Source organism: Gymnogyps californianus, chromosome 3 (genome assembly GCF_018139145.2).
Source record: "Gymnogyps californianus isolate 813 chromosome 3, ASM1813914v2, whole genome shotgun sequence".
NCBI classification, from domain to species: domain Eukaryota; kingdom Metazoa; phylum Chordata; class Aves; order Accipitriformes; family Cathartidae; genus Gymnogyps; species Gymnogyps californianus.
Window position 1 is genome coordinate 128049100 of NC_059473.1, and position 69960 is coordinate 128119059.

Genomic DNA, 69960 nt, shown 5'->3' on the forward strand with positions numbered 1-69960 from the left:
AAAATTGACATACAAATAGAACTAACAACACACAGCCATGTGGAAGGGAGGAGTGCTCCTTTTTTAGATGCTGTTTCAGGCTCTCTGCAGGCTCAGGCTGTCTGCAGGCTCAGGCATACCTTCCTGTATCACGCGTATTTTGGTTAAGTTTCACAGTTCAGAAAAGAGGCGCACAATGAGACTGATGCAAAAAATAGGGACGCAGCAGGCTGTACAATGGGAACAATGACCACAGCTGGAGAAACAAAACTGAAGGGGCATAATGGAGCTTGGTGTTTGCGGGGGCAGGGGGGGAAGAGGAGGAAGAAAATGAGAGAAGATATTCACCAGCTGGCACATGAAACCTCAGTGCCTATGGCAACATGTTCAAATTAAATGATCAAATAGGTTTTTATTGTCTGATCATCCAAAAATGGATAGGAATTAGAACACCTATGTACCAAGACAATAATCTTTTAATCTTGTATGTCTCTGCAGTGTAAATAAAACATGAGGTGGGGCATTACAGAATACTGCCTCTCTGTAGAGGGGTATATGTTGAATTAATGCTCACTTGCCTATCGCTGAGATCCATATGTAGTACTTAAAGTAACAGCTGAAGACACAGAGACTGAAGTCTATATATTTAAAGCATGAGTGCATTTACTTTTATGCTATGTTTATGTATCTTTTTACAATTTGTGGTCCCAAAACTGTAAGCCTTTTGCATTGTTAGAACAAATTTAGTTTTTCTTAAAGTGTTTTTTCAAAGCAGACTCAAACCTGAGAGTCAATAAGCATTCTGCTTTCTCCTAGCTCACTGAACTTCACTAAGTTAGCATTAGAGATTAATTCATGGTGGTGTCATTAACACAAGACAAGTTTGAAGATTCCAGTAACTGAGATGATTTTTCCACTCATCTAAAGAAGTCGGACGAGGGCTTGTTTTTTTGTTGCTTACTAAATTCGAGGTATGACGTTTCCTCAGATCAGTGTGGTTCACCTTACTCTGGCAAGAGGAGTCATTTAGAAAATGTCAGTCTTGCTTCAGTAGCATGAGAGACTTTAGAACAATTTTGAAAGAAATGTGAATACATGTTAAGAAAATGCCAACATAGGCTTTTCAAAGAGCGGTCATGCCAGACTAATATGCTGTCTCTCTTTGATAAGACACAATACTTTTTTCCAAGTGAATTAAATCCATTAAATCTCATCTACCTGGACTTCAGTCATGTTTTTCTAAACAGTGTACTGGAGGTGACAGGATGTAGGACAAGAATAGTTACTAGGATTAAGAACTGGTATAACGGATTTCTGGCAGCCTGTATTGCTGGAAATGGCTGTGTTGGTCTGTGTTGGGCCACAACAAGAGCTTTGTCTCAGGTGAGTATTTTCATTATGAGCTTTTGCACAAAGCAAACGGTGAACTGATTAAGTTGTCCAGTAGCCCCAGATTAGATTTTGCTACAATTGGGGGGTGGGATGGATGGATACTGCACAAGAACTGTCTAACGGTGAGGACTGGAGCATTAGGTATGCAAAGACACCCCAAGTGAGTCTAAGCCTTGGTTTGTTGGCCTGTGAGGTGAAATGGAGACATCTCTGGGAAGACGGTCAGGCAATGAACCTTGGTGGCAAAGGGCTGCACTGCTGAGCATGTGGGGTGGTAAGGCGTGGCCTCCCATGGCTGCCAGTGGGCTGTCTCCAAGAGAGCAGTCCTGATGAGGCTCCTGACATTTGCTAGTGATGTTTAACCCCTCTCTGGAAAGCTTGTTGGTGCCCAGACAGGGTAGTTCAGGACCAGGGCTGGATAAGATGGTGCCCATCCCCATGGCTCGCTGGCTTTTGTCCGTCCCATGGCCCGTGCTCACCCCACCTGTGGTCACCTTGCAGCTGGCAGGCTACGAGGCTGCCCTGCCCGTCAGCGAGAAGTCCAACCCTCTCACTCAGGAGCTGGACTGGGCCAACCCCATGCAGGTTGTCCAGCTGCTAAAGGAGTGTGATGCCAAGATCTTCCAAAAGGAGGAGGAAGCCTTGCTCAACTACAAGGTACCTTGGAGCCCCGTCTGATAACCTCTGGCTCCCTCGCAGCCATCTGTCCTTGCTCTGTAGACTGGGCCCCCAGCAGGAGCCATCCTGTGGCACGCATTGGGCAGCATCCTCCCTGGTGCAGGGCAGGCACCAGCCTGAGAGGGAAGCCTGGTCCCAGCCCTGGTCCCAGCCCTGGTGCAATCCTGGGTGCAATCCCAATCCTGGGTGCAGAGGTGGTTGCAGACCTTGTTGGCAGCCTCCTTGTTCCTCCAGATCATTATTCTGTGTTTTGCACAGAAATTCCAGCAGGAACTCAATACCAAGTGGATTCTCAACACAGTCAGCACTAGGGCCCACATCTTGAAGAGCAAAATCCTCTGCAACTCTGTAAGCTGCTGATCGGCAGCTCCAAGCTGTTCTGGAGGGCAGTGTCCATCCTGCAGGTACTGAGCTCCTGGGCAACAGCCCCATGACAAGCAGGGGTCTCTGTGTTGGGGCTCTGAAACCAGGAAGCAGAGGGGCCTCTGGCTTGAGGCGAGAAGAGACAGAACATGTTGTAAGGAGAAGTGGAGGCCAAGGCTGTTCCCGCGGAGGACGGAGCTCCAGGCAAGGCCATTTGCCAGATATTGCTGTTGCCCTTGGACAAACTGGCATCCTGCAAAAAAGGACAGGCAGCAACCATCTCCCCTTTCCTGGTGGTTTCCGTTTCTAGTGTCATGGTGAGGAACCTGGCTCTGATCCCAGCAGAGGCCTAGGGGATGTCTGGCTAGCTCAGGCTCCAGTGCCTTTCTGGCCTCTGAAGCCCTGCTGAACTGGAAGCCAAGAAGTCAGCAGGAAGGAGGTGGGAGGACTCTGAGCAGAGCCAGAAACCTACCTTCAGAGTTCACTGACTGGCTTTACCAGGGCTTTAATGGCTTCTGAGGCAGGTTTCTGGGGGTCTAGGGACTTCTGGAACAGATTGGACCCAGGACCAGAGAGGCTGTGGGATCTCCATCCTAGGAGATACTCAAACTCAGCTGCACAGCCCTGAGCAACGTACTTTAATGGGAACTGCTTTGAGCTGGGGGGGTTGTACCAGCGACCTCCAGAAGTCTCTTCCCACCCAAGTTTTTCTATGACTCTGTAAGGCAAATGAGACGCCACTGTCTGATGCTGCAATATCAAAGCAATGGGAACCATTATAGGGGCCCAGAGAACAACTGGTTGTTGGCTGTGCCAGCATGTGCCCTTCTCTGCATTGTCTGTCTTGCTTGGACATATGCACAGACACATATGGATGTTCATGCACGTATAACCATTACTGGTTGTGGCTGTGCATGGGGTCATTTATTTTAGCTTGGTCTTCACTTTGCACTGGTGTGGGCCATCTCTCTCTCCTGGCTCTAATGTGCAGTGTTCTTCTCACAGAGATTCACAGGGCACTCCCAGGCCAGGTGTCTGGATAGCCTCCTGCAGGTTATCTGTGACTCTGCGGTGTCGTTAGATGACGTCTGCAACAAAGAAATCTCTACACACATTCTGGTTGCAACTGAAAAAAACAAGGTAATTGGGATCCTGTTCACCACTCACATGCCCCATCCCTCCCTTTACAGTGCAGGACACCAGGAAGCCCAGCCCTGGCCCCAGCCCATCTGGATGCTTTTGTGTCAAGCATGGGTTAAACACACACTGTGCGCAAAAGGTGGGAACTGGCTTTTGAATGCCAGTCTGAGCAAGGAAGCCTGAGCAGAAGCAGCAGAGAAGCACCAGTAGAGCCTTTCCCTGGCAGACTGGGGAGGCAGTGCCAGTGGGCAGGGAGCTCTTGGCTCCCAAATAGTATTGGTGCCAACACGGACCCTTGAAGGACACCACTCATTACCCCAGCAAACTTGGCCCTTGCTCTTACAAATTCTATTTGAGCAAGTACATATTTAGAAAGAGATCTAGTTGGGGGGGGGAGGGGAGTAATAAGAGAGACCAGCTAGTCACTCGATACTTGTCCCAGTGATTAATTACACTAAAAATGATGTGTCTTCTCATTTGGACTTTTTTTAATTTCAGCCTCTGCATCTCATATTGCTCAGTCCTGGTAACTTAAATAGCTTTATGGTATCAGAAATTTCTTCCTGCATATTTGTAGCCATAATTAACTCCATACATAATTTGCTGTATGAGCTAAAGAGACTTGCTAGTCTCACTTTTTTCCTTTTTTTCCTTTTTTGTTGTTGTTCTTTGCTGACATTTTATATATTGATCAGTGTATTTTTGGCTTTTTAAGTCCAGAGACACGAACCAGGAACCAATTGCAGTATTCTGTAATAGTCTGGTTTATGTAGAATACAATGATAATGTTGCTCTGCTCTTAGCTACCTCTTTTTTTCCTCGTCAACTGCTTCATTACACTGTTTACATTCAGTTTGCGATTTACCCTCTTAATCGGATTTTTCAATTATTCTGAAAATGCATCTGAGGGCCCATTTCTTTTGTTTCTAGAAATGCAAGTTAAAAGGGTTTAAGGCCAGACAGCACATGATGAACTCATCTGTCCTTTCTAAAACATTATATGTTTCACAGAATTACTACCTTAATAACTGTATTATTTGTTGAGCAACTTTTCCAGAAAACTTTGTTGTATAATCAATCTTTTCATTGCTTTCGTCATCAGCTTTTTTAATCTGCAGATTTTCTTTGCAATTGTTTTATAATTTCATTAACATTCTTGATAAAGATGCCAAGTAGCTGCAGACTCTGGGATTCTCTAGGACAAATCCTCATTTACAATTATTTACTAACTAGCATTTAATGTGCTCCACCAATATTTGTATAACATGTGGGGCCAAGAACAATGCCTTACAGAAATTTACGATGTCAATAGCTACTATTACCAACCCGGACTTGTAATTAATTAAAAAATAACATTTACAGAAAACTGTTCTCTGTGAAACCATGTTGGTTCATTTTACTTATGATATCCTTTAATGTCAACTGTTCTGTTGGTTTGCCTGGGAGATTTCAGACTGCTAAGCTGTACTTACACTGGCCACGCAGCTTGTAATTTTTTAAATACTGGCACAACACTAGAGTTTTGTTTCTTTTTTTTTTCTTGGAAGAGGAGAGAGAATATGTTGTTTGTTTGGGGGTTGTTTTTCTTTTCTTAATCCTCAAGGATTTCCCCATTGTTCCATGAATTGTTAAAAGCCATTAATAATAATTCAGATAACTTTTCAGGAGACTACTTACCATTATTCCCTGCAAGTTATCCAATGCTGTAGCTTTAGAGATGTTTAAGCTGTTTTAATGATGCCAGAATGTCCAAAAAAATGGAGCTGTTCTGTCGAGGTTTGCAGGAAGTGTGAAACAGGGGGTGCACCTTACGCAAAAACAACAGCAGCAATTTGTCATTCCTGCCTGCATAAAACAGCCCGACTGCTGTGTATGGCACATGGGAGTGAAATCATTGCAGCATACATCATACATTTAGCTATATAGCTATATCAGTATGGAGTACATCCAACTTGTTTTTTAAAATCTCCATTGGTGAGGACACCACACCTTTGCCAGGCAAGCTCTTACACTGCTTCATTTTCCTTGCAGTAGTATTATCTGTAACTTGGATGTTTCACTGTGCAGCTGCAGTGTGTTTGGGAGCAGAGCCAGGGCCTGGGACCAGCTCTTGGAGCAATTTGGTCCTCAGTGCTTGCTCAGTGACCTGCATGGTGATTGTACGGCTGGAGGGTTGACGTCACCCTGGGACGTTGCTTGACTGTGATGCTACTAATGAAACCAACACTAAGCATGACATTATTTCTCAAAGTGTTGCTTGACTCTGAAGGCCAGCTGTCTTCAAAATTAAGTAGGTCAATTGCATAATTAAAATACAGCAGGATTAACAGTGAGATTGGGGGAGGGGTGGCAGTTATATTGGGCAGCTCCACTGAGACATTAATTAGTGCAGTGTCCCTTTTTATGCGTGTTGTATCAGGTCCAAAAATCCATCTGAATTATGCTCAAAGGTCTTCTAAATCAGAGGCATTTGTTTTTAAAAAGTGCAATTGCACCTCAGAGGCAAGCCTCGTTGCCTTTCTTCAGAAGCAGGTAACAAAAGCCAGTTAGTTATTCAAATAAAGCCTTTATTTAAACATAGACAAACCATAAACAGAGAAACAAACCTAGCGATTGCTGGGTGAGACAACCAAATAAAAGGTTAGGAAAATCACGGCCAATGTTGTCAGCTTTCTCTCCAGCTCCTGCTCCTCATGACCAGGGAGGGCTCTTGGCCCTCTGCATGCTGCAGCGCACGCCAGGCCCTGTATGTGCTGTACTGGACAGAAAGGCCGGTACTTAACCTGCCCTTGGATGGCCCTGCTCTTTCTGGGGCAGCCACAGCTCAGCCTGCTGGCCCGGGCATCACACATGGGCAGTCAATGCTCCCTGCTGCCCCAGACGAGGACAGATGGTAAATGTGGTGCCGTTTTTGTGGACAGCTGCTTCACCTCAAGGAAACCAGACACCAGCCCGTGTGGCAATAAGGGTTATAGTAAAGAGGGGGACTAATGTGTAAAGGAAGGATGTGGGGCATAAGGGAGGCACCAGGACATCTGTGAAAGGGAGACAGACTTCATATATCTAAGTATTTTGAAAACAGGTAAACCTCAAAAGAAGACTTTTCCACATCTTTGACTATTTCTTGCTGCATCTGCTATTTGAACTTCCAAAAAATTTTGACAAGGTCCCTCACCCAGACCTCTAAAAAGTGAGACTGCCATGCATTAAACAGGATGGTTGTCTTGTTGGCGGTTAGAGGAAGCATTTGGAGGAGATATTTGGCATTTTCAGGGGAGTGAGGCCACTGAGGGAATCCCATAGGGATCCACATTAACACTGGGCTGTTTAAAATTTTCCCCCATGATCTAGGAAGTAAGTGGGCAGGGACTAAGACCAGGTTTGAGGATTACACAGAGCAGTAAAAACTGAAAGGTAACCACAAAGAAATGCTGAAGCATCTTAGAATACTAAGTGGTTGGGAGACGGAACAGCAGATGAAATTCAGTATTATAGAATGAAAGGCCCCCAGTAACCTCTGTACATTGGGCCTTGCAGCCCTCTGACTCCTTCAAAGATGGTTTGAATTTCTCCTGCTGAATAGATGGCTGTGTTTAAAATGGTGATATCCTGAAAGCCTGTAAGAATACTTCACAACTTCTTACTGCTGAAGTGAGCTGTATATTGATGCTCTTTCCTCTTCAAAACATCTTGCCATGGCTACATCAAATACCGTCTTTCAGGATAGACTCCAATCACCCGCAGTTATTTAACACTGGATATTCTTTTTGCACATATGCTTCCTCTCCAGATATAAAATTATAGGCCTCAGCAACCTTCCGTGTGAGGGTTATTGCAGCCCATTTGTTTGCATGGGAGTGGGGATTAAGCATCAAATGACCAAGTGTTCACTTCACTGCAGGTCTCCCTTCTTTTAATTTGTGCCAGAGAATGGTATCTTCTTTAAAAATATGTGTGTGTGCACATGCATACATATATATATATATATAAACTTGTATCTATATACTGGACCTCTTGCTCACCAGCACAGAACTTATTGGAGAGGTCAAGATTGGTGGTAGCCTGGGCTGCAGTGATCATACCCTGGTGGAATTCATGGTCTCAAGGGATATATGCCAGGCAAAAATTATAACCAAGACCATAAATCTTAGGAAAGCGAACTTTCAGTTGTTTAAGGGACTGGTGGATGGGACCCCCTGGGAAACTGCCCTCAGGAGTAAAGGAGCACAAGAGAGCTGGCAGCTCTTTAAAGACATTTTTCTTAGAGCACAAGAACTATGAATTCCCATATGCAAGGAATCACGAAAGGAAGGCAGGAGACCAGCATGGCTGAGCAAGGACCTCCTGGTCAAACTGAAATGCAAGAGGGAAATGTGTAGGCATTGGAAGCAGGGACACTGTCCTGGTTTCAGCTGGGATAGAGCCAATTTTCTTCTTAGTAGCTGGTACAGTGTGTTTTGGATTTAGTGTGAGAATAATGTTGATAACACGCTGATGTTCTAGTTGTTGCTAAATAGCGCTTATCTTAAGTCAAGGACTTTTCAGTTTCCCATGCTCTGCCAGCAAGCAGGTGTGCAAGAAGCTGGGAGAGAGCATGGCCAGGACAGCTGACCTGAACGAGCCAAAGGGATATTCCATACCATGGAACGTCATGCTCAATATATAAACTGGGGGGAGTTGGCCAGGAGGGGCAGATCGCTACTTGGGCATCGGTCAGCAGGTGGTGAGCAATTGCATTGTGCATCATTTGTCTTTTCTTGGGTTTTATTTCCTTTTTTTTTTTTTTTGGAGCCAATAAATCAACATTGTGACCAGCGACTATTAAACTAATATAATGAATGCTTATAACAAATTGGTTTTAACACGCTCTGGTCAGATCTGTTCTTATCTCAACCCATGAGTCTTACTTTTTTTTCGATTCTCCTCCCCATCCCACTGGGAGGGGGGAGGAGTGAGCGAGCAGCTGCGTGGTGCTTAGTTGCTGGCTGGGGTTAAACCATGACAGTCACACATCCTAGGAAGAATATAGGGATACTGGCCAAGAGTTGAGGGACGGGATCAGGAAAGCTAAGGCACAGCTGGAGCTAAATTTCCAAGGGATGTGAAGAATAATAAGGGCTTCTACAGGTACATTAGTCAGAAAAGAAAGACAAAAGAAATTGTACCCCCCCGATAAATGAGACAGGGGATCTGATCACAACTCAGATGGAGAAGGCTGAGGTATTCAGCAACTTTTTTCCCCCTCAGTTTTCACTGGCAATTGCTCTTCCCACATCTCTCGAGTCCCTGAATATCAAGGCAAGGACTGGCGGAATGAAGTCCTACCCATCGTAGGGGAAGATCAGGTTCATGACTGTCTAAGGAACCTGAACATACACAAGTCCATGGGACCTGATGAGTTGCATCCCAGGGTCCTGAGGGAACTCAACAGATGTAGTCGCTAAGCTACTTCCCATCATATTTGAAAAGTCATGGCACTTAGTCACCCAGTGACAGGAAAAAAGGAAACATTACACTCATTTTTAAAAAGGGTAAAAAGGAGGACCCTGGGAACTACCGACGAGTCAGCCTCACCTCTGTGTCCAGTAAGATCATGGAGCAGATCCTCTTGGAAGCTATGTCAAGGCATATGGATGACAATGAGGTGATTAGAGAGAGCCAACATTGCTTCATGAAGGGCAACTCATGCCTGACTAATCTGGTGGCCTTCTACGATGGAGTGACTGTGTTGGTGGATAAGGGAAGAGCAACTGATGTCATCTGGCTTGACTTCTGTAAGGCTTTTGACACGATGTCACACAACATCCTTGTCACTAAATTGGAGAGGTACGGGTTTGATGGATGGACTATTCAATGGATAAGGAATTGGCTGGATGGCCACATCCGAAGAGTTGCAGTCAACGAATGCCTCAGTGTCCAAATGGGGGTCAGTAACAAGTGGTGTCCCTCAGGGTCCGTGTTGGCACCAATACTATTTAGTATCTTCATCAATAACGTAGACAGGAGGATCGAGTGCAGGTATGCTGATGACACCAAGCTGCGCAGTGCAGTTGACTGGCTTGAAGGAAGGGACGCCATTCAGAGGGACCCTGACAGGCTGGAGGAGTGGGTGCACGTGAACCTCGTGAAATTCAACAAGGTCAAGAGCAAGGTCCTGCACATGGGTCAGAGCAATCCCGAATATCAATACAGCCTAGGGGATGAATGGATTGAGAGCAGCCCTGCAGAGGACTTGGGGATGCCAAAAAATTGGACATGAGACGGCAATGTGTGCTTGCAGCCCAGAAAGCCAACTGTATCCTGGGCAGCATCAAAAGAAGCCTGGCCAGCAGGTCAAGGGAGGTGATTCTCCCCCTCTACTCTGCTCTTGTGAGACCCTGCCTAGAGCACTGTGTCCAGCTCTGGGGCCCATGGTACAAGACAGACATGGACCTGTTAGAGTGGGTCCAGAGGAGGGCCACGAAAACAGAGGACTGGAATGGCTCTCCTATGAAGAAAGGCTGAGAGAGTTGGCATTGTTCAGCCTGGAGAAGAGAAGGCTTCAGGGAGACCTTATTGCAGCCTTTCAGTATATAAAGGGGCTTGTAAGAAAGATGGGGAGAGACTTTTTTACCAAGGCCTGCAGTGACACGACAAGGGACAATGGTTTTAAACTGTAAGGGTAGATTTAGATTGGACAAAAGGAAGAAATTTTTTCAGATGGGGGTGGTGAGACACTGGAGCAGGTTGCCCAGAGAAGCTGTGGATGCCCAATCATTGGAATTGTTCAAGGTCAGTTGGACAGGGTTTTGAACAACCTCATCTAGTGAAAGATGTGGCAAGGGGGGTGGACTGGATGGTCTTTAAAGGTCCCTTCCAACTCAAACCATTCTATGATTCTATAGGGTAGAATTTTGACCTGGATTTGCAAAATGTTAGGCTAACTGAACTCTTAACAATGAACAGTAGACTCATAGGTACTTGAACAGTAAATTGTAGCATGGTAGGCTGTACTACAATTAGCTGGTTTTATATATTATTTATAGCCCTGGATACACACAATGTTGTTAATTCCCCAATTAAAATACCTTCCTTGAGGCTAACTTTTCCCATAGCTCTCAGAGCACCACAGCAGTCATATTGGGTAGCCTGCCTTAGTCCATCTACAGCAGGATGCAGGTGCTCAGGAACAGATCACACTCCTCAAAAGCAGTGGACTGTGCTGGTGCAGCAGTGCCACAACCTCTTACCAGCTTGAGCCAATCCAGCAAACGATCTGCTGTAACACTGATGGAGCATAAATAGACTGTTGGATAATGATTTTTTTCCACATGCCATGTTATGTGGGGGAATGTTGTTGATGTAACTCTACAAATTCCAGGTGGTCACGAAGTATCCATGTCTAGAAAGCAGGTCTCATTAGTAACTCATAAATGACAGTAAATAGTACTCTAGACTGAAATCCACTAAGAAAAACCTCCTTTAATTCATGGGTTTATGGTGTTGTCCATCTATTGAGCGGGAAGGTAGTAAACATGTGTGGTCAAAATACAGCTGTGTAGAGTGGAGTACTGAGGAGAAACGGTGCAGACAACTGAACAGCACCAGAGCATGCAGGACAACCAAGTGGGCAGGCTGGGGTGTGTTGTGCAAGTAGGGATGGTATCAAGAACACTACACGCCAAACAGACAAGAAACCACATTCTCGCACTGGTGACATTTTATTTTGTCATCTTCTGATCTTGCCCCTCTTACTGCAAACCTTATACACCCTGCACAGAAGTCCACATATTTATACTTTCAGCGCAGCACTGTGCTGCTGGTCACCAGCACAGTGACAGCTGGTTCCAAAAGGCAGTGTAACTACTGCATGTAAATCACAATGGAGCACTGCATGCTGTCTCACCACCATACAGGTGTTAATCCCCATGAGAGACAGACCATGCTCAGCTGGGGTCTGCTTTGCTTATTATATGGGAAAGGCAGTTTTTGAGAACACCCTGGCCATACAGCACTTCCCGCTGTCAGGGCCAATGTAATTATTCTGGTAATAACACATACGTATAAACCCGCCTGTTCACCAGGCACTGCAATGGCTTCCCTGTGAATTTCAGCACCAGCAACTTCGATAGACAGTGAAAATTTATGTGGAGGTAACATGGAGCCAGGTGTCTGTTTTCTTGCCTGCAAAACTGCAAGGAAAAGGTCAAATTTTGCAACTTCCTGGTACAGTGGATCCTTGGATAACAGAAATTCTGGAGAACCCATTCTCTGAAAGACAGAATAGGACTGCCTGTGCTGCTGCTTCCTACTAGCTTCTATGACATCTGCTGCATTTATGGAGCACAGGAAAATATTCCCTATGATCCAGAGTTCATGCCAACATGTGACTTAAAATAACGAACCCTCTTCTTTTAACCTTTTCCACACAGGGAAGCCACTGCTAATATACCTCATTCACACAAAGGAAGCAGTATTGAAAAGAAACAGGTGATATAAGACAATGAAGGTGGTGTCTACAGTGCAGAAAAAAAAAAAGAACACTATGGGAGCATGGGCATGACAGAACAACACACTGGCAAGGCAGTTCAATGGAACCTGGGTTTCAGCATTAGCAAGACTGCTATTGTAGACAGGCACTGTCTTGCAGTAAGTTTGTTTCCCAGGTGAGTCTGAAACAAGCGGTCTTCAGAGGGCCCATGAAGGCCACCTTATTACATTAGTTACTGGGGGTCTCTGAAAGGCCAGTGAACCTTCAAAAAGCTGGAGGGTATTTATTCCTCACTAGACTGGAAGACCCTCTACATACATTCAATGCCCAGTGCTACAGAAGACAGATGCCAGGGGAATATTGGGTTCCTGATGAGGGTAATAATGATGTCCCATCACTTCCAAGCAGACCAGAGCTCATGTGCTACTGTCTGGTGCTGAGGCTAAACATCAGTGTATGAAGTAGAGACAGTGCCTTGTGCAACAGACTGGAGCACACGCTAGGAAGGTATTTGCTCTTCTGTGGCAGCCTTGCTGACAACAGACAGGACAGTTACAGGGCAAGCTAAAGCCTTTGTATTCTGCACAGCGCTGCTTAGTTTGTGTGCATACTGTGCAAGAAAGGATTCCTCCCTTAAAAGAGACCTAAACATTGTGCTAGTCAGTCGCTTATAGGGAGAACTGCTAAAAAAGAACCCTGATCTCACCCATCAGAGGAAGATGACAAAACAGACAGTTGCTGTACTGGAAACCACTAAACAAGCAACTAATGTGACCCAAACTGAGACTGTAACCAGAGCAGGAACTACACTGGGTACGCTTCTAGTGCCACCATCCAAGGGAACTACACCAGGAGAGGCAACCTCTGTACCACAGCTTTGGTTTGAAGTCTCTCACAACTGACCAGAGGCAACAGTTTCAAAGTCAAGGTCACTGAGTAGAATGGAGTCACAGTCCCAAAGACATTCAGTTGCTTGTATTAGTGCTGTGGGTTATGAGCCTGACAGAAGTGGGGCTTGTAACTGGAAAGCTTTAGGATTACTCCTTCTCTTCTTCTAGGGATTTACTTTCGGCCTCGCTTGCGGCTGGTTTTTGGAATTTCGGCTCTCTGTGCAACTTGGGGCTCCCCCTCCTCGCTACTCGCGCTCTCATTGTCCACTCGCTGTGGACGACCTCTCTTACTTCTCCTCATTTTTTCAACTCCAGCACTGGGGAGCTTCTTCGCAGCCAGGGTCCCAGTTCTCTTCTTTTTGCCCCGGGTCAAAGGACGTTTCTTCCGTTGCTTCCTCTGCTCTTCTCTTTGGCGGATTTTCATTAGCTTCTCAAAGCTCTTGGTGGTAGTTGTGTTCACATCAAACCAGTCCTGGAGGGTTTAGAAGGCAACAGGTTGGTACTGATGGTGGAAATACCATATAAAGCCTATCAGGGCTTATAATAAAACTGCCCTGTGGGACAAGGGTTTCCTGAAATGTGAGATCTGGAAAGGCAGCTGCCTAACGAAGCTCTGCTCTTCAATGTTCCTCCTCAGGTGTCACTCTGTCTCAGAGGATTCAGATTTGATTTGGCAATTGCCTGGCTAAAGGCATGGGAAATGCTGAAGAGCTCAACTGAGCAGCAGCAGCTTGGGACAAGACATGTGACATAACACAACACTTGCTCCCCAGACCAATGCATAAAACCAGCTATGTTTAAGCAAATCAAAGGCCACTTGAGCCTAAGACCCTGTTCCCAACAGTGAGCAAGGAAAAAATAAAACAGGGCAAGCATCCAGCATTTTCTTCCCAAGACACCCTCCTCACCTCCAACAACCTGGGGTTTGAGGACTTCCCTTCTGCCTGCCTTACCTCAGCATGCACAGAGTTGATGTGATACTTGACCCCACTCTCTGAAATGAACTCCTTCTCACACAGGAGACACTTGTATTTACCAGCCACAAAGTCTCCCTGGCACCAAAACAAAAAAAAAAATCCATCACCAATTGCTGCCTAGAAGGCTGACACATCTATACACCGTATTTGAAACTTGCTCAGATATGACCCAGCAGTAAGAAGTAGAAACTCTTATTCATACCAGACAATGCTTTAGCTACAGGAGCACTGACATTATTGACCAGTTATGCCCACAAAGTATACTGCTCTGCTCTGTGAGATGTTACAAGGTCTCCAGCACTGTACCTGGAAAAAATGCTCTTGTAGCTGTGAATCTACAGGTAGGACTGCAGTTTCACTAAAATGCATGCCATTAAGATGCTTCCTCCTTGCCTCAAGCAGTGTTTGCAATGGCAACCCCATTAGCACATAGGGAAGCACTCAAATTGTGAGGAACTCAGATTAGCAGATGGCAGGACAACAGCTTGAACAAGGAGATATCTGAGGGACAGGAACATTCAAGCTATTGGTATAAAAGATAGTGAGTACAGGAAGGCTACCAACCAAGGTACACGTGCCGAGGTGAGATTTGAGTCCTGAGACACTGCCATATACAGATTCACAACCCTGAAATAGTAAAAAAAGTGTGTGTCAGCAAAACTCTAGTAAGAAATCACTACTGCACAAGAAAGTCTTATTCTCTGGAAGACAATTCCAAAAGGGATAAGAGAGGTAGAGGGAGGGAGATACTGAGTCCTACAAAGCCAGAAAGCTTCTGGTAAAAAGACTGTTAAAAGACACTTAAGCTTTCAGTAAGTTAAATATTTCCAGTTTCTGAGCACATTTAGACATAATAAAGAGACTCCTGTCACAGTTACATTCACCCTTTATCAAAGGCCTGAGTAAAATGATAGAGTTTGCATTTTGCCTAAAGTGCAGCAGAGATTAATTTCAAACAAAGCACAGGGGCAAGTACGAGACACTTCAATCTCTCCTGCCCTGCTCGTGTATCTAGTGGCACAGAGCAGAAGTACTGCACCTGACATCAATGGTCTCACTTAAAGGGCAGCTTTACGGGCCTACTCCATGTGGAGCTTTAGGCATCAGTCTCAGGATACTAGATCATGCTCAGCTGACAGCCCAGACCCTGAAACAGGAGGTAGGTGCAAGATGTGCTTCTGGGTTACTGGCTGGTGAAATAGGACAGCTGCTTTCTGGGTACAGCTCCATATACAACATTGTGTTGCAATTCTTACACTTGGAAATGACACAAGCCTGAAAATTGTGGCGAGAGTGCTGGGGGTGGAGTAGGACAGGGGGAAGGCATTGTCTGTACACCAAACCCAGACAGAAGCCACCACTGATCCTTGGCTATCCAGCAGTGTGCATCACGTGTGTCACATCTACCATTGTTTCCACCAACGTGGCCATTTCTTCTTGCTGGATCTGACTGGTGACTGCTGTGTGGGATTGTAAGAAACTAAGTGCACATGCATAAGCATCCCTAGACCAGGACGACAGTGCCATGTATCACAGTCTTCTGTAGCCTATTTCCAACTTTCAAAAGAAAACTTAAATGCTGTGCCAGACAAAAGTCCCTCTACTTTTACACTTCCATCTCTACTCCTCCCTTCTTCTATAATTAGATTTAGTACACCTGCTAGACAGGCAAGGGCCTGTCTTTTTTCCACTGCTCAAACCTCCAAATGGACCAGCTCCCAGCTGGATGTGAAAGCTGTACCAGTCTGACACCAAGTTACTGGCTCTGAAGTGGACAAACACATCCCCAGAGGGACCATCCCTAGGGCAACAGTCCAAACAGGGTCTTGGGTACACTAACCAACCATACTGAGATGGAGCAGAATTTGTCTCCCACAGAGAGACAAACTGCAGTTTCAAGGTTGTGGAAAGCTGTTGGCTCATACAGACCTGAAATCTGTCCCCTTTGAGGCTTCAGAAACACTTAAGGATTACCTGATTTGGACAGTGGACTCTTCGGTACATCTTTATCTCCGTTTTCCATTTGCACAGTACGTCTTGACTAAATGTGGGCAGCCCAGGACGAGTATATTTCAGCTGAGATAAAGAGATGAAACTGAAAGCTGGAAACAATGTTGGCTACACATAGGGCCAAGTATGTCCCTTTCTCTCCCAGGCTGTGAGACAGAAGCGCTATTTCTTCTCCTACTCTAACAGCCAAATTCTCAATAACCAATCTTTTCCCATCTCACTGACTCTCTACAAACATAACTGAATCTGGAAAACCCTCACAATATCAGAATACAAAACTTCCCAAAGCTTTGACTACAACAATTCCTCTAAATGTACTTACCCCATTGAAATCATAAATCATCCTTTTCCCTTGGGTTTCCCTTACAGCCTAAAAGATGCTCCTGGAAACCCTGAAGCCTGAAAAACTATGAAATATCACTGCATGGCAGCAGCGATCTGCAGCCTATGACTTGTGAGCAACATACTGCCTATAACTGCCTTTGCTACTTGTGCCCACTGAAAATTACAGCAATAGGACTTGAAAGTCATTATAGCCTGCCTGGACAAAATACTTATACCACAGCAATTGCTACTGTAGCAATACCGTAATCTAAGACCAGAGAGAGCAAAACCTGATCCCTCCCACAAGGTAGTACTTCTTCAATATTGCTTCCCATGGGCCACTAAACACTGGCAACACTGGGTAGATGCCAGTGCAAGACTCATCTGACGTGAAGAAAGACTCAAACCCTATATAGCATTTTTAAGGCCTTGTACCTTCCGGTCATCTGGAATCAAGTCCTGCAGAACTTTTCTCTTGGGCCACTCTTTGGCCAGCTCTTCTCCAGCTAGCTCATGGAGATAGTAGATTGCTACCTTTGCAGATCTCCTCTGAACTCTGCCTGTGTTGTTTGGCTCCCGTTTTATTTCCTTCAGGCTCTCTGTTCTTCTCTCCTCATGGAGGAAAGTGACCTGCAATGAAGGTCAAAAAGGTGAGCCTCCTTCACTAGTTCCTATTTCAGTTACACTAAATACTGTGAATAAATATTCTGCCAAATCCCTCACAAAAATGCTACTGCAGCTGTGGTTCACTGTCACAGACATAGGACAGAAGTGCATCCCGCTAGCAAGACCGACCACCAGATCTGCTCAGGGGGGTCACAGCAGTAAGGCTCAAGCAGAGAGTTTCATGCAGCCACTGGTCTGGAAAGGGTATCACATCATTTGCTGTAAAACTGTCATGGACAACAAGCATAATACTGCCTGTTCTGCTCCAATGTTGGGTCTTTTAAGAGCAAACAAAAGCATCTCACAAGTTGTACATGTTAGCCTCATTCTTCCACAGAGCAAAAGTCAGGCTGAAGAAAGTTTACTGCTGCCATGGCGATTTACTATTAAAAACTTCATCCTCGTCACTGAACAGCAACAGCTGCTGCTAGAAGGAAAGTATCAAGGACAAATACTCCAGAGAGACAGAAAAACGCAAATATTTGCTATCCCTAATTACCCACCCAAGTAGCAGACAAAAGCCTACGTGTGTCTCAGGTCTGAATGGCTGAAGTACCACCACACTATCCTGGTAACTATGGCAATTTGCACTTACCGGCCCATGCTTAGATCGGAGATGGTAGACAAGTCCTGCCTTTGATTTGTATGCTTTTCCACAGTGATGGCACTTCATAGCCATTTTCTCCAGCTCAGAAGCAGCCTTCCCACATTTTTTAACGTGATATAGGTATCCCATTATGCTAGTGAAGCTGCCTGTGCAGCCCTGTCAATGCAGAAGAAAAATGCATGGAAGAAAAATGCTATCCAACTCATCACAAGACCACTGTGTATAGAATCCACGGTTTGCTGACCAAAGCACTATCATTTTTCCTGCTAGACCAGAGACAATCAGGTAGTAAACTTTAATGTTAGTCTATTCAGATAGACAAAATCTGTGACAAAGAATTGGTTGCAACTGGGAGAAACTGTTTCTTAGAACTTCTTTGTAGGTAGTAGGCAACAGAAAATTTCAATATATGGAATGAAGAAGCAAGATGTTATATGAGGATGCACAAACCGGACAGATTTTCAGATACAAATGGAGGAGTTGGGCAGAAAAAGAGGGAGGTTTTATGCTTGGTTGGCTGGTCACACTGTCTACAATACAGCAATACTAGAGTGATGGTAAATAAAACTTTCAGCTACTCCTAGGATACAGCTATTGTCTCATGCTGCAGCGGAGGACAACAAAAACTCCAATGGTTCCTGCGGACATCACACTAGAGTATCTCCTAACCCTGAATCCAGTGATCAGCTTGACACTGAGCTTGAAAACAGGACAAATCAAACATGCATCAGCAAGTTTTTAATGTTCTTAGATGTATCCATCTGCCCTCCATCCTCTTCTCTAGCTGTGGCCAATCTCAGTATTTTCAAAAACCACAGACAAACTCACATAGTTAATTATGCATAAAAATATCTTCCCAGCTATCACAAACAACTAAGGAAAGAGAAGTACACATTAATAAAATACTTTTGGTGCACACAAGAAAAAATCCAGCGTCCTCTCGATCCCCCTTGAAGACACCAACACATCAAATACTCAAAGAGCTCTAGCTGATGCTGCTTGAGCACATGGGTTGAACTAGATGACCCCAGAAGTTTCCTTCCAGCCTTAACAATTGTGTAATTCTGTGAACAGTTTATAATACTGTTGCACGGTAAAATGGTTATCCTTTAACTTCTTCCTCCCTGATATCTTCCACTGCATGCATTTATAAAGTCATAGCTTTGCTGAATCTACATTTACACATCTAGTTTAAAGAAGCCATTAAAAAAAACCAACTGTAATAAAAAATAAAAACTCCATTTTAATCACCCTAGTCATCCTGTCTAAAAGAGTTCGAATGGGGATCAGACAGTAACCGAAGGTGAACTCCTTTCTAGTGTAAGCAAGACAATGTCACCTAACAAGTCATGTGTGAAGCCCTAAAACTTCTAGTTGAGCTAGTTAGTGTTCACCAGACTCTTACTTTGTTTAGTCATGAGGTTCTAACCAAGTATCAGTCATTCCAAAATTCATTCTCTATGCTCAGTGCTTCACAAGTGTTCAGAGGAAATTCTCCAGGCATCCTGCGGCTTTCCAGGTAACACAGCATCCCACCAAAGTCCCTCAAGAGACTACTAGACTTGAAGGGGGAACAGGATAACATCAGGCTCGCCTGTGACAAGCCATGGCATGACACGCCAAGATTTGAGGGATGGGATGCTAGCGAGGGCCTTTAGCCTGTTGCTCTGAGACATGCTGGGTACACTGGAGCACATTTGAAGTCTTACAGAGATAAGCCAGGGGCTCCTGAGGTAATAGGAACACAGAAACACCAGTGAAATACCTCAAAGGAATTAAGGTGTGTTCCTCTAAAAACGTAACATGGCCAACAGCCCAGCTGAAGTGCCTCTACACCAATGCACGCAGCATGGGTAACAAACAGGAGGAGTTGGAAGCCACTGTGCTGCTAGAAAGCTACGACCTAGTTGCCATTACTGAAACTTGGCGGGACGAATCCCATGAGTGGAGTGCTGCTATCGATGGCTACATGCTGTTCAGAAGGGACAGGTGAGGAAGGAGGGATGGAGGGATTGCCCTCTATGTCAAGAAATGGATAGATTGTGAAGAGCTGTCTCTGAAGAACAGCCACAAGCAGGTTGAAAGCCTATTGGTAAGAATTAGAGACCGAGGCAACAAAGGACACATTGTGGTCGCTGTTTACTACAGGCCACCTGATCAAGCGGAGCCTATTGATGAAGTCTTCTTACTCCAGCTACAGGAGGCATCACGGTCACAGGCTCTCATCCTGCTGGGGGACTTCAACCACCCCGACGTCTGCTGGCAAAGTAGCACGGCGAGCTGTAGGCAATCCAGGAGACTCCTGGAGTGCATCGAGGATAACTTCTTAAGCCAGGTAATAGACAGCCCTACCAGAGGGGGTGCGTTACTGGACCTGTTGGTCACCAATGCAAACAAGCTAATCAGAGTCATCATGATTGGAGGCAGCCTGGGCTGCAATGATCATGCACTGGTGGAGTTTGCAGTCCTGAGGGATATGGGACAGAGTAAAGAGTAAAACCAGGACCCTGAATTTTAGGAAAGCAAACTTCCAGCTGTTCAAGGAGTTAGTCAATAGGACCCCCTGGGAAACTGCCCTCAGGGACAAGGGAGCAGAACAGAGCTGGCAGGTCTTTAAGGACACTTTCCACACAGCGCAAGAGCTCTCGATCCCCATGTGTAAGAAATCAGGAAAGGAAGGCAAGAGACTGGCATGGCTGACTTGAGACCTGCTGGTCAAACTAAAGGGGAAGAAGGAAATGCACAGGCAGTGGAAGCAGGGACAGGTATCCTGGGAAGAGTATAGGGACGCTGCCCGGTTGTGTAGGGATGGGGTCAGGAAGGCCAAGGCACGGCTGGAGCTGAACTTGGCAAGGGATGCAAAGAATAATAAGGGCTACTATAGGTATGTCAGCCAGAAAAGGAAGGTCAAAGAAAGTGTACCCCCCCGATGAACACGACTGGCAAACTGGTAACAACAGACAAGGAGAAGGCTGAGGTACTTTTTTGCCTCAGTCTTCACTGGCAATATGTCTTCCCACACCTCTGTAGTGGATGGAACTCAAGGCAAGGACTAGGGGAGCAAAGTCCCTCCCACTGTAAGAGAAGATCAGGTTTGAGACCACCCAAGGAACCTGAACATATAAGTCTATGGGACCTGACGAGATGCATCCCAGAGTCCTGAGGAAACTGGCTGATGTAGTTGCCACTCTCCATGACATTTGAAAAATCATGGCAGTTAGGTGAAGTCCCTGGTGACTGGAAAAAGGGAAACATTGCACTCACTTTTAAAAAGTGTAGAAAGGAAGACCCTGGGAACTACCAACCTGTCAGCCTCGCCTCTGTGCCTGGAAGATCATGGAACAGATCCTCCCAGAAGCTGTGTTAAGGCACATGGAGGACAGGGAGGTGATTCGAGACAGCCAGCATGGCTTCACCAAGGGCAAGTCTTGCCTGACCAACCTAGTGGCTTTCTATGATGGAGTGACTACACCAGTGGACAAGGGAAAGCTATGGATGTCACCTATCTGGACTTCTGTAAGGCCTTTGACACGGTCCCCCACAACATCCTGCTCTCTAAATTGGAGAGAGATGGATTTGACGGGTGGACTATTCGGTGGATTAGAAATTGTCTGGATGGTCGCGTCCAGAGAGTAGTGGTCAATGGCTCAATGTCTGGATGGAGATCGGTGATGAGTGGTGTCCCTCAGGGGTCTTTACTGGGATCAGTACTGTTTAATACCTTCATCAAGGACATACAGTGGGATCCAGTGCACCCTCAGCAAATTTGCAAATGACACCAAGCTGAGTGGTGCGGCTGACATGCCTGAGGGACAGGATGCCATTCAGAGGGACCTGGACAAGCTCGAGAAGTGGGCCAGTATGAACCTCATGAGATTCAACAAGGCCAAGAGCAAGGTCCTGCACCTGGGTTGGGGCAATATCCAGTATCCGTACAGGCTGGGGGATGAAGGGATTGAGAACAGCCCTGCGGAGAAGGACTTGCAGGTACTGGGGGATGAAAAGCTGGACATGAGCTGGCAATGTACACTTGCAGCCCAGAAAGCCAACCGTGTCCTGGGCTGCATCAAAAGAAGTGTGGTCAGCAGGTCGAGGGAGGGGATTCTGCCCCTCTACTCTGCTCTGGTGAGACCCCACCAGTACTGCATCCAGCTCTGGAGTCCTCAGCACAGAAAAGACATGGACCTGTTGGAGCAGGTCCAGAGGAGGGCCACAAAAATGATCAGAGGGCTGGAACACCTCTCCTATGAAGAAAGGCTGACAGAGTTGGGGTTGTTTAGCCTGGAGAGGAGGAGGCTCCGGGGAGACCTTCTTGCAGCCTTTCAATACTTAAAGGGGGCTTACAAGAAAGATGAGGACAGACTTTTTAATAGGGCCTGTAGCGATAGAACAAGGGGTAATGGTTTTAAACTAAAAGAGGGTAGATTCAGACTAGATATAAAGGAAGAAATTTTTTACAACGAGGGTGAAACACTGGAACAGGTTTCCCAGAGAGGCTGTAGATGCTGCATCCCTGGAAACATTCAAGGTCAGGTTGGACGGGGCTCTGAACAACCTGATCTAGTTGAAGATGTCCCTGCTCATTGCAGGGGGGGTTGGACTAGATGACCTTTAAAAGTCCCTTCCAAGCCAAGCCATTCTATGATTCTATGATACGCTGTCTTAAAAGTGTAGCTAGGATCTTGAAACAAATCCAGCTTTGGCCAGCACCAAAGCACACCCAGCAGAACTCTCATAATATTTTATGTTCATGCATCTGCTACTGTTTAATTCAGGATACTTAGCACAATGCAGCTTACCTCCCTCGTGCACTTTAGTTTTCCCATACGCTTCAAAACCTTCCGAAGGCGGTCTCGCTCAAGCTGCTCATCCAATTCTCCTCCCTCCTTCACAACCGGCTAAAGCACAGCAGAAAGATGAAAGAAACACACAGGATGCTCAGCATTTACTGTTCTTCTCACAGGGAATTCACTACAACACACTACTGAAGAAAAGCTTCTAAAATCATTACATCTCTGCAACTTATGATTTTACAGAAGTGTATCTAATACAATGATGACTGTCTATATCCCAGAACAACTGAAATATCTTTAAAAGGAGTAAACTGCCTGAAAACCACTTTGCAGATAAGAGTTATAACATTCAGATAGCTATCTATGAACAAAACCTTGATAAGAAATGGTCCCAAACTATAGCTGCTGGGAAGGACAAGGGTATGTATTTCCATAATTACTTTTCTCCCCTTCTGCCTGTGGAAAGTACTTACTCATCTCTGTCATGCATCCTTAACATTTACTGGTCCTACCATTTCCACTTAGCCTAACTAAAGCTAAGCAGACTAACTGCCTGTAACGGTTATTCATCTATGCTAAACTACAGCTCAAGTTCTTCTCTATTCTCTCTCTGATGGTTACTGTATATTATTTTCTACACTACCTTATAATAATATTACACCTAGACTGAATAAAAAGTTAGAACTGAGTGACAGACCTTCTCCTCAGGGCCAGAATATGATCCCTGGCCTATTTCATTTACTACAGCTGTAGGTTCAGAAACCACAGTACTGGGAACTACGTAAAAAAATAACAGTAACAAATTATCTAAACCTTACCCAAACTTCTGAATGACCTTTTCAAAAGTTCTAATTCTTCACAACTACAACAGGAGACATTGCCTTCTTTAAAGTAATAGCAAAGAGGAAAAGCAGGTTGTAGCATTAGTATCTTTACAGTAAATAGAGACAAGAACTAAACTGCTGTTTCTGCTTTTTTACCTTTGAACTTGTAAAGAACTGAAATCTAGTCTGCTCTGGATATAGAAAAACTCCTACTTTCTAGCAAAGGACTGAAAACTGCAGCCTAATAAGCAATCTTTTTTTTTCTGATTGAGAATGCCTTTTACGTGTGACACATAACCAGCCTAAACAGAAATTCATCCCCTCTTTCTAAGATGTAGCATGCCTACCATCTCTGGTAATATTCTACTGTTTTTTCAGATGTCAAATCTCACAGAAAAAATAATAGGTAGACAAGATTTGAACAGCCACAGCATTTGAAAAAACACACTATGTTCTGTTTCTGTGTGCAGCAGGGAAGGAACAAAAGATTGTCTTGCCTGTAGGATTTTTAGATGCACAGTAGTTGTGTTACCTGATTGTTATGGTCTGCCATGACATGGTATTTCATCCCTCCTAAAGACTTCAGCTGCTTCCCACAGTGATGACATGTGAACATTTCCTAGAAGTAAACAAGGACATGGTGCGTGTAACTGTAAATTAACCAAAGTGGTGGGAAACTCTTTGGGGGAAAGGAGCAGGAGAGCAGAACATTTTATTTGGGCCTGGTAACTGCCTATTAAGAACAGAAGAGATTTTATGGAGCCTAAAATTTAGGGGAACAATGAAATAGCTACACCTTTGTTCGCTACCCCAAACCTCCAGCAAAAGGCTAAGCAAGAAGCACCAAGCGCAGCCTCTTACAGATGTATAAAGGACTCTTGCCTAGAGACACGATAATGAGATGAAACTGGTTTTAAATGCAACACAAAACAGTGTGCAGGCCTTTCTATCAGTAAGCTGAAGACGAGTAAAGAAAACATTGCTCATCTCTTGTGTTCTTACCTGCCTGCAATTTACCATATGTTTCTTCAGTCCTTCTACAGTCTTTCTCACCACAGCCCGGCATGTTGGACAGGTAACTCGGCCTTTGTCCTGAATTTCCAAAGACCAGCGCTCTTCCATACTACCTGTCAAAACAAAAGGTTTGGAATAGAACTGCAAACACAATATCTTTTTTTTTCCTTCGACGTGCACAACGAATCCTAGAAGGAAACAGGTCACACGCTACCAAACTCATGTCCAGCTACACTTCAATAGGTTTAGCTCATTTGCAGCTTTAAATGTGTCATGTGACAAGGCACACATCACTCCTTTTGGGAGATCATTTTATAAAAACTCTTTAATCCAACCATCCCCTTGCGAGGAATGTTCTTCCACTTGTTCAGTAGAGGTTTTTCCTTCATTCATTTTTATTGCACAATTACTTTAGCACGCAGAGTAAACTTTTCTTTCAGCAAAAGGGTTTTCACAGTAAAAGTAGTCACAGATGTGACTCAACAGTTTCAGACAAAGTCCACGGTTCAGTTCTACTAACCAAATCTTTAGAACTCCACTTAAGTTAGCCAGCAGTTTTGGCACTGAAAGTCAACAGAGCTGCACCACCAGGCCAAGTTACTCAACAGCCAGGGAAAAGTACCCTGTGTGACACGGTTTCCTGTTCCTGGCCTCTTTTTGAAATGCTATGCAAAAGCTTGGCATAATTCACAAGGACTATAAATTACTGAAATGGGTTCTGGGAAGAAAGTGGCTTAGCAGCCATCTGCTTGAATTCTTACCATAAAAAGACCTGAAGGCTTTCCTCTTTGCCCAGTAATAACAGGCAGGGATTGTCCCTCCCCAGGTGGCTGAGGGAAAAGTCTGTGAATCAAACAGCACTTGGCAGAAAACTGGGGTATTTAATGAGTGCTGTGAGCTACACATACCAAGTCATTCCACTTGCTGAGTCAAGGCTTATGTTATTTTTCTAGGATGGGCTGCTTGGGTCTTCTGGCTACCAGGTTACCAGAAGACGTGATTTGGCAGCAACAGCTACAGAGTTTTTCCTGCAAACACATTCTGCTGAGTAAAAAAGTATAAATATTTTTATGAGTTTTATAGTGAAACTATTTTAACAGGCTGTTGCTCACTTCAGAAAGTGATTCCCCCCATGTGGAACTACACTATTAGGCAGCATGCAGTCCCTCCAATCTTGCTCTGCAGTACTGACACAGTGCCAAAAGGACAGCAGCCAGTTCTTCCTTGTCAACAGTAAAGCGAACAACAAAATTGAAACACCAGAAATGCAGCTGTTGCTCAGATTCAAATCTGAGAATCACACTTATCTTTTAGCTGCTTTATAAACAATTCTGAGCAACTGCTTCTTCTTCTTACCTGTGCCATAGGTTTCTGGTTCTTTCTGAACACAGTGGCCTTTCGTTTTGGAGTTTTGTTGTGTTCCAGCTTGCTGTTTTTTTCCTGTTATAACACAAGCAAGAAAGACCATAAGACTTAATTCTGCGAGCCTTGTTACAAAAAAGCAGATTTTTTGCTAGGAGGCTGCTAGCTGTCTCAAAGCTACTCATTCAGAAATGTTCAATGCTTTTTTTTTTCTTTAAAGGAATTTCAAGATTATGTTCTCTACTCCCTTTCAAAATCCATAGCTATTTACAGCTGCAGGCATTAGTCCCATCCACATATTTGTAATCTGTATGGTTGTTCATACACAAAGCTCAGGGGATGGGAACTCTTCACACAGTATGGCTGAGCCAATCTAATGACTTGTTGACAACCAAATGTATAGTCTCATTCCTCTACTCATTCTTATTTTCTTTAGACTAAACAACTCTTATTGTTTCAGTATTTTCTCATGGGTTATGCTTTTTGCTCTCTTCTCCCTGTTCTCTTCAGTTGGTCCACCCATTTCCTGAACTGCAGTGCTCACTGCTGGAACCAGCACTCCAAGTGTGACCCTGCATTAGAGCAAAAGAATTACTTCACATGTCTGAAAGTCTACATTCCTGCTCAAACACCTCAGTATAACATCTGCCTTTTTAAAAACAAGTATGACACTGTTGGTCCCTATTCAGCTTTTGATCTGTTATAAATCTCAAATCCTCTTCTGAAGAACTGACACCTACGAGGCTGTTCTCTGTCTTTCAGCTGTGCTAATATTTCTTTCTAACTACAGTATCTTTAATTTTACACACTATATTCCATTCTATTTTTTAAACTTTTCCTCTAACGTCAAGACCACTTTTGATTTTAGCCTTTTCTCCAACACACTTGCCATCTCTTTCAGCTTTGTGCTGTCTACATAATTCCAAGTCCTTGGTGACAAAAACAATAGTTAGAATTTAACCTAGGGCAGATTGTGAACTGTCATTCTATACTTTTTTCTATTTCACAGAAATCACAGAAACATTAAGGTTGGAAGGGATCTCCTGAGACCACTTAGTCCAACCCCTGTGTTCAAGCAGCATCAGCTAGAGAAGGTTGCCAAAGAACGTGTCAAGTTTTGAGTATCTCCACTGATGGAGACTCCACAACCTCTTTGGGCAACCTGTGCCAGGGTTTGACCACCCTCACAGTAAAAAAGTGTATTCTTGTCTTTAGATTGAATTTTGTGTGTTTTAATTTGTGCCCGTTGCCTCTTGTCCTGTCAGTGAGCACTACAGAGAAGAGCCTGGCTCCCTTTTCTTCGTTCTCTCCCATCAAGTATTTATACACACTGGTAAGATTCCCCCTGAGCCTTCTCTTCTCCAGACTGAAGAGTCGCAGCTCTCTCAGCCTGTCCTCATAGGAAAGCTATTCCAGTCCCTCAATCATCTTTGCAGTTGTGCACTAGACTCTCTCCAGTATGTCTCTCTTGTGTTGGGGAGCCCAGAACTGGACATGGTACTCCAGATGTGGCCTCACCAGTGCTGAGCAGAAAGGAAGGATCACCTCCCTTGACCTGCTGGCAATGCTCTTCCTAATGTAGCCCAGAATGCTGTTGGCTGCCTTTGTCACAGGAGCATGTTGCTGGCTTATGGTCAGCTCGCTGTCCTCCAGGACCCTAAGGTCCCTGTCTGCAGAGCTGGTTTCCAGAAAGTTAACCCCCAGCATATGCTGGTACATGGGGTTATCCTGCCCAGCTGCAGGACTTCACATTTCTCCTTGATAAGCCTCAAGAGATTCCTCTCTCCTTAATTCTCCAGCCTGTCTGGGTCCCTGTGAATGGCAGCACACCCATCTGGTGTACCACTACTCCTCTCAGTTTTGTATCATCTGTGTACTTGCTGAGGGTGCACACTGTCCCATTGTCCAGGTCATTAATGAAAATATTAAACAGTACTGGCCCCAGTATTTACCCCTGGGGTACACCACTAGTGATGTGCCTCCAACTAGACTTTGTGTTGCTGATCACAATCCTCTGGGCATGGATGTTCAGCTGGTTTTCAATCCACTGCACTGTTCATTTATCTAACCTGTACTTTGTCAGCTCGTCTACGAGGATGTTGTGGGAAACAGCACCAAAAGCCTTACTAAAGTTGAGGTGAACAACATCCACTGCTCTCCCCTTGTCCACCAAGCTAGGGACCTCATTGTAGAAGGCTATCAGGTTGATTAAGCATGATTCGCCCTTCATGAATCCATGCTGACTACTCCCAATCACCATCTTGTCCTTCATGTGTTTGGAAATGCTTTCCAGGAGGATTCTCTCCATCACCTTCCCAGGGACTGAGGTGAGGCTGACTGGCCTGTAGTTCCCCAGATTTTCCTTCTTTCTGTCCTTGAAGACAGGAGTGATATTTGCTCTCTTCCAGTCTTCAGGAACCTCTCCCAGTCGCCATGACCTTCCAAAGATAATCAAGAGCAGCCTCGCAATGACATCAGCCAGCTCTCTCAGCACTCAGTGCAACCCGTCATGCCCCATGGGACTTAGAATCATAGACTATGATTCTAGGTTGGAAAAGACTTTTAAGATCATCGAGTCTGATGGTTAACCTGGCACTGCCAAGTCCACCACTAAACTATGTCCCTAGGTGCCACATCTACATGCCTTTTAAATACCTCCAGGGATGGTGACTCAACCACTTCCCTGGGCAGCCTGTTCCAATGCCTGACAACCCTTTCGGGAAGAAATTTTTCCTAATATCCAATCTAAACTTCCCCTGCCGCAACTTGAGGCCATTTCCTCTTGTTCTATCACTTGTTATTTGGGAGAAGAGACTGACACCCACCTCGCTACAACCTCCTTTCAGGTAGTTGTAGAGAGCGATAAGGTCTCCCCTGAGCCTCCTTTTCTCCAAGGCTATACAACCCCAGTTCCCTCAGCCGCTCCTCACAGGACTTGTTCTCCAGACCCTTCACCAGCTTCGTTGCCCTTCTTTGGACGCACTCTAGCCCCTCAATGTCTTTCTTGTAGTGAATGGCCCAAAACTGAACACAGGATTCGAGGTCCGGCCTCACCAGTGCCGAGTACAGATCCCTGCCCTCCTGCTGGCCACGCTATTTCTGATACAAGCCAGGATGCTATTGGCCTTCTTGGCCACCTGGGCACACTGCCGGCTCATATTCAGCTGGCTGTCGACCAACACTCCCAGGTCCTTTTCCACCAGGCAGCTTTCCAGCCACTCTTCCCCAAGCCTGTGGCGTTGCATGGGGTTGTTGTGACCCAAGTGCAGGACCCGGCACTTAGCCTTGTTGAACCTCATACAATTGGCTTTGGCCCATCGATCCAGCCTGTCCAGATCCCTCTGCAGAGCCTTCCTACCCTCAAGCAGATCAACACTCCCGCCCAACTTGGTGTCGTCTGAAAACTTACTGAGGGTGCACTCAATCCCCTCGTCCAGATCATTGATAAAGATATTAACCAGAACTGGCCCCAATACTGAGCCCTGGGAAACACCACTTGTGACCGGCCGCCAACTGGATTTAACTCCATTCACCACCACTCTTTGGGCCCAGCCACCCAGCCAGTTTTTTTACCCAGTGAAGAGTATGCCCGACCAAGCCCTGAGCAGCCAGTTTCTCCAGGAGAATGCTGTGGGAAATGGTGTCAAAGGCTTTACTAAAGTCTAGGTAGACAACATCCACAGCCTTTCCCTCATCCACTAACAGGGTCACTTTGTCACAGAAGGAGATCAGGTTAGTCAAGCAGGACCTGCCTTTCATAAACCCATGCTGACTGGGCCTGATCACCTGGTTGTCCTGTACATGCCACATGACAGCACTCAAGATGATATGCTCCATAATCTTCCCCGGCACCGAGATCAGGCTGACAGGCCTGTAGTTCCCTGGATCCTCCTTCCAGCCCTTCTTGTAGATGGGCATCACATTTGCTAACCACCAGTCAACTGGGACCTCCTCAGTTAGCCAGGACTGCTGATAAACGATTAGGTATGTCCAGTTTGGCTAAGTGTTCTAACCTTGTCCTCCTTCACTGAGTTTAAGGCTTCCTTGCTCCAGACTTTCCCTCTGGTCTCAGGTGCCTGGGATTCCTGAAGGATTCCTTTAACTGATAAAGACTGAAGCACAGAAAGTATCGAGTACCTCAGCCTTTTCCATGTAATTTGTCACCAGTTCCCCAGCCCTGTTCAGCACTGCACTCACGCTTTCCCTAGCCTTCCCTTTGCTGTTCATGTACTTGTAGAATCCTTTCTTGTTGCCTTTCACATTCCTTCCCAGATTCAAGTCCAGGTTGGCCTTGGCTTTCCTAACCTCATCTTTGCAAGACTGGACAGCAAATGTATACTTCTCCTGTGTCACCTGCTCCTACTTCCACCACTTGTACACTTCCTTTTGCACCTAACCACTGATTAACAATCCTTTGAAGGCATGAAAGACCTATGATGTCAAGCATTTCCCTGCTTCGTCTCTGAGGTAAAGGAAAATTAAAGTGGTTGGGTTTGATTTCTCCTTAACAAACCCATATTGCTGTTATCATCTACTCATTAATCTAGAGATGTTTACAAGTAATGTGGCTGATCATTTTGTCCGGAATCTTTTGGGAAACTGAAATGAAGTGGACTAGCCTATACTTCCCCTACTTCCTTTCCTCCCTCCCTTCATTGGACTTTTAAGAGAGACTGAAATTAGAACAATCATTTCCCACTGTAAAACAGAAACTAGTCAACAGTCTCCTATAACAAAATACCCAGAATCAGAAATAGAGTTGGAAGACAGCAAAGGATAGCATTTGGGCAGAGAGGAAGTCTGAAGTACCTGGAGGCTTGTAACTAGGAATTACAAGTTATTTGTATTACCTGAAATCTTCTGCTTCTTCTTGGGAGAGTCTTTAAGATCTTCGCTTTCCCCTTGCTCAGACTTCCTCTTGCCTTTCAATAGTACTTCTCCTGCTAATGAGTAAGAACAGAAATGCTTCAGTCTCATTATTCAGTCTGGATAACAGCTTTGAGTCTGCTGCTGCCTCAGCTTATCCTCGTATTCAATAATTAAAAAAAAAGTTTTTGCACGGCACCTGTACACCAGCAAGCTAGGCACAGCCTTTTGACTCAGTAACATTTAGGCACTCCACAGCCTGCAATCCTCCGACACAGAAGATATGGAAGAAACAGTGCCACAGCATGGTCTGGGAAAATAATACTCCTCAGGAGGAGAGCCAGAAGGTGCTAGGTTATGTCATAAAAAGCTCATCTGCACACACACAAAGAGGAGCATAGAGAAACAACAGCAGTTGGGGAAACCCAAATAATATCCTGCCTCCCCTCACTATTTCCAGGCCTATCGAAGGCTTATCTCCATGAACACAGAGAAGTACAGAAGCACAATGGCAGGCAGGGGAACACAAATTATGGACTCAAAGAAACAGACAGGTTCTGCTTCCTCCCAGGTCTGTCCCAGGAGACCCACCAGGATGAGTCAATGGGAGTCACTCTCTGAAGCACCCTTTGAAGCAGGAAGGGGGGGAGCGGTGAAAAGGGAGAGTGTGGTGTTAATGCCTAGGGTTATGTGACACATGGGATGCTAGCGAAGAACAATTCAGGATTACACAAGACTGGGATGTTTAGGAGCGGTATCAAGGGAAGGGAAAGGGAGAGAATTAGCTGATTTGGGGAAGATCAAGTGTGGGAAAACAGAGGTGTAAGAGGATAAAAAGGGCCACTTGCCTGTAAACAGGTGGTTGGTCAGTATACAAGTCTGGTCATGCTTGACACCAAATCAGAGGGACCAGGGAGAGTAGTGTCTGTGAGTGCGATCCTGTCTGTAAGGAGGTCTACACCAGCAACTGGCATGGCTCTGCGGACCTCAGGGGCCAGTATGTCCACATACCAGCAACTGAGGAGACCGGGATCCTCAGATACTGAGGCCAGATACTGAGTAGACTGAGTGTTTAAGTCCAGCTACAGGAGAGATCCACATTGCACATATGTGTGCACACACAAATGTACACATACATACATATGTACTTCTTTTGTATATACTTTTTATATATGCTTCTTTTCTTTCACTAACACATCTTCATCCTGATCAGCCAGAGAGGGAAACAGGATGGAAGCTGTTGGTGCTGTTTGTGTGAGTGCTGAGCATGCCTCTTCGTGTCGATTTGTGTGGCTGGCTGTGTATACATGTTGTATACGTGTGTTTATACCTACAGAAATACATGCTTAGTCTCGCTACTGGCTGGACCTGGGGGTGTGGAGCTGCAGCAACCTTGCTTCTATCAAGCTACCAGACTCGTCTCTCCCCACAACAGGATGGAATACAGATTCTGACTTAGAGACAAGAAGAAAGTGCATTAAAGAAGAGCAAAGTTTTGGCTCTCTGCCACACGAGCAGTTTGGAAAACAGCTCCTAGGCCAGGACATCTGAATGTTCCTACAACAACATAAGACCCAAACCATTCCAAATCAGAAAATCGTAAGTGACAGAAGCGAGAAAATAAAAGAAATAAAAACATCCTTAAAAAAAATAATAATCCTACCAACCACAAAAGCTGTCTCTCATCCAGAATACTGCTGAATGGTCCCCTTTTCTAGATCTTTAGCGTTGTTTGTTCTATTTTTAAAGCTCTCAAAGCATATTCCTGATATGATTGGCAGAACCCTTTATCTCTTCTACAGATAAAACTGAGTTCAGTCACAGAGTCATTAATTTTAATAGACAAGTCACTCAGAAGGAACTGCGTAACATCAGAGAATTTTACCTATATTTCTGCAGTAGATGAAGTTTATTTCTCCTAATACATAAGCAGCATTACCAAGCGTGTAATTTGTGGCTGCACTGCAGCATGTCTTTCAGAAGTCATCTAATCTCTCATAAAAGAACCAGAGAAAAAACCAGTTTTGCATCGAGCCAAGAGTGATGAGTACCTTTTTTTTCTGAAGATTTGTTAATGCTGTTTTTTATTCCTCTCATTTCCAACCAGTAAGCAGGCCTGCGAATGGTCCGCTTGCTCCTGGACTCTGCACTTCCATTCACTCGACCCTTTGGTGAGGCAGAAGAAATGTTGCTGGCTGTCTCATCATAGTTACTGTTCAGTCCTAGGACAGTAGTTTCCACCTCCTCAAATTGCTTAGATCTGGAAAACATCAACTTGAAATCCTATGTATATGTATGCATACATACACACACAACCACAATAACTCGACAGATAACATCCCTTTCATCTTCCCAAGTACTCTAAAAATTTATCTCACAGTTCATTGAATCTCCTAAGTTTTGTGACCTGAAAAGTGCCAGAAAGATAAAACACCCTAAATGTTACTTTTCAGTACATCTTTTAGAGAATTACATCAGAAAGCTACTCGAGAGGAACAGAAAAAAATATTCATCCTACCTCAAACCTTCAACTTAAGAAGCAGGCACAAGTTAATCTCAATTTAAAAATATACATTTATCCTTAAGCAACCAATGTGGAATATAAGAATTCTTCTGCAGCCCATCATTACAAAAGAGATCTTTTCCATCCCACAAAGGGCAACATCTCCTTCAGTATGTATTCCCAGAGTCAGAGCTGACACTACACAATTAAAAGACAACACTAGTAAGAATTTTAACCAGCAAGGCTTTCAGCAATTAAGACAGCCTTATAGTATATCTTACAAATCAAACTACATTAAGACTAATTTAGACTAGCCAGCAGCACTGATTTTTCTTCCTAGACATCAGAGGGAACTTTGCTTCACTATTCTCAAATATTTCTCACAGCCCTGAAATGCTTGGACACTTACACTACTGTACATGACAGCAAAATGATTATGCGTCAAAGAAACACAGAGTATCTATTCTCTGGGCAAATACCATTAATGTAAGAGGAAAGAACAGAAAACAGAAACACTTTTCAACATATCCCATTGCTACCACAATTCACAAACTGAAATAAGTAGATTACTTGAATGATGACTGTGATGGCCATCCCAGCAATACTCTCCCAGACCCTGAGCTGTGGAGCTCACATGTTTTAACATATCAATCCAGCAATTAATAAGTGGGGGACACTGATGGTACCAGGTCAGATCAGTATATACTATGTTTAAGGACGTACTGCAGAAGGATGGGGAGAGGAATTCTCAAATTAAAGCCTTTTGGTTGCAATCACACTCAAAATACATAAATTTTGGAACATTTGGTTTTGAACATAAAATATTTATCTTCCCAGTGTTAAAATCCTTTTACAAACAATAAATGAAAGCCAATACCCCTTTAAGTGTCAGAAAAGCACTTTTCCTACAAACCAGTAAGCAAAGTCAGTTGAGACTCATCACACAAACCAAAATCGCAGCTCTTAAAATTCAGAATATTATGTAAAGACCAGATATGGTTTTCCAATAGGAATCCCTCAGCTTTTTTCTTGTCCTCAGTCAAACTAGACAAGAAACATTCACGTACTTTTTGTTTCCCAGAGACCTCTTGACCTTCTGTTGTCTGTGATGTCCAGGCCTGGTGTCCTAAAAAAGTAGAACAATTTATATTAGCAGCATAAATTTTCTTCTTTTTGCATGTTTCACTTTTCAGTTAAACCCAACCACCTGCACTTTGAGGATGTGCATACCATCCTTTGAAAAAGAAACCACTGTTTTCTGCAACAAGGAAGCGTTTAACCTTTTCCACTCCAGCTGAATTAGAACTGGAATCAAAATACGGATGAGCCTCTCTACGCTCCCCATATGAAAGCCAATCATTCCCCTTGCACTGGGGCACAATGGAGAGTGTTCTTTGTCTCCAATTCATTCAGTGGTACCTGCTTTCTGCCTAGACTTTATCACACGATGCCAAATATTTTAGATCCTAACTTACTAGTTTTTACATAGTACTTATTTTTCCCTTAATGAAATAATTCTTGCATTTACCATGCCAAGAATGTTGTCTCCAATGCCTTTAATGCCCTCTTTTCATTTTTTATCTCAATTAGTTTGTCATACTCCATCAGCTCAAATGAAATTCACCACTAAAAAAAAATGCACTGGAAAAAAATTCACTTCAATCTGTCTTTTATGCTCTTGCCTTCTAATTTATGCGTAGGAACAAGCAGTAGTTCACTCTTCCCAGGACCACAGTCAGTGAGAGACACCCTAACTACCAGGTAAGAAATTCAGTAGCAGGCTGAACTAGATGAATTCTTAAACTGTGACTATGGAGTGTCAGACCCTCCTTGGGCCGCCAGCCCCAGAGTCTCCTCTCATGGAAAGGTTAGGGAAGCAGCAGGAGAGAAATTCACAGCTGCTTGATCAATGACTTCACAATCATATCTTGTCTTCTCTGGAAGAAAAGTCAATTGAAAGTTAGTGTTTGTATTACTTTGATACGGTTTACATGCATCTAGTAGTGCAAACAGCAGTGTTTGGGAAACCCCTACATCAGAAACATGGAGAAACCTCACTGAGGAGCAGCCAGAAAAAATTAGGCCTGTGAAGTTATAACAATAAAGATGAACAAACAGGCAGGCATAGTCTGCTGCAATTAGCTGGCCTAATCTACCCTTAGAAGAACCCAGATGATTGACAAACCTGGCACATGTTTTAAGATTTTTTTTTTTTTTTAGAACTAAAAAATTTTGCAGGAAAGTGAAGATTAGTATGAAGAATTTAGGTCACAGTTAAAGATCTGCAATAAAAAAAGGACAGTACAGATGATCTGTGTAGCCTTCCTTTCTGAGAAGCTGATAGCAGCAATTACGAAGGAAACATCTAGAGAAACTGGTGTTTAAGCTTTGAATGTTTTCTATTTATACAGTGAACTTCCCACTTAGAAAACAAAGACCTAACGTATGCAGGAATGCCCAAGGGCTGGACACATGGAAAACAAAAAAGCCAACTTCCTTGCACAGGTTAGAAAAAGAGAAACAGCGGCCTAGAGCCTGAAAAGATGAAGAAACTTCATTTGCAAGTGGGCCATTTCTGCCTTCCTATGGACTGTGGGACGTTTCTGTGACCTGGAACATGGCCTGCTGCTGGAGACAGACTGCTCCACAACAACACATCTGGAAAGATGGTGTTCAGGCATAGCACAGAAACTCTCACTGAGGTCAGGAGACTGATGTAGTAACTGCTAGTGAGCCAGTCCTACAGCTACAGAGAAGAGGTGTCAATGGAAGCACCAAGTGTCCTGCACTGCCGTGACTGTCCCTATCCCCGAGGGAAAACCCCTAGGACCCGGTGTTGGCGTAATGGCTCAGCACCCTTTAGGGAACTCCCTGTTCCAGTCCCATGTTTCCACTTCTACCTGCATACTTCATGGACTACCGTCTCCTGCAATGAAGACCTTTCGGACAAAACGCACGACCAGCGCCGGGAGCCAGCAGCGCCCTGCTCCGGATCCCACACCGGCCCTCAGCCGAGCAGAGCTGGGCCCGCCGCTCCCGCGGGCCGCCCCGCTGTTCCCCGGGCTCGGCGTCAGTGGGCGACGAGGCCTTCAAACGGAAAGCAGGCGTTTCCGCCGTCGCTGCCGGCTCTGCAGGCAGCGCGGAGCGCGTTCCGCTCGCCGCCCGTCCGCTCGGGGACAGGGCCCAGCCGACGGGCGGCAGCAAACAGACCGGGGCCGCTCATCGAGCCAAAGCCGCACCGCCCGCGCAAATGAGCACCAGACCGGGCCGGGCCGGGCCCCCTCTGCTTCCAGTCCCAAGCCCAGTGAGACCCTCGGGGCGAAGCAGAAGTCCCACCGCGGCTGTTCCGGTGGCGCCGGCCCGCTCCCGCCATCCCGACGGCGGAGCCCATCTCGCGGCGGCTTCCGGCCCCGTGCGCTCCCACCACAGCCCGGCCGCGCGCCCCCGGGGCAGCAGCCGGCAGCACCGGCGGTGAGGACCCCAGGCACTCACCGAGCCACCGCCGCCGCCCCGCATGGTGCCGCCGCCGCCACGTCAGCACGTGCCCCGCCTGCCCGCGCACGACCGCGAGGTCCCGCCCGCCCGCTTCCGGCTGCCTCCTTACGGCGCCAGCCGTCCCCGAGTCCCGCGGAGGGGGGCGGCTGCCAGCTGCCCCCGAGCCCCAACCGGGCCGTACAGCGCGGGGAGGCCGCGCAAGCCCGCGGTGCGTACCCGGCCGGCGGCGGCAGGACGAGAGCCGAGTCCCGCGCGCGTCATGGCGGCGTGCTGTGGGGCCGCTCCCCCGCCGTCTTCCCCGCGCCCCGGAAGGACAAGTGGGTGCTGGGAAGATGGCGGCCGCGGCGGTGGTGAGTGAGCCGGCGACGAGCCCAGTGTGCGTGCTGGTGCTGGGCATGGCTGGCTCTGGGAAAACCACTTTCGTACAGGTGAGGGGCGGCTGGCGGGACTATGGGGAGCCGCCGGTTTTCCCTAGCACTACCCCCATGTCCAGCGGGGCCTGACGCCTCCTCGTGTCCCCTTAGCGACTCGCAGCCCACCTGCATGGGCAGCGCTGCCCCCCGTACGTGATCAACCTGGACCCCGCCGTGCACGACCTGCCCTTCCCCGCCAACATCGGTGAGTCCTGCCGCCATGGCTTAGCCCCGGGCCGTGGCGGGTGATGGGCGGTGTGAGGGAGGGGGGGGTCCCGGACCACAGGTGTGGCGTGTTTGTGGAGTCCACCAGACGAAAGCAAGTATGTTTTGACATAAATAAATAAAACCATTTTTGGTATACTGCTTTTCATATGTTTCGCGGAAGCGGGGGGAGGGGAGAGGAAGGAGCGGGGTATGTGAGGTATTTGGCTAGGTTGCTTATATTCTCTTTAAGAGATTTCAAGTCCTAACACAAGAAGGACTTTAAGATTTTTTTTTTTTTAGTTTAACTCCTTTCTCCTACCAATCTTTAACATGTGAATTTTTAGGATCAAAGGCATTCTTCCATTGCGTTTGTACATTTTTTTACATCATCTGGTGTGATTTGATGTGTTTGGGTTCTTGTGGGTTTTTTTCTTTGTCAGCAATAAACATATTAGCAGATTCAATCTGGTTCCCTACATCCAGAGCAGTGGTAGCCATATGTGCTACCAAATAACTTCTTTAAAGCACTTTAAAAGACATGAATTTTAGAGAAAATACCTTAACAATGAAACAGACCTTTATGTTTAGCCGTTCGAAAGGGCTTACCAATCATAAGGTTTGTGAGGGTCCTGCCTCTTAAACTTTCTAAAGTTTGTTAGCCTGCCTCTCCAGAGGATAAGAAAGGCAGTGTGGATACCAAAGTTGTTTTATTGATGTCAGATGAATAATTAGAGTATCTGTTCCAGGACTGGATCTCTAGTAATACAGTTAGATATGTATACTTTGTTAACTGATGTTGATCAGCTGAGAATAAAATTCAACTGAAGCAGTTACTGCTAAATACCTAAACTGGTGGTGTTTCACTTGAATTACATTGGGTTTCATATGTATGTTGAGAGCATAGCTAATCTGTTAGATTTTATTTATTCTACTTGGGAGATTTTTCCTATTGGTGCTAGATCTATTACTGAGACAAAAGGAGACTTGCTAGAAAAAGAAGGGCTTTCACCTATCAGCAAATTGATGAAGAAGGATACTTTAAAAGTGATGTCCTGAAACTATTTATACGTCTTCCTCCTCTAGATATCAGGGACACTGTGAAGTACAAAGAAGTCATGAAACAGTATCCTTTTTTTGTTTAAATAATGATATTTGGAATCTCAGATTTTGTGAAAATAGTCTGGCACTTCTGCACACTATGATGAAGGGGGCAGGAGGTGTTGGGGATTGCAGTAGTGCAGAATGTTGCATGAAGATCAGAAGTTTTTGACTATGTATCTCTTGCATGTGAGGTTAGAAACGTATGTTCTACAAGATTTGATACTCCTTAGGTCATTTTCTCCTGTGCTAAAAGTGATTCTGCCTAATAGTACGTTTTTACAAATAATAAGCACTCTGCCCACATCTTTTTTTTTTCCTGTTGTTCTCTCGAAGAGCTTGTATCTTTCTTTGTGGAAGCCAGCAGCCTTTTCTCCTGTTTTAACAAGTCCGATTTTATTTGTTGTAAACAAATATGCAAATTTCTATTTGCCTGTAGTAGGTGGAGAAAACTATTTCCACATTGTTTGACCATAATCAAAGCACTCTTGTCTTTCTGAATCTCAAAGACATTGGACTGTTGGCTCTTGCTGCACAGTAGTTTGATGACTCCAGTTCAGTGACATTATACTAAAATGACTGCACTTCCAGAGGGATATGGAGGTCTTTGTCTCCTAAGTAATAGCTTGTGTAATGGAGATAAATACAGTGTTTGGATTTGACCTGCTAATATGACTCTTAAATTTAATATTTTAGACAAGAATAAAGATGGTGGGGGATAGGATTCTTGATTTTGGCTGTTGTTTGATTTGGAGTTACCAGCAAAACATCCAAGTATAAGTTTCAGTTTGGTATGTAGGTGCATTATTTGCTTTACTGTGTCTGTTAGCCATTACTGGAGTTTAAGCATCTCATTAAATAGTGCTTAAGGAGGGTGTCTGGCCTCATGTTTGGATATTGAGAGTAGTGGCCCTGGAAGACAGTATGTACCGATGAATCAGTGCTGGTTCTTATGCAGTTTAAAAAAAAAAAAAAAAAAAAAGATTCTTTGTTTCTTTGAACATAATTAGTATACAGATCTGTATGCATGAAAAAGGATTTTGAAATCTTCATCTTTAAGCTGACACTTCGAATATCTTTACAACGTTAATTCCCATTATCATTTAAATTCTGCTAAAAATTTATTTGTGCCAGAAATCTTTTAACTATCTTTTGACGTATAAATTCTTAAAATTAAGTGCATTCAGTGCATTGTTAAGTTCTGAGTTACTGGCTGTGTTGTAAATCTTTTTGGAAAGACAAAGATGGCTTTGATGTACACACATAGGTATATTTTCTCTTTGTCCAGAGTGGTAATGCTTGAATAATGGCAAGGGGAAGCCACGGCATAGCCCCTTTTCCTTTTGTCAATCACACGTGTTTGGGCAAGAGAGAGACCACTTTGTATTTGTTATGCTACTGCATCGCTTAGAAGACTTAATTGAGTATTAGGGGCATTATCTTTTGCTGCAAGGTATCCAGTGTGCATTGTACATGGCCAACTATTATCAGAATTGAAAAAGAAGTCCTCTGAGGTCTGCATAATCATCTGCTTTCCTAAATGAAGTGCCTAGGTATGGGCTGGGCCCAAATGGTGGAATAGTGACCTCTCTCAATCTCTTTGCTACAAGATTTGATCAGGTACGAGGTTGTTCCTATGTGATACTGTGCTGGGAGGCTGTGGGGTTTTTTGTGTATTTAGAGTCTCATAGAGCACCGTGTTTGGTTAGCCTCGAATATTTCTTTGGAGTTAGAGTATTCCCCATACAGAACCATGTATTTTACAAAGCAGCCAAAGCACGTTAGCTTTCAATTGAGAGACTTGAGTTTTACAGCTTTTTTAAAAGTAAAATTTAGAAGATGTGTACAGAATATTCTTTAGTCTTTGTACATAACTGTTCTGTTGCACTATGTTCACTATAAAATCTTTCATGTGAATGCTCTGATTTTGAAGTAGGGAAGCTCACTTCTGGAAATGGGTTAAGTTTTCCTAGCATTATTTGATAATTGACTGCTCTCTTAAATCATAATGCTAAGTCAGTGCTGGGGTGGGAACTTATGCAAGATATTGAGACAGTGCACAATCTCTTAGTAAAAAGGTAGGGAACAACTGCATTTGTTACACCATTTCTTTAGCCACGTGCTAGAACACAGACAAAATCAAGGTTGTCTTTGACCTATGCAATGTCTGAGCTTTTCCACCCTTCCTTAGTAGGGCATTTTCACACATTGAAAAGCTTGGAGACTTTAATCTTCTTTTGATACATATATGCAGCTGTGCAAGTTAATGTAGTTTCTGTTATGAAATGATTATGAGAGTTTCCTGTTGTGAGCCTAAATACAAAGTATACTCCTTTTTCAATCAGGTGATGAAGTTTATTGAAAAAAGACAAAATGCATCCAAGTGAGTACATTCTGCCAAGTTCTACTTTTCTAGGATCAGTGTGGGAAAGCCATATGAAATCCTAAAATGGCGCTCTGCCTGTTTTCTAGTTGTTGTTCAGCCTTGGTATAAATTTTATGTGGAAAAGGGCATAGAATTAGAACAGATAAACTAGACTTTCTTCAGATACATCGAAGAAATGTCTGCTGCTTCCAGTTCTGCTTTTCTTGTCTTCCATTAGACTGTCATTTTTTCTCACGCTGTTCAAATAGGCAACAATTAATTCTTCTTCTGAAGAGCTTGCAGTACTAAGTGTCTGTCAAATTGACGCCTTTAACTTTAATAGAGTCTGAAGAGAGTACATGCTTCTTGGTTACAAAATTCACACAGGAAATTTTCAGGCATGCCCATAAATCTTGTCACTGTTTGGGAGAAGCTTTTCTGATCTGTAACAGAATAATCATGTGATTTGCCATTACGTGCTTGTGGTAATCTAGTCGGAACAGGACCTTGTGCTTAACTAATTTTCCCTTATTGTTTGTCGGGGGTGACTTCTTACCAGGTATGTTGTTATTGACACACCAGGGCAAATTGAGGTATTCACTTGGTCAGCATCAGGAACCATCATAACTGAGGCTTTGGTAAGTGTTTTCTATGTGACTTGACAGTGAGGCTGTGTGAAAGAAGTTGCTGTTGAACAGCATCTACTTCTAATTAAAATATCTTTTACTTTGCGTTTCCAGGCTTCCTCTTTTCCTTCAGTTGTTGTTTATGTGATGGACACCTCTCGCAGTACTAACCCTGTCACCTTTATGTCCAACATGCTGTATGCCTGCAGGTAAGAAAAGCTGAAAATGAAGTCCATCTGCTTTGATTGCTGTGTCTCTTTGATACTTATTTTGGAGGGGAATCATAGAATGGTTTGGGTTGGAAGGGATATTTAAAGACCATCTAGTCCACCCCCCTTCCGCAGGCAGGGACATTTTTCACTAGATGAGGTTGCTCAAAGCCCTGTCCAACTGACCTTGAACACTTCCAATAACTGGGCATCCACAGCTTCTCTGGGCAACTTGCTCCAGTGTCTCACCGCCCTCATCATAAAAAATTTCTTCCTTGTGTCCAATTTAAACCTACCCTCTTACAGTTTAAAACCATTGTCCCTTGTCGTGTCACTGCAGGCCTTGGTAAAGAAGTCTGTCCCCATCTCTCTTATAAGCTCCCTTTAAATACTGAAAGGCCGCAATAAGGTCTCCTGAAGCCTTCTCTTCTCCAGGCTGAACAACGCCAACTCTCTCAGCCTTTCTTCATAGGAGAGCCGTTTCAGTCCTCTGATTGTTTTCGTGGCCCTCCTCTGGACCCACTCTAACGGGTCCATGTCTGTCTTGTACCATGGGCCCCAGAGCTGGACGCAGTGCTCCAGGAGGGGTCTCACGAGAGCAGAGTAGAGGGGGAGAATCACCTCCCTCGACCTGCTGGTCATGCTTCTTTTGATGCTGCCCAGGATACGGTTGGCTTTCTGGGCTGCAAGCGCACATTGATGCCTCATACCCACTTAATCTGCTGTTTTGGTTATTCTCTGTCTTAGTGGTTTTCCCACTGGATAAGCAAAATAATTTAGGTATCAATGAACATCTGGAGGTCATTGGGTCAAAATTCCCAATGAAAGCATTAAATAATCCATGAGACCTTAATGTGATAAAGGCTAGTTACATCAGATCTAACACATTGCCTGTTGCTTATAAAATCATTTATCTAAGATGTATCAAGATAGCCTAGTTTAAGCTCCTTCTTGTAAACACATAATATTTTATTTTATTTTTTTAATATTATTGATACTTTCAGTGATTCTTCAGGATTTGTTTGGAGCTCAGCATAGCACGGAGTTCTTGATTTATTGTCTTCCTCCTCGTACATGGATTTATCTGTTTCCTTTCATGTTAAACCAGGGACTAAATACCTCTGTAAAGATCAACATATCTAGATGTCCTGGTTTCGGCTGGGACAGAGTTAACTCTCTTCTTAGTAGCTGGTACAGTGCAGTGTTTTGGATTTAGTGTGAGAATGATGTTGATAACACTGATGTTTTAGTTGTTGCTAAGTAGCCCTTATCTTAAGCTAAGGACTTTTCAGTTTCCCATGCTCTGCCAGCAAGCAGGTGTGCAAGAAGCTGGGAGGGAGCAGAGCCGGGGCAGCTGACCTGAACTAGCCAAAGGGGTATTCCATACCATGGAATGTTATGCCCAGTATATAAACAGGAAGGAGTTGGGCGGGAGGCGCGGATCGTGGCTCGGGAACTAACTGGGCATCGGTCAGCGGGTGGTGAGCAATTGCATTGTGCATCGCTGTCCCCCCCCCCCCCTTTTTTTTGTTATATTCCTTTTCATTACTATTATTATTATTTCATTATTACTATTGTTAGTATTATATTTTACTTTAGTTATTAAACTGTTCTTATCTCAACCCACGAGTTTACTTTTTTTTTCCCTTTCCTCCTCTTCACCCCACTGGGAGGGGGGGGGGGAAGCGGCTGCGTGGTGCTTAGTTGCTGACTGGGGTTAAACCATGACACTAGAGCTGTCATAATTCATGGTAAATGTTGGTAAAAGGTTTTCAAAAAACGTATCAATCCTTGTACCAAGGTCAAAAGCTGTATCACTGTGAGGGTGTATGCAAAACATGCCTTATTACATGCTGCATTTTCTGACATTAGTGTTGAGCAAAAGATGCTAGAATATATACAGTGAAATTAATACGTAAGCTCATGTTGCAAGGTAGTTTTGCTTTATAGATGTTTTGAGTTATTTGAATTCATTGCTCAGTTCACAAATAATACCTCAGAACCTAAGGTTTGAGTCAAAATAATTAGAAAATGCAAAGAGTTAAAAACTGGGATCTGAGAGTCATAGAAAATAGTAATCAAAATCAACTGGGTGTGTAGGAGGAGATTTTATATCTTACAGATGTGCGCTGACATCTTGGGGGGCATATTTTGTTCAACTATGCTAAGCAGGATCTGGGTGAAAATTACATTCTAATTGATGCGGAGGCAAATAATTATCTTTTGAAGTAAAATGTATTCAGTTTTGCACAAGTGTTGTCTGCCTTACACTTAACTTGTTTTCTATTCTAGTGAGATTTAAATTAATTTTTAAATTTTTTTTGTGTTTTTTTTGTTGTTGTTGTTCCCTCCCCCACCCCAGTATCCTGTACAAGACAAAGCTGCCTTTCATTGTTGTCATGAACAAAGTAAGTTAAAGCTATGGTTTCTATGTCCTAGTGGAACATTGTTCTGTTTAGCTTGCTTTGCTGTACTGTCTTTGTCTTATTACAATAATAGATTTTCTAGAAAAGAGAGGCTGGGAGGGAGCTGCAGGCTGAAAACTGAATCTAAAGGGTTCTTTAATCTGGTATACAAATGCACAAGAAGAATCAGGGATGGGCAGTTACACCCAAACATTCAAGTTAGAGATGATACTAACAATTTGAAAAATGTTTTGCACCTTAACGCTAGGCTATAAGGAAACTTAACTTTGTAACATAAGGGTAAGTTCATTAGTGAATCTGCTTTTACAGTCCCCTGCTTCCTTAGAACAATTGTCTTAATCATTAATTATTTCTACTCAGCAGCAGGCTGATGACTCACAGTGGGAATTATGTAACACCTGCCTGTTTTGAGGAAGGAGTCCCATGTATTGTAGCAGGCAAAACTTAACAAAAAGTGTTTGGTTCTCATCAGTGACACTAAAAATATGCCAGTATTTGCCAGAAAGCAGATACTTACTAGCCTAAGGCTACACCTCCACTGTTGTGTAAGGTACTTGTAGCCTTAAAGGAATGCTTAACAGCTAGCCAGCTCTTTAAACATAACAATTTCACATATTAAAAGAATCCCATTAGATTTTTTTGTGTGAGTACTCTTCCTTTTCCCCACAGACATCCTTGGTATTCAAGGAATTGCTCCCCAACATAGCAAGCTTTGTGTGTGCGCACACGTATATCCCATATGCTTCCTCTAGAAAACCCATGCTTTGAATGTGAAATTTTACCTCACGCCAGCCAAGTAGGATTAGCGTCTGATGTACTCCAACTACACACATCTTCCCAGTGACCCAAACTATGCATGTCTTTGATATCTGCTTGCTTACTTAGCAAGCTTTTGTACACTGTTTTCTTTCTAACTCTAGAAAGTAATTTTAGAATAAGCTGTTAAGCTTTTTCTGTAGAAAAATGCATGAGGTAGGAAAACCATTCTTTCTGAAGAAAATACATTTTTTGAAAGACTGAAAGAAATGGGACTTCATCAGTATAGGTAAGGAAAGGTAGGCCCAAGGCTTAGGATTCATAACTTTAAACTTCATTTTGATCTGATGTTTAGCCTTTGGTAAAAAATAAAGCCAACAACATTTGAAGAATTTTTGACAAGTATTTTAAAATTGACTCTTGATAAGAATGGAAGAATTCCAAGGAACTGCTATATGTGCAGTGAGAAACACATAGATTTAAGGAATGTTAAGATTTGCAGAAGAAACAAAGTAATGTAATTTGCAGAGTTGATTTAATTTTATTTATAGATTTTAATCAAGGTAACTCTAGTCAGGCTTTGACCCTTGATGGATTCAGTTCGGTCTCAAATCTCTTGAGTAATGCTAGGCAATACTTTATCTATTTTCTTCCTTCCCATTGGTGCTGGGAAATGAAATATATCAGAGTTTTAGACACCTCATATTGTGATAATAGTGGATATACACATGGTAACGTATGTTTATAAAACTGTTTAATAGACTGTTTGCATACTAATCCATGTCAGATTATGGAACCATCTCACTCGTTTGTGTCCATCATCTTGCACTGAGTTTAAATTATAACTTCTTCAGGTCAGAGCACAGCTCACTTTTTATAGAGATCCTGTAGGCTGTTACCCAACATGGAAGTGGCTCCCTCTCCCCCCTGACCCCCAAGCCAAACAAGAAAGGATGGGATCTTCAACGAAGACTGTTCTTGTCTGGCCTCAATCATACGATCTAATATTTACAACTTAAACTTCCTTGTACAGTGTGCAATTTTTGGATGCCCCTTTCCAGTAAACCATAGAAGGCTTTAGACTTGCAATTGTTTCCTTAAACATGCCTTCTTAAAACTGGGATAGTGCTTGTTTATCTCCTCTTCCTGTATTCAAGTAGTTGGTTTGATAAAAACAGCTTGGAAAACTTCAGACTAGGGCTGAGTATTTTGAAAAGATCAGCATTTTGAAAGTAAGTTTAAAATGGAAATTTTTTATTTGTCCACTTAACAGCCTAGGGCTAAGAATTCATGATTACTTCTGAAAATTTTCTCTTCTCCTTTCAGACTGACATAATTGACCACAGTTTTGCAGTAGAATGGATGCAGGACTTTGAGACTTTTCAGGATGCCCTGAATCAAGAGACATCCTATGTCAGTAACCTGACTCGTTCTATGAGTTTAGTGTTGGATGAATTTTACAGTTCACTTAAGGTAAGAGTCTTCCTTTTTTTGCTGCCTCTCATAAAAGCCTGGAGAAGGGAAATCTCAAGGAGGATATTATTGATGTGTATAAATACCTGATGGGAGGATGTAAGAAAGACAGAGGCAGGCTCTTTTCAGTGGTGCCCAGTGAAAGGGCAAGAGGCAATAGACATGAACTGAAATACAGGAAACTATGTTTAAACAGAAGAGGAAAAAAGAGTTACTGTAATTTTACTGGTTGAGCACTGGAACAGATGGTCCAGAGAAATTGTGGAGTCTCCATCCTTGGAGATACTCAAAACATACTCAGACAAGATCTTGAGCAACCTGTTCTAGTTAATCCTGCTTTTTGAGCAGAAGAGGTTGGACTAGATGATCTCCAGATGTATCTTCCAACCTCAACCATTCTGTCCTGTAAAAGGGCTTTGCACTGCCCTTTTGAACTGGAATCTGTTGATGAACCTTGCATTGGCAGCAAGGATTTGCTGGTTTGAACATAAAGTAACTTTAGTTGCTTGTCACACTGAGTGGCAGCCTGAATCATTTAATACTGAATTGTGATTAACCATCAGAAGAACGCTAAGATAGGCTGGTAAGAGGTAATGTTCTGTGTTGCAGTGTCTCCCATCTGAGATAATTTTCCTTGTTCTGAAAGTGTCAGGTACAGTTGGGCAATTTACTATGTAGGAAGAAGGGAAAGAATCTCAAAAACAAACGAAAAAAGCCTGTATATTTGCTGATGCAAGAAAAACTGTGGTGGTTTTTTTTTTTTCCCCACTTACCAGGTTTTGAGAGGACAAATCCATTCAGTTTCTCTGAAAACACTATACGTTGGAGGATGTTAATGATCCCATAGTCTGTGCTAAAAGGGTTCAGCTAATTGTGCTTTTCATCAGCTTTTACTTAAGAAAAAGCAAGCAAATGTCTTTATGGATATTACAGGAAAGGCAATGAAAATAAGTGATTCCATTCATATAGATAATGATAATTTAGCCAAAACAAAAATATTATAAGTGCCCTATGTGGAACAATATACAGTCTTTCGAAATGGATTGTAGTGGTGCCATATACAGGACTAAAGTACTTCCTAGTCCTTATTTGCTAATCAACTGTTTGTATGCATGTCATATCTATTAGAATAGTAGACTGGAGAGCAGGACATATGCAGAGGATTATAAAGTAGAAGGCAGCTTGTACTTAAGTGCAGTGAAAGTATAAATATTAATATATATTGGCACAGTGCCTAGACTAATGTGTAAAATCCTTTGGAATGCTTGATTGTTTGCATATTTACTGGACTATTGACAAAATGCAAGGCTGTGTTGGAAGAAGTCTTCCGTTTGAAAGTGAGTAGTTAAGACTGTCTTGCTTGTGAAAAAGAGGGAGAATTTTTGTTAGAGGATGTAAGATTCTTAAGGGTCACCAAGTACTGGCTAGTAATAGTCTTAATTAAAGGTATTTTTAGATAATTGATTTAATAAAACCAGAACAAATGGCCAGAAGTGTTATGACAGACAAGTTCAAATTACAAAGCAGGTGTGCATTTTGAAAGTATTGCCATAGTAACTGATTAAATTCTCCATCTCTTGCTGTTCTGGGGGTTGGATTGGGTACCTTTTAAAATGTGCTTCAGCTAAATACAAAGTATGAGACAGAACTTCAGAGGCAAAAGGTCAGTTCTTGTGATCTATTTTGCTCTTTAATTCTAGTACACTTATATTGCAGCAGTCATACTAACCATTTATAATACTAGGTTCAGAATGAGAACTTGGATTACTAACAATAACCAAGTAAACAGAAGAAAGACTTGATCTTTCTTTTGAATTGCCCTATCTTGTTCATTATGTTTAGGCATTGTATTGTCTTAACTATGATTTTTGAGGGGTATTGAGATTGGAGGTACAAGGATGGGTGCAGAGTCAGGTTTTCTTTTTTTTTAACTGTTGCTTCCCCCCCTGTAGTAAAATATGTAAAACAGACAGGAAAACCCAGGTTCCTGAGTTAAATAAGAGAGAGAAAGAAAAGAAGAAAACAAAACAAAAACCAAACCAAAACAAAAAACCACCCAAAAATCAGAGGTAGCAAACATTAACAGCAGGTCGAGAAAGAGGTCGAAAGTAGGAATAACAGAAGCGGAAGTACTACTGCATACTCTTATGCCACTGTGATGATTAAATGGGCATCAGTAGATTCCCCTATTTTTTTTAGTTGTGTGTTTTTGTTTTTTTTTTTTTTTTTAAAGATACTGCTTAGTCTTTCCAGCTCTGATCATCCATCAGTTACCTGAAAACTTGGTTCAGTTACTCTTCAGTTCTGGTGTATGGTTTTCTTTTATAGGTGGTTGGTGTTTCTGCTGTGCTCGGCACAGGACTGGATGATTTTTTTGTTCAGCTTTCTAAAGCTGTAGATGAATATGAAAGGTAAGGTGATAAGCTTTGGTCCCTGACCCAGTGAATACTTGCTGAAGTTGCTGATTCATGAGCCCACTGCTTTGATTTGAAGGACTGTAAACTTTTCACAGCCAAGGTAATCTAGGGTTCCAGTAAACTTAAGAGAGAGACAGAGAGAGACTTTTTGATAGGGCCTGTAGTGACAGGACGAGGGGCGACGGTTTTAAACTGAAAGAGGGTAGGTTTAGATTGGACATAAGGGAGAAATTTTTTATGATGAGGGTGGTGAGACACTGGAGCAGGTTGCCCAGAGAAGCTGTGGATGCCCAGTCATTGGAAGTGTTCAAGGTCAAGTTGGACCGGGCTTTGAGCAACCTGATGTAGTGAAAGATGTCCCTTCCCGTGGCAAGGGAGGTTAGACCAGATGATCTTTGAAGGTCCCTTCCAACCCAAACCATTCCATGATTCTAAGAAGAGGGTCCACTTCATCCACTTCATCCTTACTTCATTAAAGAAATATTTCAAAGGTCCCATAGTGGTACAATAGTTTGGAAGTCCGTGAACAGTCTTTCTGTATGAGATCCCACTGAACTGTCTTAGGAGGCACAAGTACTGGCAGAGAAAGTCATGTCTGAGATTAGAGGAGACTGATAGATGAGGTGATTAGGTATAGCAGTGAAATAACTACCTCAGTCAAGCTGGTTTAATTTCTTATCCAACAAGACGGTGTGAGAAAGGTTTGCTATTGTAATGAAGTATGTTCACTTATTTTGCATCTGTTGGTTTCAGAATCCAAATCTGGGTAAAAAGTACCGTTAGTCTTTCTGAAATGTCTCTCAAACATGAAAGCCTAGAGAAAACTTTTTTTGGGGTAGAAACAAGCCTCCAAGATGATCCTTATTTAATATAAATCATGTATTAGTTCAGACTGAATGCACTATCTTTATTTATCTTTTCAGAGAATATCGTCCAGAATATGAGCGCCTGAGAAAAACACTGGTAAGTATTTTTAACTGTTGTATACCTGGGCAGTGTATCTTGGGGTCACTTTTATGCACAAAATTGCCTCTATGTTGGGAGGGTCTAACATTTCATTTACTAATCATACTCATTGTGGAAAAACTACTGGCCTGAAGCTCACCATCTGTCTTTTTTTGCTAGATTTGGTGGAGCATATCTTCACAAAAATAAAGATATTTTGTAAAACGGATGTTGCTCAGTGTTTGAGTGCTAATAATTTATTTGGGCAAATTGTGAGAAAATGATTGGGAAAGATTTTTATATCTTCCATTCAGAAGGATAGAGACTTTTTAAAAAAATAACATTCCAAAGTGATTTGTTGAGAATGTCACTGTATCTTTCCACACCAGTGAAGTGTACTGTTTTGACTTAGACAATTAATAACGAAGACTGAATTGCAGTACCAAAATCAGTAGCTCTGCTCACCTTGAGTTCTGGCTGTCCAAAGGACAGTTCTCTGCAGGCACAACTTCACTGAGTTTGGCTTCCTGATGCTGCTGAAAATGTTCTTGAAGTCCATCATGCTGGAGGTTGCTTTCCATGTTTATCCAAAAGTCCTGTGTAACCTTAGTTGTAATGTAAGACCTGCTTATTGAGTTCTGCTTTCTGGCTGAGGGACAGACTGCTAGTATTGGGTGAGATTACTGTTCTTCTGATGTTTTAAATGTACTCAGAATCCACATGTAACTTTGTACCTACAGGAGAAAGCTCAAAATAAACAAAAGAGAGAGCAGCTGGAACACTTGTGGAAGGACATGGGCAGCATGTGTGTGCAGGGCAACACACTTGCAGGTACCTTACTAGGAAGATTAAGTTTACTGCAGAAGTTGTCTGAAGAGTCTGCCTTGAGAAGTCATATGGTGCTTTTCTGTCTTCACAGCAAAAGCATGAAAGCAGCTTCATGTTAGTAAAGAGGAGTGGGGCTTTAGTTCCTGTGGGATGGGTCAGACTTACCTCTTCTATGTGTCAGTCACAGACATGAGAAGAAACCCTGCTGTGTAGATAAAGCAGTGGACGTACTAGAAGTAATGAAGTACTTTAGAAAAGGTGAAACAGTCAGATTAGAATATGAGAAAGCTCTGCTGTTGGTTGAACTGTTGCCTTATATGAGGCTGAGTATGGTGCTGATGCAGTCTGTCCTGTATCTTTGGAATCCAGAAGTAGCTTTCTGTCTCTTTAGAGTAGGTATTAATTGCTGTGTTTATGTGCAAATAGAAATTGTCAGGGCATGAGCTAAGTTAGTTCTTAGCATGCTGTTTTGCGTATAGCCGTTTCTGTTCCCTTCAAGGGTCTGAAGATGCTTCTGCAATGGGTCCCTCTGAGCTGATCCTAACACGAGGAACTCTTGATGAAGAAGAAGAGAGGGAGAGTGATACTGATGACATTGACCATGAAAGTAAGGGAATGAGGGGTCTGATCTGGTTTAAAAGCTGCCTGTCTAGTCAGGAAATACCCTCTGTATTTCATTAACTGTATTGACTGTAATGAGAGCCTAGAAAACAAGCAGTCACCTAAATATAGGTGTCTGAATCTGTAGCAGAAGCCCAGCTGCAATGCTTAGTCCAGTGACATCACTCTCTAACCTTTGTGAAAGTTCAATTGTAAATTTTCTATTCAAGTAATTATTTTTAATAGGTGTATAACATGCATAAACCAGACAACTTGTTATGCTTGGAGCATGCAGTGACCTCTGAACCTGATTAACACACAATATGTTTCCTCATCTTTTTGGCCTTACAGTTTCTGTCCCTGGCTCTCTTCCCTTTTCCTGTGACTCCTGGTCTTGGAGCAATCTTCTAAGTTTTTACAGTGTGTGATTTTTCTCTTATATAGCTCACAGACTTAATCTTCGTTCTTTCCCTGTTCCATTGATTGTTAGGATCACTTATTTCTTTTGCCTTGTAATGAAGTTGAAGATCAAATAGACTTTGTGTGTTGCTCTGACTAGCCTGACTCTGGCTTTCTTCAGCAACACAAGTAGAACAAGTGCTGAAATAGTGCTGAACTGTGGATTTTTCCCCGCAGTTACTGAGGAGAGTCATGAAGAACCAGCCTTCAGAAACTTTATGCAAGAGACACGGATGAAATACCAGAGACAAAGCAACCCGAATGAATGAGACCTTCAGAAATACAGGGTTTGGAATCCCTTGTAATGGAGTTAAAAGGAACAGCATAAAGAAACTTGCATGGAACCATGCATGAAGTCTTCTATCTGTGAACAGCTTCCTCTGATATATTTATATCTTTCTTCCTGCAGTAACTGTTGGTCATATGAGGTGAAGGTCTTCTATCCAACTGACTGCGCGATTGGCCATCTGCCACTGTGACTTCCTGAAGCTGAAGGAACCTGATAGCACTTTCTTTTGCTCCAAATTCTTTAGATGTGCCTGCTGAGAGCTTAGATTTTGAGCTCTGACAGCATTAGCATCTAGAGTACTTACTGGTCTCCAAAGTGTGTTCTGTTCACCTTGTGCAGACAGGTGTCCGCTGCAGCCAGGACACAAGTGAAATCTCTGCTGCGTGAAACTTAATTAAATATATTTTATGTACTAACAAACGTGTGATGGTTAATAGCAGGAGATTTCATTTCACCGTTAATGTGAGACTTTTTTCCTATGCTTACAGCCCATCCATATGGATGCACAGCAAATGCATCTTAATTATATTACATAGACACAATACAGATGCCTCCTAGGAAAACCCTGAGTAAAGAAAGTTCCCAGGAGGGAAAGTAATAAAAAGAATCTGGCTTGATTCAGCTGAGAACTGAAGTATGCATGGCTGTGTACTGGCTGTATATATCTGTAGGTAACGTAAAACAAAGGTGTTTCTATAGATGAGTGCTTACATGGAATGTAGACAAGGACTTGGAGACTGGCTAATACTTATGTTCCTGGTAGGCACCACAGGCACAGATGTTCACTTGCTGTTTACCATTCTGAACTTTGGAATCTTTGTTTTCTTTCCCTCCACACAGTGGTGTGACCTCACTAGAGAGATTTCTCAGTGGGAATCTGGCAGCAGGGTCTGCTAGCACAAGTTCTATAGGTTTGTGTAAAAACAGTTTCTGTGAATTTTAAAAGTTAGAGCTAGCAGGGAAGGGAAATTGACAACCAGCTGTTACCTGCCAGCTCTGATATGCTTACTGCTTTATTAATGTAGAGCTTTCCAAGAGTATGGCAATTTCAAATTAGGTAAACTAGACTGATCCTAGTAAGAAGTATTATCAGAAGCAAAGCTGAAACAAAGATTTCATAGCATACTGGTAAGGTTAAATTAATACATTTGTTGTTAATCATAGAATAGTTTGGGTTGGAGGGGACCTTTAAAGGTTATCTAGTCCAACCCCCCCTGCAGTGAGCAGGGACATCTTTTAGTTTAAAACCGTTACCCCTTGTCCTGTTGCAACAGGCCCTATTAAAAAGTTTGTCCCCATGCTTCTTACAAGCCCCCTTTAAGTATTGAAAGGCCGCAAGAAGGTCTCCCTGGAGCCTTCTCTTCTCCAGGCTGAACAACCCCAACTCTCTCGGTGTTTCTTCATAGGAGAGGTGTTCCAGCCCTCTGTTTTCATGGCTCTCCTCTGGACCCGCTCCAACAGGTCCATGTCTTTTCTGTGCTGAGGACTCCAGAGCCGATGCAGTACTCCAGGCGGGGTCTCACCAGAGCAGAGTAGAGGGGCAGAATCCCCTCCCTCGACCTGCTGGCCACACTTCTTTTGATGCAGCCCAGGACACGGTTGGCTTTCTGGGCTGCAAGTGCACATTGCCAGCTCATGTCCAGCTTTTCATCCCCCAGTACCTGCAAGTCCTTCTCCGCAGGGCTGCTCTCAATCCCTTCATCTCCCAGCCTGTATTGATACTGGGGGTTGTCGTGACCCAGGTGCAGGACCTTGCTCTTGGCCTTGTTGAACCTCATGAGGTTCATACTGGCCCACTTCTTGAGCTTGTCGAGGTCCCTCTGTTCTGTCAGTTTGTTGCCGTGCACAATGTGGATCCCTCCAGTAGCTGGGCTTAGACACTCAGTCTACCTAATAGCTGGCCCCTGTTTTGGTTTCCTCTGTTACTAGCACATGGACATAATGAGTGCCCGAGGCCTGCAGCCCCACTCCACTTGCTAGTACAGACCTTACTTGCATGCATGCATGCACATGGTCGCACATGTGCACGCAAAATCCTCTGGCATTTGGCCCGGACTCCCTCTGTTCCTCTGGTAAACAACTTCCCCTGTCACCTTGCCCTTGGAGACACACAGACACACATGCAAATCACCTCCAGCCCTTTCTAATTGTCCCTTGATAAGGGACAAGGCATGGCCAGACAACCCTCTGACCAGCAACCTGTTTACACGTGAATGGAGCCCCTTACCCTCTTATCCTTCTGTTTTCCAAGGCTTGTTCCTCCCCAAGCCACTCTTACACCACGCTTTCCCCGTCTTTAGTTCCTCCAGTAAACATACCATAATAAGTTCTGTGGAATCCCTAAGTGCTGTTCCCCTGCATCCCATATTGGGTCCCACAGCCCTTCGCAGTAACCCCGCTGCAGTCTGTAAGGTGACTGGAGAACCTCTCCTGCTGGCTTGCTGTGATGGGTGTTGGCCCTGGGCTGTGGGGCTGATGGTTCTCCCGGGACAGCCCTGGGAGGAGCCAATGCAGGGACTCCATTCACTGGTGTTCCCTCACCTGCTAGTGCCTCTGCTCGAGTTTATGGGGAGGAGCTTTTTATCACATAACCTACCAGGGAACCACAGTTAAAGCTTTGGAAAAACACTCTAAAACTAGAATAATCTAAAGAGATTTTGGTAGTTTGATTCATTTGCAGGATAATCTTTTGAGGGCCAGCAACTCGAAGAGAAGTCACTCTGCCCATTTCGTTGATTTCAGTCATGTTTTAAGGAAGCATATGCAGAAGGGGCCCAAGAGGGGTAGCAGCCCTGTGCTCCCTGCCCCCCTCTGTAGCCTGGAGCCAGGTGCTTTTGAAATTTTCGTTCTCCATCTCTCTCTGTCCAGCCCCTGTTTTTTAATTCCTCCCTCTCTGCCCAGTAGCCTGTGCAATCTTTTGGCTCTCTGTCCCTATTAATTCTTCCTTCTCTGCCCTGCAGCCTGTCGCTTTTGTCCTTTCTCCATCTCTCCGGCTCCCCAATGACCCTATTTTAGAACTCCCCCCCTCTTCTTTCTGTATGCATTGCTATTCTTTTTGCTCTCCAGCTCTCTTTTCTGGCTCCCTGACCCTGTTTCTTAATTCTTCCCTCTCTGTCTGTAGCGTGTAGCTATGTGATTTGTTTTGTGTTGTTCCCTGCTCACCCCTTCCCTCCATCATTCACTGACCTGGCTCCCTGTCCCTGTCGTTTCATTACTCCCTCTCTGCCCTGTTGTCACCCTTTTGTCTTTCTCCATCTCTCTCGGTCTGGCTTGCTGCCCCTATTCTTTTTTCCTCCGGATCGATGAGCGCAGCTCCAGGAGCAACTGCTGAGGTGTCCCAGGGGTGGAGGGAGCATAGGGGCTCTGAGCCCCGGAGCAGACTCACTCCCGGGACTTGTTATGTGCATGACTGAATGGACACTTGCTGTCTCCTTTGCCCTCCTGGCTGCATTTGCACTCCCTTCGCACTGGGCGAAGGGCTGTGATGGAGCCCGGGGGAGGAGGTGATGCATTGTGGTGGTTGGGCGATGGCCCCCTGTTCCTGCTGGGCTCCAGCTGTGGGCCGGGGCTGGAGTAGCCCGAGTTGCAGGCAGTGAGGCTGATGGCGACGGCCCCTCCCTGTAAAGGGGCTATGTTGCCAGAGTACCTGCAGGCTGTGGGGCTGGTGCTGCCCTGTTCTGGTGGCCGTGGAGGAGCCGGTGTGAGCCATGGGAGGAGCGGAGCCGCCCTCGCCGCTGCCGCCGCGCTACCAAGAGACGGTACTGCAGCTCGGGAGCCGCGAATGCGCCGAGGCGCGCGCCCTCGCGCTCGTTGCTGCCGCCTTTCGAACGAAATCTTGTACTGCAGGTGGGGCGCAGCGCGTCCGTGCTCGCTGCTGCCGTCTGGCGAGCGAAATGCAGTACTGCATGTGGGGCGCCGGTAACGGCAATGCAATGCTGCGGTGCCTGCCGGCTGGTGCCCCCGCGCTCGCCGCTGCCTCCCGGTAAGGAAACGCCGCTGCCGCCCCCCGTGCGCGGTGCCGGCGGACGCTCGGCGCGCAAAGCGCGGCACTGCAGCGCCGGTGCCGCCCCGGGGCGAGCGCCGCCCGCCGGGCGCTCGCTGCTGCTGCCGCCCGGTGGCCGCAGCGCGGTACTGCAGCCCGGCACCGCACAGGTGTGCAACAGCGGTGCGGCAGCACGGCAGTGTGCCGGGCGCACCTCCCGGTGGGCGGGGGCCAGGACCACCGGTGAGGCGAGAGAGCCCCTTTGGCGGTCCCGGGGGTGTCTCCTGGCCGCCTGGGGGTGGCGGGACGGGGAGCTTCGAACCGCTCACTGCGGCAGCTCCCGGTGTGCTGGAGGCGAGCTGGGTCAGGGCAGCCCAGGGAGTTACCCGAGAGCTGACAGAAGGGAAGAGAGGAAGGAGCTGGACGCTCCCCCAGGCGCAGACACCGGGCGCATCCCCAACTCGCCAGAGCTCTCCCTGAGCCTCCCCCCGGCCCTGTGTGCCCTGTACAGCTGCCCCCAGCTCCAGCGCCTCCCCTGAAGCTGTCCCATAGCCCCAGGCCACCCCCAAGCCCTGTCGTGAAGGTGGCAAGCTGGCCCTTGAATGCACTTGATTCTCCCAATGCGCATGCCGCTAGCAGCAGTGCGGGGAAAGAGTGGCGTCTCCAGAAGCTCCTGTGGAAGGAGGGGATTCGGCCAGGGGCAAGCTACGATAATAACAGTTGCTGCTGCTTCTTTCCCTCTCCCAGAGGCTGTGCTGAGGATGCAGTTGACTGTTGCTCCCCTGGGGATGCCATTGGCTGCACCCGCCTCAGGCCTGTGTGGGTTGTCTCTGCCTGACCTCGCTCTCCTCATGGTGTGGGGGTGAAAAGGGACAGGTGGAGCACTTATTGGCTGTGGACAGGAGCTTTTCTCTTCCTCTGTCCTCTAGCCCATTGCTTTTTTTTTTAATTTTTCCTTCTTGGTCTCTTTGTACAGACCTGACCCTTTCTTTTTCTCTCAATCCCTTTGTCCTGTTCCCTGTCCTTTTTCTCTCTCTGTCTGTGTGTCCTGCGCCCTGTCCCCATCCTTGTCCCTCCTTTCTTCTTCCTTTCCTTTTTCTCCCCATCTCTCTATCCCTGTGTCCTGCTCACCAACCCAACATTTTCTTGCTCCATCTTTCTGCAGGGCTCCTCGTCCCCATTTTCCTTGATTTTTCTACCTTTCTGACCTTTTCTTTCAACCTTTCTTTCTCTCTCTGCTCCTTGGTCTTCTCCCTTGTCTTATTTTTCTCTTTTTAGTCCTCCGTCCTGCTCCCCATCACTGTATGAGCAGGCGGGGCACCTGCACGGGCCCAGAAGAGTGGCGGCGGCTGGTCCAGCTGCTGAGTTTCGTTCCGCTCTGGGCTGTGTGGTAGCGGGAGCTGTGCTGGGGCAGGTGAGGCACGGCGGGTCATGGATGTGGGATCCCCTGGCCGGAGCCTTCCCCGGGCAGGTCCGGGCTCTGCCCTCCTGAGGCTGGCAGGGGCGGAAGCAGCCCTGGGACGAACGCTGCCCCGGGGTTGTTGGGGGGTTTTGGGGCCGAGCCCGTGTCCAGCCTGCTCCTCGCTGGGGCTGGGCAGCCTCTGCCGCTCTCGGCGCGGGTCACGCAGTGGCGCCTGGGGGGCTCCTGCGGTGGCAGGGGGGTCCCCGGTACCCGCATGGGTGGGGAAGGGCCCTGGCTGCTGCTGCTGGGGGTTCTTGGAGGGGGACCGGGCTGCGCTCAGCTTGGAAAGAGGGTGGCTGAGCATGGCTCCCTGCAGGGGTCCTGTGGCCTGGGGGAGGGTTGGGGTGCGGTGCTGTTGATGCTGGCAAAATAAAGCCTGAAATGGCAATAATAAAGCGATGCCCTGCCTGTGCTGGTGCTGCACCAGAGATGTGGGGCTGGGCCCTCTGCAGTTCCCAGGCACTCCCCAAAACGGCACGTGGGGCCCTGGGGGTGCAGGGCTGTGGGCTGGCTACACTCCCCCCACCCCTTAGCATCTCACATGGGGACTGCAAAGGGGGTCAGAAAGCAGACAGGGTCAGCTGTTTTAAGGACCAGAAATGGAGACCAAGTTTTCTGTTCCTGGGGCTTGAAAACAGGCTCATGTGCCTGATTTTGGGGCTCAGAAACAGATTGAGTTGTGTGGCTTTGGGCTCAGAAACAGAGCTCCAGTCCTGCATTTTTGGGACTTGAGAACAGGCTCAGCAGCTGGATTTTTGGGCTCAGAAATGGGCGCTAAGTGAGCTGGTTTGGGGGCCAAAAGCAGAAGCCAGTTTGGCTGGTTTGCAGGTGGGTGGGAGGGCACTGGGGGCTGTGGGGGAAAGCAGGGGATGGGCAGGCTGCATGGAGCCTCCCCGGAGGTGGGCGTCTGGTCGCGTTGGACCCCGAAGTTTGGGAGGCTGGCATACACCAGGCCAAACTCAATGTCTGGGATGGTCTCTGGGAGGAAAGGCACTTTTCAGACCCCACATGCCCTCTTCGAGTCCAGCTCTTCTTTGTACGCTGCTTAAAATAGTTATTAACTAATTAATAGTACAAACTAATTAATATTTATACAATGTACAGCTATGATGTTTAATCCTAATACTCAGGTTTTGACAGCGATTGATTTGCGACCTTATCAAAAGCCCAGACTGTTGCGAATAGCTGGTGCTTGGAAGGAGAAAGAGCTGAAATCAATGGGAACTTCAATGCAGAGCTGAAGCTTCAGTTAGCCAGAGCTGTAGCAAGCAGGAGCTGGAACAAGACGGGGTGTCCACCATCTGGAGCATGCATTAGCCAGAGCCAAAATTACCTGCAGCTGTAATGAGCAGGAGCTGCAGTTAGCTGGAGTGTCTGTTCCCTGGAGCATCCATCGGCTGGACTGCGCTCCCAGCACGGCTGAAGAGCGGCCGGGCGCCGGCAGGGCTGTCCCCAGCAAGGAGCTCCGGCAGCAGGGAGGCGAGTCGTCCTTCTGCCGGCGGGGAGCCCGGCCTCTTCCCTCGGGGACTAAATCCGTGCCACGCGCCTCTCTCTGCGCAGAGGGTCTCTCCCGGGGTAGAAGTGAGGTGGGGGTCCCCTGGCTCTCCTGGGGGGCGCGGGGCAGGTGGCAGCACGAGGCGGCATCATGTCCTCGGTACCTGGCAAAGGGGAGAGAAACCGGCTGGTCGGAGCTCCTGGGGTGCACGGCCTGGCCCCACACAGCCCCCTGGCAGAATGCTCCCCTGTCTTTTCACCATGGGCTGGGTGGGATAAACAGGTTTGTTTTTTGCCTCCTCTTTTCCCAGTGTCACTTTCTGTGTCGTGTGAAGAAAATCCTGCATGGTTTATTTCACTTGTTGCTCAGATATTAGCATGTATGGGGCTGGGGGAGCGCGGAGAAACATTTGCTAGTTCGAGGCACTACAGATACTCCACATTAAACCCGCAGAAAAGGCAAATTTGCTGCCAGTGCAGAAAAGCTGATGAAAAATTGCTGTTAAGAGAGCATGCCCTGTTCCTGAATTGGTCCGTTGGTAGTTAGGAATGTTTTAGTTTCAGGTAAAAGAATGAACTTTCATCTACGATAAATTAAGAGTTGCCTGTTACCTTCTTTAGGGTCAAGTGTTTCTCTTCTGTTTGTTCATACTGATTTTATGGGCAAGTTGGAAATAGCCTTTTATTTTTTATGTATAAATTTTTAGTAATATGTGGTGTCATTATAGTTAATTTTTGAGCACCTAGATGCCAGTAGAAATGAATGAAACATGATGGAAACTGATATTTAAACTTGTTTCTTATTTGATTTTTTTTTTGTCATTAGAGTGTTGATGGCGTGTTGTCCCGTAGCTCAATCCCCATTCTGTTCAGTGGAGTCTTCAATCTAGGACTTTTAAGTAAAAAAGTTTGTCCTTCCAAAAAAGGACTAGTCATTCATAGGATCGACATATAGACTTGGAGAGTCACTTAAGTACATGATCAGAATTAAAGCCAAATTTCACTTAATGTTGCTGCTGTTGGTCTTCACTTTCATTACTTGCCCCACCACTCCCTCATGGTTGGGAGCTCTGAGTCATAATTTTTTTTCAGTCTCTAACACATTTTTTTCCCCAAGCAGAGGCTATGTTTGAAAGTTAATTAGTTTCCTCACAAATGCGTAAGTCAATAAAATCGAGTTATGATTATTAAAACCATTAAAATGACACCAGTCTTGCAGATCTGGACTACTTCTGAACATGTATTCATCACATGCAAATGTCATCAGGATACAGATCATCTGCACTTCATGCTCTGACAAGACAATATGCTGAGACAGGGATAAGCTCCAAAAGAAAAAAAGATACAAGGTCATGGTTTGGTTTTGTTGTTGTTTGTTTGTTTGTTTGTTTTTTAAAGAGTGCAGTGTTGACTGGTGCCAGCCTGCAGAGCTCTTTTGCTGCCTGACCTCTCCTTTACTTCTCTTTCACAGCTGTAATTTTCATTGGGATAATTTTAGAAGAGCAATTAAGTTACTTGCCTGTGTAAATGTGCTGGTAATACAAGGAAGGTAGATGCTTGAACCAGTAGTGAAGAACTTGGCTACAAGTAGAATTTCTGAAGGAGCAACAACAGGAAGCAAATAGCAAATTACCAAAAATTTGTGTGTCAAACACATCAGAATTTTATTGCCAAATGTTGTTTGGCAATATGTTCCAAATGGCTATTTTTGGTAAACATAAATTTTCAGGATATTTGGGGTTGTGTGTGGAAAAACATGTCCCTCTGTCTATGTGTCCTGCTATGTAAATAGCATCAGTTAATAGCATCTCCAGTGGCAGGGCTGTTTTTCCCTACTCTCAGTATTGCCATAGTAGTGCTGCAATATTTAAACCTAACAGATCGGTTTAGGAGTGGAAGGAGAATGCCTGTTTTTTCTAAGGGCTGTGAATGCTGACCCTTTTCTCTGCTGCTTTCCTGTGCATGAGATGAAGCTGGCTTATTTTTCTTCCTTGTTCCTGGTCTAAATGTTTCTGAAGCTGTTGCTGCAGTGGGTTTGCAATTTGTATTACTGCATTTTTGTAGAGTTCTAGTTACAGATCATTTCTACTCTGGCGAAGTGTCAAGATACAATTTTCAGTTTAAAGCTTCGGAAGCTGTATTCACTGATTTCAGTAACTCACAGTGTAGGTGAAACTAATCTTGCATGTGCAGCTGTGCTAGCAGGGATGCTCAGTGGCTCCTCATCAGAACAGCAAGGTGTGTGTGGACATCTGTAGGGTTGTGCTCTGGGTCTGAGACTGTTATGTATTTTTGCTGGTGGAAGGTGGAGTAGAGTGTGTGCCTGTTAAACCTAAGGACAGTCAAAAGCTGGGAGTGACCCTAAGCAGGTTTGGGGCACAACTGCAGTTTTAAAAGATCTTGACTGTTTGGAGAAACGGCCTGGAAAAAAATCATTCCTTTTTTGCAACGAGGCAATTTACAAGGACAGATGTGTTGCTGTACTCTTTAATAAAAATGTTCAACTTGGGACATACAGGGTGAAGAAATCTTGACTTAGGCTTGAGAAAATGCATGTAGATATCTATGTCTGTCATCTGCATATATCTAGGAAAGTGAGTTCTAGAGAAACTAAAGCTGCCAATGAGTCAAAAAAAAGGCACGGTTGTCTAAAGTAGTTGTTTTACAGTAGTACTTGAAAACCTTACTGAGATACTAGCATCTGTACTAAAAGCAATCAAAGTCAAAGAAGAGGCAATGGACAAATCGGCATCGCTTCCACATGTTTTCCAGGCTTTCCCAAGAAGCATTAGCAGCCTTGTAACTAGTGACAGTGAGTCCTGATGTGGTTTTGGTGAGTTATTGCTTCGATAATGTCCTTTTTCTTTAACCTACAGTGTGTAATTTTGACTTCAGTTGGAAAGACATTTTCCAAAATGGAAATCTTTCTAATTCAAAGAAGTTTCATTTTATGAACTTCCCATCAGAGTGGATCATCCGAGATGATGTACTTGGCAGTAGAAGTTGTTAGCCACAAGACATTTCACTCTCTTAAAAAAAAAAAAAAAAAAAGAAAAAAGAAAAAAAGCCTACTTCCTTCCAAAGACTCAAGCACAGCACATCTTCCTGAAGTTGATGGCATCACTAGTCTTTGGGTTCTCAGTTGTAACAGTTGAGATAACATAAAAACACATTCCTCTGCGTGCTTCAGTAGAGCCAAAAGCATTAGCAAATCTGCCAGTCCTTTTTGGTAGCCTTATGTATTGCAGCACTGGGGATTTGATCCCTGCCCCCCAAAAGTAAAACCATATGAGGGATCTTTTATCTCACTGGTTTTTCTATCATAAATGAAACTTTAAATATGTATATGTCTAAATAGATGTAAGTGGAAATAGATAAGTGTCCTGGTTTTGGCTGGGATAGAGTTAATTTTCTTCTTAGTAGCTGGTATAGTGCAGTGTTTTGGATTTCATGTGAGAATGATGTTGATAACACTCTGATGTTTTAGTTGTTGCTGAGTAGCACTTATCTTAAGCCAAGGACTTTTCAGTTTCCCATGCTCTGCCAACAGGCAGGTGTGCAAGAAGCTGGGAGGGAGCACAGCCAGGACAGCTGACCCGAACTAGCCAAAGGGATATTCCATACCATGGAACGTCATGCCCAGTGTATAAACTGGGGGGAGTTGGCCGGGAGGGGCAGATCGTGGCTCTGGCATCAGTCAGCGAGTGGTGAGCAATTGCATTGTGCATCACTAGTGGTTTTTTTTCCTCCCCCCCCTTCTTTTTTTTGTTATATTCCTTTTCATTACTATTATTATTATGTTTCATTATTACTATTGTTAGTATTATATTTTACTTTAGTTATTAAACTGTTCTTATCTCAACGCATGAGTTTTACCTTCTTTCCCGATTCTCCTCCCCATCCCACTGGGAGTCGGGGGGGGGAGTGAGGGAGCGGCTGCATGGTGCTTAGCTGCTGACTGGGGTTAAACCACGACAATAATATATATAAAACATATATATTCCCTAAATATGTATATATGTGTAAATATATACATCAGTGTAAATGTCCATAATATATAAGGCCGATTCACCCAAACGGGGACTTTCCCCTGTGGGCTGCACACATGGAGCGGGAGCTGCTGCCACAGCACAAAAATACCCCCAAACCCCTGATTCTAGGTCTGCAACGGGATAAAAAAACCCCAATTCGGGACTCCTGAGAAAGCCAAATCTGCCTGGATTTGTGCAGCCAGAAGGCAAAAAAAAAAACCAACCCCATTTTCAGGCACAAAACCAAAAGCAAAAATCACCAATTTCTATGTTGTGGAAAAGTGCCAAAAACCAGCCTAAATTGAATATTTTGGAAAAGCAAAAAAGCCCTATTTTTATATTATGGAAAAGCAAAAAACCCCCCAATTTGGGGAAAATTTGGGGTGAAACACCAGCAGTTTGAGGAGCATTGCTGGGCATCATCCTGGTGTGGATTATCTGTTGCGGGTTATCCCAGGTAAGTTATCTGCTGTGGATTATCCCAGGTGGACCCCCTGGTGTAGGTGATCCCCATGCATGTTCATGCATGTTCCCCCATGCACCTTTCTCCCACACGTACACCCCCCTGCCCTGGTGGCTGTCTCTTCCCCTCCCTCCCCGCGCCCCCGTGTCCATCTCCCCCCTGCCCCCCCGGTGTTCCTCCCCTGCAAGGGTTTGCCCCCCTGCGAGTTTTCGCTATGACATGCCACAGGGATCCCTTGCCCTCCCATCTTGTGCCACCACTCCCCCCCATCACCCCATATTCCGCACTGCTGCCCCCACAACCCTCTGCCTCCGGACCCCTGGGGTTCTGCCTGCACCCCAACCTGCCCATTGCCTCCCACCCAAACTCCAACACCCCCCCCTTCCCTGCACCCCACTCCCACCCCACTCTCCCTCCTCCTATGTTTTTCATTTGTGCTGAAAACAGTGTTGGTAACACAGGGATGTGTTAGCTATTGCTGAGCAGGGCTTGCACGGCATCAGGGGCTGTTCAGCTCCTCACCCTGCCCCGCCAGCGAGCAGGCTGGGGGTGCACAAGGAGCTGGGAGGGGACGCAGCTGGGACAGCTGACCCCAGCTGCCCAAAGGGATATTCCAGACCGTGTGATGTCATGCTCAGCAATAGAAGTGGGGGGGATGTTGGCGGGGGGTGCTGGTCGAGGACTGGCTGGGCATTGGTCAGTTGGTGGTGAGCAATTGTTTTCATTTGTATCACTTTTCTTTCTTGGGTTTTCTTTTTCTCTGGTTTTTTTCTTCTTTTCCTTAGAATTTATTATTGTTGTTATTATTTCTTTTTAATTATTAAACTGTTTTTATGTCGGCCCATGAATTTTCTCACTTTTGCCGTTCTGATTCTGTCCCCCATCCCACTGGCGGGGGAGTGAGTGAGAGGTTGTGCGGTGCTTCGTTGCCTGCTGGGATTAAGCCATGACACAAGGTTAGTTGCAAGCCCTGCCTGGCTAATGCTTTAGGCTCTCCATGTTATTCCTACCATCTTCATAGGCCATCCTTGTTCTTCATTGCTGCTTTATAGTGCCTTTTGCTCTGTAAGCAGCAGTACTCAGGCTGTGCAAGCATACCTGTCTCCCAGCCTCTGGGAAGTAACTCTGCCAAAGACAATGAGCAAAACTGCCATGGCACAATCTAAAGCAATTCTGCCTCTCGAGGGACCCAGCAGGCCCCTTTCTCTCACCTCTTACTCTGTCTAGCTAGGCTGGGAAGTACGGTTGTTGCAGAAACTGCTAAATCCTCTGATTCCTTCTCGGGTTGTTAGCTTGGCCCTGTGTCGAGGTCATTGACTCTGCACAGAGCACAGGCAGCCTGGAGAGCTTTACACCAAGTCATTCCTTTCCCCTTGGGCAGCAGTGGTTCTGCTGCTGCTACAGGCAGCCGCTTTCTCAAGGGCAAGGGGCTGAGATGACAACAGGCTGCTGCACACTGCAGTCAAAGATGCTGTTCTTTGGGGACCCAGTGCGGGGAAAGCTGGGGTACGTTTTGCACTGCCAATGGCTCTTCACAAGGGAACCGTGCTCTGGTTTTAACAGAAAAGGTGTCGGTCACAGGCAGCCATGTATTGCTGTGTACAGCTATTTGGCAAGTGTCTTGCTTGTTCAAGTAGAGGCATATTTCTTGCCTTGCACTCTTGATGCCAAATCAATCAGGGGTTCAAGTTACAAAAGACATTTGACATCAAAGCAAGATGACAGCTCAGTTTCTACCTGCACTGTATTTCAGGTGTGTTGCTAGCTGAAAATGGCTTGCAGGCCAGGAGATATTTAGAGGGGTCTGAATTAAAGAAAGCGAGTGTTGAAGTGTTTGTTTTAAGGAGGCGAATTAGGCAGCCAAAAGAGCTGAGCTGCTCACCCGATGCATTGGCAGAACAGCCCATCCAGCCTACCAAGTATTGTGCGTTGCAGGCAGCAAAGTGCAACTGTGATGCTTGCGGGCAGGAGCATCAAGGAGTGCAGAGCTACGCTCCTGTACAGAGCAAACATGGAACCTCCAGAGCTCTACGGTCATCTGCTAAGGACATCTAATATACCAATATGCCTCTGCTTTCCCTGCTTCATGTCTAATTACTTTGCATGGTGGAGCGCAGGGTGACAAGTAACAGTGTGCAGTGTCTCTTATCTAAGTGACAAGGCCTGCGCAGGAAGCCTTGTGTGTATGCAGGATTAGGAGAGCAGAGTACTGATAGCACAGAGGTGAGGAAAGGTGCGAACAACACAACAAAGCCCAAGGATCACCAGTGTATCACTCGTTTGCATATCAGCCACTTGCTGCTCCAATGCGCTGTTTCCTGCTGAACATAGCTGCCCCTGTCACAAAGCAGCTTTCAGTCTCTTCTCTCCTGCCTTCAGGATGTCATCTGTGTTGCCTTATTTTTTTTAACTCTCTCACCAGCATCTGTTGGCTCGCTGCTGTCACTCCCACACCCCTGATGCCACACGCAGACCGATACAGCAATCCCTGGGGCTTACTCTGGGGTAATGGGGTGGGAGGCACGAACAGAAACAACCACCCGACTTTTAAAGCAGTCGGACGCCAAGGACTGAAATGCTTGAGCCCCTGGGACGCTTTTTGGTACAAGAGGCAATGAATATTGCTGTCTGGGCTGCGAGGGGGAAAAGGGCAGAGAAATGTAAGCCCTGCAGCCCCAGTGAGCAGTTGCGGTCTCCGGACGGCGCACGCTGGGCTGAGGCACCGCTCGTGTCTCACCCGGCCGATGCTGGGGACGGGAAAGGTGAGCGCGTGCTGCCGCCCGGCGGCGACGGGCGGTACTGCAGCTGGGAGCCGCGCATGCGCGGTGGCGCGCTTTGCAGCGCTCGCTGCTGCCGCCCGGCGACCAAATTTCGGTACTGCGGCTCCGGGAGCGCGCATGCGCGTTGGCGCGCTTTGCAGCGCTCGCTGCTGCCGCCCGGCGACCAAAACGGAGTACTGCAGCCCGGGAGCTGCGCATGCGCAGTGGTGCGCTTTCCAGCGCTCGCTGCTGCCTCCCGGCGACCAAAATTGGGTACTGCAGCTCGGGAGCCGCGCATGCGCGGTGGCGCGCTTTGCCGTGCTCGCTGCTGCCACCCGGCGACCAAATTTCGGTACTGCGGCTCCGGGAGCGCGCATGCGCGTTGGCGCGCTTTGCAGCGCTCGCTGCTGCCGCCCGGCGACCGATTTTGGGTACTGCAGCTCGGGAGCCGCGCATGCGCAATGGCGCGCGTTGCCGCGCTCGCTGCTGCCTCCTGGCGACCAAAATTGGGTACTGCAGCTGGGGTACGCGCATGCGCAATGGTGCGCCTCGCTGTGCTCGCTGCTGCCTCCCGGCGACCAAAATTGGGTACTGCAGGTGGGTACCGCGCATGCGCAATGGTGCGCTTCGCCGTGCTCGCTGCTGCCTCCCGGCGATCAAAATTGGGTACTGCAGCTCGGGAGCCGCGCATGCGCGGTGGCGGCCCCGTGCTCCACAGTAACGTCTGCCGGTAACGGCAATGCGATACTGCGGTGCCTGCAGGGTGATGCCGCCGCGCTCGTTGCTGCCTCCCGGTAAAGAAACGCTGCTGCCGCCCCACGTGGGCGGTGCCGGCGGGCGCTCGGCGCGCAAAGCCCGAAACTGCAGCGCCGGTGCCGCCCCGGGGCGAGCGCCGCCCGCCGGGCGCTCGCTGCTGCTGCCGCCTGGTGGCCGCAGCGCGGTACTGCAGCCCGGCGTTCGCGCGCCGGGTCTGGCCCCTCCGGCGCGCCGTCGGCATCCGGTGCATGCGCGGTTCCCAGGAGCAGCATGGCGGCGCGCCAGGCTTCGGTCTCGGCGTCGGGTGAGGGCCGGGGCCACCGGTGAGGTGAGCGAGCCCCTTTGATGGGTGCAGGGGTGTCTTCTGCCCGCTGGCGGCGGGAGGCGAAGCTTCAAACTACCCGCTGCGGCAGGCTCCCAGTGTGCTGGAGTCAAGCCAGGAGAGGGCAGCCCCAAGGAGTTACCCGGGAGCTGATAGAAGGGAAGAGGGGAAGGAGGCGGGCACCCCCCCAAAGCGCAGACGCCGGGCGCCTCCCCAACTTGCCAGAGCTCCCCCTGAGCCTCCCCCGGCCCCGCTCGCCCCGTGCAGCTGCCCCCAGCTCCAGCACCTCCCCTGAAGCCTGTCCCGTAGCCCCAGGCTGCCCCCAAGCCCTGTCGTGAAGTCAGCAAGCTGGCCCTCGATGCATCTCCAGAAGCCCCTGCAGAAAGAGGGGCTCCGGCCAGGGGCGTGCTATGGTAATAATGGTCACTGCTTCTTCTTTCCCTCTACCAGAGGCCGTGCTGAGGATGCAGTTGTCTGTTTCTCCCCTGGGGATACCGTTTACTGCACCCACCTCAGGCTTGAGTGGGTTGTCTCTGCCTGGCCTCACTCTCCTCGCAGCGTGGGGGCAAAAAGGGATGGTTGGAGCACTTGCTGACTGTGGACAGGTGCTGCCACAGCTGAAGGTAGAGAGGCCAGATTAAAGGTAAAGAAGAAGAAATCAAAGGCCATCTGGCCAGGAGCTGCCTCCTGTTACAGGCAAGAGAGAGCCTGTCTTTCCGGGTGAGGAAGGATCCCCCTTTGTAGTTCTCGGCAGGTCAGACCGCCAGCGTGCACCACAGGGTCTGTATGTATCACCAACGGCGCGGTACAGCCGCGTAGTGCGTGAGTGAATGAGGCTACGTGTCTAGGAAGCCTCATCTTGTAAGACACCCACGTATTCTCTTAGGTGGAGGACAGCCAAGCGACCGGAGTTACAGAAGAGGAGGGGAGGAGAGAAGGAGAAAGAAGCGTCTGAACTGGCAAATTCTCCCAGCAGCGCCAAGAGTGAGAGCTGCGGTGAGTCCCGGGCCCTCGGGGCCCTGTCTCCCCTCTTCTGCATCCTGGTCCCTCCCTGCCCCTCCCCTGTACCCCTCTCTTCCCCACGCTGCTGCGATTTTTTTTTTTTTTTGCTCCCGTGTACCTCCTTTCTCCATGTTGCTCTGAGCGGCTCCCTGTCCCCATCTTTTAGGTCCTCCCTCTCTCAGCCCTGTAGCCTGTGGCTATTTTATCCTTCTCCATCTCTCTCTGTCTGGCTCCCGGCCACTATTTTCACATTCCTCCCTCTCTGTCCTGTAGCCTGTTGGTATTTTTGCTGTCTCTGGCTCTCTCTGTCCGGCTCCGTGTCCCTGTTGTTCAAGGTCTTCCTTCTTGACTCTGTAGCACATCACGAGTCTATTTCTTTCTCCGTCTCCCTTTATCCTGCTCCCTGCCCCTCATTTTGAACTCCCTCTCTGTCCTGTTGCTATTTTTTCCTTTCTCCATCTCACTGTCTTGCTCCCTGTCCCTGTTTTTTCTAAGTCTTCCCTCTCTGCCCCTAGCCCATCGCTATATTTTTCTTTCCCCGTCTCGGTTTGTCTAGCTCCCTGTCCCTCTTTCTTCATTCCACCCTCTCTGCCACATCACCCGTTGCTTCTTTCCTGTGTCCCTCCCTCTCTGTCCGTCTCACTGTCCCCATTTTTAAACTCTCCTTCTTTGCCTGGTAGCCTGCTGCAGTTTTTTTCCTTTCTCCATCTCTCTCTGTCCGACTTCCTGTCTCTAATTTTTAATTCCTCTCCCTCTCTCTGGAAGCCTGTCGGGACATTTTCCCTTCTCAGTCTCTCTGTCCAGTTCCCTGTCCTTGGTTTTTAATTCCTCCCTCTCTGCCCTGTTACCCGTCACCATTTTTATTTTCTCCATCTCTCTTGGTCCAGCTCAAGAGCTGGATTTTTTTAAATTCCTCTCTCTCTGCCCTGTATCCCGTCACTTCTGAAGGTCTCTTTCTCCTCCTCCCTTTGTCCAGCTCCCAGCCCCTCGCTTTTACTTCCTCCCTCTGTACCCTGTGGCCTGTTGCTTTCCCCCCCTTATTTCTCTCTCTCTCTCTGGCTCCCCAGCCCTGTTTTTTCACTCCTCCCTCTCTGCCCTAGAGCCCATTGGTAGCTTTTTCTTTCTCTGGCTCTCTCTTTCCAGTTCCCAGGCCTTGTTTTTCAATTTCGTCCTTCTCAGTCCTGTGCCACGTTGCGATTTCATTTCTTTCGCTGTCTCTCCCTGTCTGGCTCCTTGCCAGGAATTTTTAATTCCTCCCTATCTGTCTTGTAGCCCATCGCTGTTTTTTCTTTCTGTCTCTCTCTGTCTGGCTCCCTGTCTGTGTCTTTACTTATTTTTTTTTTAATTCCTCCATCTCTGCCCTGCTGCCCGTTGCTATTTTTCTGTTCTCTGTCCCGCTCCCTGTCCTGAGCCTTTAGTTGCTCCCTCTCTGTCCTCTAGCCTATCGCAGTTTCCCCCGTCCCCCTTTCTCCATCGCTCTGTCTGGCTCCCTGTCCCTGTCTTTACTTATTTTTTTTAATTCCTTCCTCTCTGCCCTGTACGCGTTAAATTTTTGTTCCCCAGTGTCCCTCTGTGGATTTCTCCCAGTCCCAGTTTTTTAATTCCTCCTTCTTTGTCCTGTGGCCTATTGCAATTTGTTCTTTCTTTGTCTCTCCTTTTTCTGGCTCTTTGTCCCTATTTTTCAGTTTCTCCCTCTCGGCCCTGTAGCCCAATGCTATTATTTGTCTGTCGTCTTCTCTTGCTGTCCGGCTCCCTGTCCCCATTTTTTAATTCCTCCCTCTCTGCCCTGCGGCCTGTTGCTATTTTTCCATTCTCTGTCCTGCTTCCTGTCCCGAGTCTTTAATCGCTCCCTCTCTGCCCTGTAGCCTGTCACACGTTTTTTTTTCCTTTCTCCATCGCTCTCAGCCTGGCTCCCTGTCCCTACTTTTTAATTCTTCCCTCGCTGCCCTGCGGCCCGTTGCTCTCTTCCCTTTCTCCGTCTCTCTCTGTACAGCTCCCGGCCCCTTCCTTTTTGAAATTCCTCTCTCTCTGTCTTGGAGCCCATCATGGCTTTTGCTTTCTCTGTCTCTCTCTGGCCGTCTCCCGCTCCCAATTTTTTCATCTTCTTCCTTCTGGGCCCTTTAGCCCATGGCGATTTTACTTTTTTCTCCATCTCTCTGTCCAGCTCTGCATCCCAATTTTTTAATTCCTCCTTCTCTTCCCTGTAGCCTGGCTTTCTGGTTTTT

At 45.8% G+C, this 69960-nt stretch overlaps 2 protein-coding genes and 1 long non-coding RNA gene across 8 annotated transcripts in view; 2 read left to right on the forward strand and 1 right to left on the reverse strand.

Annotated features, from left to right (window-relative positions):
- Positions 1 to 10975: 10975 nt before the first annotated feature.
- Positions 10976 to 36616, reverse strand: ZNF512 (zinc finger protein 512). 4 transcript variants are annotated; one of them, XM_050894572.1, is made up of 14 exons: positions 36570 to 36616; positions 33926 to 33984; positions 32407 to 32615; positions 30340 to 30429; positions 25484 to 25567; positions 24116 to 24240; positions 23646 to 23732; positions 22296 to 22394; positions 17485 to 17652; positions 16659 to 16853; positions 15864 to 15965; positions 14454 to 14516; positions 13866 to 13964; positions 10976 to 13384 (listed from the first exon to the last, which is right to left on the reverse strand). In XM_050894572.1, exons 1-14 carry the CDS (start codon positions 36612 to 36614, stop codon positions 13085 to 13087), a joined length of 1725 nt encoding a protein of 574 aa, XP_050750529.1. In that variant the 5' UTR covers positions 36615 to 36616; the 3' UTR covers positions 10976 to 13084. The 4 variants fall into 4 exon arrangements, with proteins under 4 accessions (XP_050750529.1, XP_050750527.1, XP_050750528.1 ...); XM_050894570.1 differs by having other exon boundaries at positions 30340 to 30432; XM_050894571.1 differs by lacking the exon at positions 36570 to 36616 and adding an exon at positions 36351 to 36383 and having other exon boundaries at positions 30340 to 30432.
- A 69-nt stretch (positions 36617 to 36685) lies between these two features.
- Positions 36686 to 51878, forward strand: GPN1 (GPN-loop GTPase 1). 3 transcript variants are annotated; one of them, XM_050894661.1, is made up of 15 exons: positions 36686 to 36781; positions 36878 to 36971; positions 38057 to 38096; positions 39625 to 39691; positions 40417 to 40454; positions 40996 to 41074; positions 41177 to 41271; positions 43634 to 43679; positions 45780 to 45926; positions 48255 to 48337; positions 49267 to 49306; positions 50029 to 50119; positions 50616 to 50723; positions 51353 to 51462; positions 51585 to 51878. In XM_050894661.1, the coding sequence occupies exons 1-14, from the start codon at positions 36686 to 36688 to the stop codon at positions 51442 to 51444; spliced, it is 1116 nt and encodes a 371-aa protein (XP_050750618.1). In that variant the 3' UTR covers positions 51445 to 51462; positions 51585 to 51878. The 3 variants fall into 3 exon arrangements, with proteins under 3 accessions (XP_050750618.1, XP_050750617.1, XP_050750619.1); XM_050894660.1 differs by having other exon boundaries at positions 51353 to 51878; XM_050894662.1 differs by lacking the exons at positions 36686 to 36781; positions 36878 to 36971 and having other exon boundaries at positions 38064 to 38096; positions 39618 to 39691; positions 51353 to 51878.
- A 14804-nt stretch (positions 51879 to 66682) lies between these two features.
- Positions 66683 to 69960, forward strand: part of LOC127015283 (uncharacterized) — a 5666-nt gene continuing 2388 nt past the window's right edge. Inside the window, exons 1-3 of the long non-coding RNA XR_007766316.1 lie at positions 66683 to 66739; positions 67184 to 67517; positions 67620 to 67729. This is a non-coding gene — a long non-coding RNA (uncharacterized LOC127015283). The remainder of the gene's footprint in view (positions 66740 to 67183; positions 67518 to 67619; positions 67730 to 69960) is intronic.

Bases quoted from the DNA above. Each gene is read 5' to 3' on its own strand.
- GPN1 (XM_050894660.1), top strand. From the start codon at position 36,686: ATGGCGGCCGCGGCGGTGGTGAGTGAGCCGGCGACGAGCCCAGTGTGC. The intron at 41,075-41,176 runs GTAAGTGTTTTC...TTGCGTTTCCAG, and splicing joins CCATCATAACTGAGGCTTTG to GCTTCCTCTTTTCCTTCAGT. The intron at 48,338-49,266 runs GTAAGGTGATAA...TTATCTTTTCAG, and splicing joins GCTGTAGATGAATATGAAAG to AGAATATCGTCCAGAATATG.
- ZNF512 (XM_050894570.1), bottom strand. From the start codon at position 36,614: ATGACGCGCGCGGGACTCGGCTCTCGTCCTGCCGCCGCCGGCCGG. The intron at 30,433-32,406 runs GTACTCATCACT...CTTACTCATTAG, and splicing joins CAAATCTTCAGAAAAAAAAG to CAGGAGAAGTACTATTGAAA. The intron at 24,241-25,483 runs GTAAGAAGAAGA...TTGTTTTGACAG, and splicing joins ACCAGAAACCTATGGCACAG to GTAGTATGGAAGAGCGCTGG.